Below are 72,089 nucleotides of genomic sequence, written 5' to 3' on the forward strand. Positions count from 1 at the left end.
GAAGCATGGGAATTTCCACCATGCCAACCTTTCTACAGCTCCAAAGAAAATACCTCCATGGAAGCTCTGCTCACATCCCCAGTGGGGGAATGTTGTTACAGCTGGTTGGTTTGTCAGAACCATGTGCACTCTAGAGTTATTCAGAACAACCAAACCATTTGCAACACCATTTATAACTGGCGATATACCCTTGCAAGTGAGGGGTGTGGCAAGCCTGCAGTGCTCTTTTTTGGTTTGGGTAGATTAGTATGACTCATGATCCTTGCTCATTCCGTCCTGCTCTGCAAAACAATTATCATATAATTTCTTCCATTTCTGTCCAAATTAGACATCTTTTTCAGGGAATAGCTCAAAATGTTGACAAATGATAGAATAAGCATGTTATTTCTAAGAGCCATACACACACACAGAAAATACCTCTGGTAGTCTTTTGGAAATAGGTATGGATGCTTCCAATTTACATATTCAATAACAACTTAAATCAGTTAGTTACGGAGAGAGCATGGCTCTCACTTGGCTCCCTGCTTTTAAAGCCTACTTCTTTCTTCCCCTACTTCCATCCCTGTTCCTCTCTCCCATTCTTTTGGAGAAGAGGCTAAAGGCAATCACTGCTGGGGTTTACAGGGCCTCAGGGTAATTCAGCACCTCTCTCTGCTCTGTACCCAGTCACCTTGCTCTGGGCTTGCTTGACTTCTCAGTAGGGAAAGCAGGCTCTGCAATTCTCACATTCATTGGTTCTTCACCTTCTCCTTGACTTCCCTAGGAAAGCAGCAAATAACAGTAATGTTGCTTTTGTCTCTAGTCTAGGATTTCCTCCAAGAAGAGGTGGGAATATAAAAAAAAAGCACAAATATGAATCCTGTATGAGACAGATAGTTTATTTGTACTCAGAAAAGGGATGATAAGCAAGAAAGGATTGTAGAAGGATTAGACCCTGATCCAGTAACCTATCACTATTAATTCAGTCATTTAAGAGGTTAATATTCAGGCCTTGTTGGGACATAAACAATTGTTGCAAGGCTGCTGATTTGCCATTTCACATTTTACCTCAACTCAGTATAGTCTAATCAAACACCAAACATGATCTAAGTGTGATCTCCCCTCTCTTTGTGATTGCATTATTCTAGGGAAATCCCAAATGGGGAAACTCCTTTCCCCGATGACCCAGGTCAGCCCCTTGTCTTCGTCTTCTAGTCTCAGAGAGTTTCTCTTTACATCTTGTACGTACCGAGTTGTTTGCATGTTGTTTCCCCCATTAGACTGTGAGCTCCTTGAGGACAAGGCCTGTCTTGTGGCTTCCTTTGCATCCTCAGCACTTAGCACAGGGCCTGGCACATAATAGGGGCTTAATAAATGCTTATTGACTGGGTCTTGTCAGTTCATCATTATCCCATGCGTACTGAGCTTAAGTCCTGTCCCTTCTTTGACTTTTTTTCCCTGCATAGCTTAAAAAAATCTTTTTTCTTTTCCTTAGCTTTCGGCACTAGCCTCCGAGCTCATTCTGTGCTTGAGCACTACTGTCACTGTTCTTATAATACGGTAGTACACTTTTGTATTCACCCTCTCTTTCTTGCCCTTTCTTCCATCTTCTTAACATCTAAGTTGGTTGGTTAGCTCTCTGCATCCACATCCACATCCACATCCACATCCACAAACAACTCTCATTATTCCTCTTCATTGGAAGTGTTTCCCTCTGAGTCTTCAGAATTTCATCTTGAGTTCTTGCAGTGATTTCACCTGTATAATCTTAGTCCATAGGATCTAACCCATCCTCCGTCTGAACCCTTTTGAATCTGTTATACTCAAATCTAGGACACATGTCAGACAACGTACACTCAGATTTCCTTTCCTCTATTCCAAGAGAGACAACGTAGTATCGTGGATACGGAGACAACTTCAAAACCAAAAAGACCCAAGTCCAAGTCTTACTTATGATACATACCACTTGTGTGACCCTGAACAAGTCATTTATCCTCTCAGTACTCTAGGCATCTCCTTAAGAGTAGAAATTGAAGAAATGTTAACCCGTCTCGTCGTGGGGGTTCCTTTCCTCCTAGTGTTCCTTATGCCAATGAAATCCCAGGTCCAGTTCCTATCCTTGTCCCTCTATTACACCTCAATGAGGGGAATGGTTACCTTCCTTCAAAGTTCCCAGCATTTCCACCCCAGTGACCAGTTCCTCCCTATTGTTGAGAATCAGATTCAGAATGGAATTCACCCTTCGGTGCCACGCTCAAGTTCTGCTTCCCAGACTCCTCATCTACTTCTTCTCTCTCTCTAGGTGCTCTGTAGCTTATACTTGGATGACCAAATCACTTCTCTTTTTTATTTGATCTTTAAGCAAATACTCTCCCCCATGCTTCCCCACCCTTATTCCTGTATTTCTTCATATGAGTATACTTTCTTAATATACAGTACCACTCCACCTCCCCCCTTTACCTGTCTAGTTTCTTTTGAGTAGCATATATCAATCCAGGGCTGTGGGTCTCAGGAGTAATTCTCCTGAAGCCAAATTTGCCTCTTTGCATTAGGACCTCTAGTTCCTTCTATGGAAATGTAGAAATGTAAAAAACAAAGGGACAGCGGCATGAATGCTTCTGGAATGTATTCTGAGAACAACAAATCAACCAATTTCACTAGAATGGAGGCCTAGTTCATCCATTCAGTTGCCAGAACCAAACACGGGAGATGCTGTAACATGGTGGACCTAGGAAAATCAGAGTGTGGATAGAAGGAGAACCCAAACTGAAGTGGGTCATTAGTGAGATGTGTCTGGCCAATGCTGGCATTCCCACCAGAGGCACCCGCAGATGGGTATCTTTCCAAGAGTTATATGAATACTGATTTAAATTAAGTGTTTTTTTCTAGTTTGGCATAATTGTGGCCCTATTAATTGACCCCAAGAGCCCTCCCGTTGTAAGCAAATTTAGGATGGTTTTTTTTAAAACTTATTCGGGTTCAAATTATTAAAGCAACAGCTCGTAACTGAAATTGTTTTTCCTCTTTATTGTGATTCTGATGTTGTTGCAATTTTATATGGCAACATTCTGAAGACATGTCTTTAGAAGCTGAAGCCTAATTGTTAAATTAAGTATTTCAGATTAAATTAGAAATATACGGATCATAGTTCTTTGAGAGAGAGACTTTAGGAAGATGTGAATAATTGGCACTAGAGAGATAGCTAATTGGTGGTTTGGGGGCAGAGCTTTAATATGCCATTTTTTTTTTCTTTTAAAGACCTTCAGTGAATGGCTGTTGGCAAGATGGAGATGATGCCAGAATCAAGCATAATTGTGATGATGGTGGGGATTTGAAATTGATCCTAATAAGTGCTCCTTTTATGCCCCCAAGAAATGAGTAGATAAAGAGCAAAGGCCAAAGCTGGACTTTTCTCCCGGTGGCCTTTGGCTTTTTGTTTGTTCAACCAGCTGGTGGCAAAAGCCTTTTCCAAAGGTTAAAATGTGCCCACATCGTTAAGGTCTAGTGAATGTCTATCCACCAGAAGGAGGCAGAGAGATACAGAAGCAGAACTGTGAAAATAATTTAGAACGGTGATTTTTTTTTCCTGGTTTGGTTGCCTCAGGGACGGCAAGGCCTATGATTGCAATGATATAGGGAACTTCCAGGTTCTACTCACACACCTTCTGTATCTTAGATTCCTAGAGCACAAAGAGGTTAAATGACTTGCCCAGGGTTACGCAGCCTGATAAAAAATGGTTTTGAAAATGAACGGGGCTTCGAGTTAGAGTTAGGGGCCGAGGAAGGACTCCAACGTGGATCTTCCCAGCTCCAAGGCCAGCTCTCTCTCCACTGGGCACACCAGATGATCACTATGCAGTGAGCATGCTCAAAGGCTACTCTGAATTTGACCCCAAGACCGCCCCTGCGATCTCACTGACCCTCTAGCTAGAGGCCTCATTCCATTAGCTTATGTCTTGAGAGAGAAAGAGGCTAAGCTTCAGCAAAAGTGGAAGTCTGGTTAATGAGCTGCTAATTGTTTACATGCAGCCTGAAGTTGCCTGATGATATTTCTTCTAATTTTACTAATGTATTCCCGGCCCTGCTGCTGTGATGGCCTCAGGCAAACTTGATCATAAAGATGCAGGTGTGCTTAGCAGGTATAATAAAAGTATAATAAAAGTGCAGATGTGCATAGCAGGGCTGTCAGTTGATATGCTCATATCAGCTTAAAAGAACATCACATTGATATAAATTAAAAAATTTATCACTAGGCCATGGAGTCCCTGATTGCCCTCCTTCCATCACGCTCTCCCCAGGCCCAGACTGACGGGGCCATTTTACAGAAGTTGGCTATGACTGATTTCCTCACGCTATCTTCCTTCAATGGATGGCCTCGTTTTATCTCGGGCACTAAGACACTGACAAGTGACATCATGACAACAACTTCATCTTATTAGGCAATGCAGGGCCCTGGCTGCCATGACTATAGAATCTAGAATTGACATTGCTTTCGACCTGCATTGGGGGCTAAGGGTTTTGTGGTAGAGAGAGGAGTAATCAAATTAGGCAAAAATAAAAACAGACTGGAGTACTTAGTCCCCAAATAGAGTCCTGATGCTGCAATGTGTGTATGTGTGTGTGTGTGTGTGTGTTTGGGGGGTTGGAGCTAGAAGAGACTGAAGGTAGGTGGTAATGATTTGCTTTTTTGTTGTTATTGTTTCAGACCTGTGATTTCATCAACATAGGAGATTCCCTGGAGGGACATTCCCTTTCAGTGCAGAATGACATTTTGTGATCTTAGAAAGCATATAAATTGTAGTCTTGGCTTCTGGGGATGTTGAGAAGGGAACTGACTTCCTCGTGGTTGTAGAGATAGTGTTTAGTGAGAGTCAGGACTTAAGCAGAGGTCTTCTTGACTCCAAGATTGTCTCTATCCACTGCACCACACTCCCTGTCATGATAGTGACATTCAGATTCAAAAGCTCTATCCGTAGACCTGCAAGATATTATTTTCATATACACTAGGGAATATAGGCAACCCGTGGATGTGGTCCACAAAATAATCTAGCCATTTGGCACAGAAAAGTCAATTTAAAATGGTGCTGAAACGATTGACCTAAGGCTTTGCAATTCCTACCCACAGTACAGAGTTGCTGGTGCTTTCTGCTAAGCATTTATCTCAGGGACCTTGTGGGACTGAGGAGAATGGCTGGCTTCTTGCCAAGGCTGAAATGATAGTGCAGCATTTTTTTTTATCTCCACAAATTTCAGTAGGAAAGATAAAAGTCATCGAAAATGCTCATTCTTTCTTTTTAAATTTTCTGTTACTGGCACTTTTTCCTTGAGTGGTGGTCACTGAGTGCCATTGTGGATGAAATATAGATGGTGGAGAATGAATCTTCATAGGTCACAGCATCTCAGAGTGGGCCGAGATCTCAGAGGCCAAGCGCCTACTCTCACCCTGACTAGAAATCCTCTCTACGATGTACTGGAGAAGCGGCATGGCTGTAGAATGTAAGCTCCTTGAGGGCAGCTACTGTTTCATTTTTGTCTTTGTATCTTCTGTGCCTAGTCCAGGGCTTGACACATAACAAGGACTTAATTGAGTTAATTCATTAAATTTTAATTAAAATCGATGAGTATTCAGACTTTATTTAAAGCCCTCCAGTGAGGGAGACCCCATGACCTCCCAAGGCAAAATATTGCACTTTAGAGTATCTCTAATTGTTAGGAAGTTTTTCAAAAGTCTGTTTATGTCATTACTAGTCTGTCTGTCCATCCATCCATCCATCCACCCATCTATTCATTCATTTGTATGTATTAATTCACTATTCACGTATGAGAACTTAGGACAGTATTAGGTACAGAGCAATCTCCTATATGCTGAGGGTGCAAAGATAAAATGAAGAATCCCAGGTCTGGAGCCTACATTTTACTGCCTGGGCAATGAGTCTGTCATGTGCATATGTGGTGGAATGGATAGGATACTGGACTGGGACATAGTAAGACCTGGATTTAAATTTTCCCCTCAGATACTTCCTAAGCTGTGTGACCCTGGGTCAGTCATTTCACCTCTGTCTTCCTCAGTGTCCTCATCTGTAAAATGGGGATCTTAGTAGCACCTACCTCCTGGGGTTAGGGCAAAGGTCAAAATGGGTGCTGGTGGTGGAAGAGGAGGGCTAGATGGTTTCTAAGCTTTAAATCTGTGATGCTTTGCCCTTAGAAACTCAGCTTTTTCTTCTTCCCATGACAAGCTATTCTGCTTTGTGTGTCTCTTTATGCTCGGATGTAGCTGTTATCTCATAATTTTTACTTTGTATTTGTATCTCTGATGCCCGAGACAGTTGCTGGCTCATAGTAGGTGCTTGTAGATTGATTTGATCGATGTAGACACCCCCTTCAACAATGCAGATCAACTCACCCGAGCCTGCTGACACTGTGACTCTCGTCCATATCCTCTTGTAAATCTGCCATAGAGGGTCCACTTAACGTGCTCGAGGACCTCTTCTCATCTTCTTCTTGTTGTTCAGTTGTTTTTTAAGTCATGTCCAACTCTTGGTGACCCCATTTGGAGGTTTCTTGGCAAAGATGCTGGAGGGGTCTGCCATTTCCTTCTCTAGTTCATTTTACAGATGAGGAAACTGAGGGAAAAAGGGTGACATGACTTGCCCAGGATCACACAGCTAGTAAGTATCTGAGGCCATATTTGAACTCAGGAAGGACAGTCTTCCTGACTCCAGGCCCAGCCCTCTATCCACTGAATCATCTAGCTTCCCCTCGTCTTGACATTATGTAAATGCCAATGGAGCATATGGGTTGTCCCACGGCTAGCTTTTCCCCTTGTTTCAGGACTGGCCCATCATTTTATTCTGGACCTACATTTCTCTGATTACTTCCTTTGTAGTACTTCTGCATTTCTTTGGTTACTTCCTTTATACTATCTCTCCTGGGTAATTTCTCATTTGCAATATATTGCAGCCTGCTTTCACCTACCATACACCTTTCTATTACCTTTTGAGTGTTCTTTAACTTCAATTCATTGGAGACTGTAGTATTCCATGCCTCAAAGTCATTCAATATCACCAGGAAAATATTGGTGTTAAACAGACGGACCTTAGTTTCAGGGAAAAGATTTGGATCATTAAAAGAATTGTGCAGTTTCCCAAAGGTTGTGAAATCCCTATAACTAAGTTATATCCAATTTCCCAATTAGAGAGTTCTCTAAACAAAATTTTTAAAGAGATCTGTATTTCTTCTCCTGAACAGAACTTTGGAACAGGATTTGGAAACTAGATTTTTGAGCAGAGATTTCAACTCCATTAGGAAGGTTGAGCATGTGCCCAGTCAGGCATTGCTCTGGACCCAGGTGTGAAATTCCAGGAGTAGGATGTCGGTCTTTGTTGCTCATTAAGGAGGAGTTTGTTCTGAGATTGCTTGCTAGAGAGCTCATGCTTGAGCTACACCTTCGGACCTGACCTCTTAAAGAAGGCCAATTGGACTGAGAGGGAGGAGATGCAGAGGAGAGTTGACGGGGATCCATGGGGGCAGGGAATCCATGCATTTGCAGTCTCTCACCAGGGCACTTTTCAGCTCCAGAGATGGCTCAGTGGATTGGCAGTGTCATCACTGGCAGCTCTTAACCAAAGGAAAGCACTTTGAAACTGAGCAGAAGAGTACCTGCACTGAACAAGAGCCAGAACCAAGGAGCAGTGAAAAAAAGGAGTTACTACGCGGCGGAGCAAATATGGCCCAGAACGCCCTTTACTGGTATGCAGGAGCTAGACTTGAGTCTATCGATGCTGAATTGTTTCCCTTTTTGAGTTGGTCGTGGGTAACCAAGGCTATAAATATGAAATACTCTACAGGTTCCTGGGAGTCTGGGTAGGCCTTGGAAGGAAGGGTCGCTCTGGTTAGCAAATCTGAGTGAGCTGCTGGGGCTCAGCGGGTATAACTAGGGTAGTCCTATAAAGTTGAAAATGTCTTAGAAGGTAGGGCTTATTAGACAGACAGAGGGGTAGAAATGTAGCGCAGAACCTCTGGTTCTGGTACACAGGGATGATTGTTGAGCCTGACTCTCCAATATCTGGGGGTGGTTTATGACTACTTCCAGAAGGAATTCCTTTGTAGACCTGAATTGGAAAGAGATGGCCTCTCCCCCTGCCCTCTTGGTTAATGCTACTTTTCTGGGCAGCAGCTCCACCTCCTTCCCCACCCCAACTATGTTTGGTGTGTGGTTGGTAATCCATGCACCCAGGAATTGTCTTCAGAGGCCATCTATTATCATCAAAAATCCCCTGTACGGTATTAGGTAGAGTACTAGAGCTGGAGTCAGGAAGACCTGAGTTCAGATCCTGCCTTAGACACTTATTGCATGACCCTGGACAAGTCACTTAATCTCTCTCAGCCTCAGTTGCCTCCTATACAATATGAGGATAATAATAGCACTCGAACTCATAGGCTTGTTGTGAAGATCAAAGGAGATAATGAATGTAAAGCCCTTTGCAAGTCTTACAGCAGCCGTCTACGTGTTTGTTCTTATTGTCATTAACCAGCAGTCATCCAGCATCTGCCTGAAGATCTTCCATGAGGGTAAGGGGGAGCCCATCACCTTCAGAGGCAGTCTATTCCTCCTTTGGGTAGAGCTTTTCCCAACAAGAAGCCTAAGTCTACTTCCCTGCCTTGTCTACTATCCACCACTCCCAGTTCTGCCCTTACCAGTCAGTCATTTGACAGCCCTTAGCTATCAGTGCTCCTCCCCCTCATGTGTGTCTTCTTTCCTGCAGGCTACAAGACCCCCTTTATTCTTTCACCTGAACTTCATATGACGTATTCTTTCATTCTCTCCAGGCTCTGGCTGCGATGGGCTTCCACCATAAGTATTCATTGAGTAGGGGACAGATGTATACCTCTGGCTTGTCTCCATCCTTCAGAAACCTCAGCGCCCAGAATTGAACACAGTACTCTAGCTGTGGTCTGGCTGAATTGTCACCTTCCTCATTCCAGATACTAAGTCTCTCTTAAGAGCACCTGGCATAGCATCGTGGGTTTTTGGCTGTCATGTCATCCTGTGGACTCATGTTGACCTTGTAGTCCACTAAACCCTTTCCCCACCCAGCTCTATTTCCATACACGTGAACGGGAGGTGGTTCTGTAGCTCTGTGACCCCTGGCCAACCACCCAGGCCCAGAGGTCGTGAATGTTATAAGGCAGATTGCTAAATAGCTCATGGTCTCCCCTCCCCCCTCCCCTCCTGCCTCTGTCCCCATGAAAAGAGAAAACAAAACGTCAGGTAGAGTATGTCATATGTTGGGATGGCTGCTCATTGTGTCATATTCGAGTTGTCACACAGGGGTGAAAGACAGGTATTTAGCTATCAGAATGAAGCTCTGCTAATTGTGAGAAAAGGGGAGCTTTGAGATGTTAAACCAGTCCTAGACAGTGCTTTACCCAAACCAAAAGGAGGCTCTCTTGCAGTTTGTTGCAAACCTAGTCTTCTCTGTCTTAAGACAGACAAAACTCTCAACACGCACATTAGATGAAAATTCACCTTATGGATCAGAATAATGAACATTTATCATCGCCCAGAGAGAGAGACCCCTCAGTGTAGGAGAAGACAGCATGAAACACATGCCAAACAAATAACAGGTCCAGAATATTGATTTTTTTATTATTTTAAAGCATGCCTCAGTGACTATACTAAATGAGAATCTGAATAGGAAGGATAGGATATATTAACTTGCAACCCAGAGGGTGGGAGACTCCATTTGGGCCCTATTTACATCACAAAGATAGTAGAACCACCATTCTAATAATGTTCAGGAGAATATTCCCATTTCCATGAAACAATGCATCATGTAGAGAAACCTCCTTTTAGGAGGTCAGATGTCCAAAGACTATTATACAAATGGGACAGAGTATAGGACTCAGATTTCATGGCCAGGGATTCCACTTTTGGACCTGAAGATGCCAGGTCAATATGGCAGGCTCCATATAAGTCAAGGAGAGGTTTCAGTTTTGGTTTCCAGTTCTTTCAAAGTTGGAGTACCTAAGGTACATTATGTGCTGTTGTCAGAAATGATGACACTTCTGTGTGACCTTATTAGGAAGAGGGCATTCTCACCAGGGAGGTTAAAGAAATGCTTCTTTTCCTAGGTGGTTGTGAAATCAATCAAGGGTTGAATTGTGTTTTGACCTTGGTATAATTCCAGTAACAGAACACAATACAAGGTGCAAAAAAAATTTATATATGTATATATATGTGTGTGTGTGTATGCATATATTTATATGTATATGTACATAAATATACATATGTATATGTGTATGTATATGTAGATATGTGTGTATACGTATATATGTGTATATGTATATATATATATATACATATACACACACACATATATTTAAAATTCTAGGTTACTAGAGAGAGTTGCTAGGGGAAAAGATAGGGACTGGGCCTGTGACTTCCCTGGTAGAGGGAAATCTCTACCAATGCAGGTTAGCACCTTCTCGGTAACCGATTCTTAGAGAGTGGTCAGGGGACACTGAGAGATGAATGAGTTTCCCAGTGTCACATCGTCATTATGCGGCAGAGGTAAAACTTGACCCCAGGTCTTCCTGGCTTTGAGGCTGCCTGTCTGGCCGTGAAGCCACACTGTCATTCCTTAACACTAAAATAAGAAAAATGGAAAATATTGGTGGAATGAGTGCACTAGAAAGGATCATTTGGAAAGCTATAATGGCATTAGCAACTCTTATTATTTGCTAAATTAACACAATGCTATGAAAGGAGTCCTGGGAGCCAGGAGACCAAAGTTCTTATCTGGCAGCTGACCCTGAGTGTCCATACGACTCTCTTTAAATCCCAGCTCAGTCTTGCCCTCAAAAGTAAGAGTAATCATAGCTGACGCTGATGTGTTACTTTAAACAACCATTCAGTTTTAATTCACTTTGATTAAGTGCCTTGTATGTGCCAGGCCCTGTGCTAGAGTAGGTGCTAAATGTGAAGAAACACTAAAAGAAACCTAATGCCCAGAACAAGGGCCGTGCTAGTTCCTCCATGCCCTGCTCTGGTCCCTCCACATTCGGAGCGCTGTGTTCAGTTATGGATGCCCACATTTTGGGAAGGATCACATCTAGAGAAAGGTGGTGAAGGGGGTGGAGACAAGGTCATTTTAACATGAACAGAACTAGGAATGCTAAGCTGGGAAAAGAGAAGAGTTAGGGTAGAATGATGGGACGTAGTCGGCATCTTCAAGTATTTTAAGAGAGCTGTCGTGTGGAAGAGAAATTAAATTCATGTTGGCTTTACCCCACAGGACAGAGAAGCAGACTTCAATTCAATGTAAGGAAAAATGGGCATGCAGTGGCTTTCCCACTCCCTGGAAGTTTTCAAGTGACAGGTAGACGACAGCTTGTCCAGAATGCTGCAGGAGGGATTCTAGTTGGCTCTCGAGGTCCCTTTCGTTGCTCAGATTTTGTAATTCTGTAATTCTCTGAAGTCTCGGCTTTGTTCCAGGTAGGATCTGATTCCAAGATTTAGAGTGGATTAGAAAAAAAAAGCATTTTACTCACGTCGGGGGACAAAATGAGGGTTTGATTAAGCTGTGATTGGCAATAGTAGGTACTGAAGTGTTGTATTTTCTTCATAATCTTGCTTCTCCTATTTTCTCTGTTAAATACAATATTCAGTAATGTACTTTGAGGTTATGATGCCTAGCTAGCTGTTTTAATAAAGAGTTATACTTTCAATTCATAAAAGGATAATGAATAGATTAGCATACTAATCTTTCTTGCTCTCAGTTAACTGTTAATACAAGAAAGCTTGTATTAACTGGGCATTATGGTATCTGAGAGAAGAAACACCAGTTTCTCAACACATCAGCAGGGGTTAATTTAGCTGGGAAGATGTGACCGCCTAAAGTCACATAAAGAATTGATGCTCTCCCTGCAGGGAGAGGAATGTAGTGAAAAGGACAATGGGAAGAGGTTTTCCCCTACTTGATGCTTGTGGCTTGGAAGTCAAGGAACAGGTAGTAGACAAGGAGCTATGCCACCTCTGGAATCACTATGTGGCCTCACACTGTATGAGAATACTGGATAGTTCAAGTGTGGGCCACTGGACCTTCAGCTTCCTATGTGCCAGCCACTGTTCTAAGGGCTGAGGGCAAAATATAAGCACAAAGAAAGCTCTTCCCTGCCCTTAGGAAGCAGTCCGCAAAAGAATGGGAAAGCAGGGAAGGGAAAGAAGGCTCCCAGGGATGGGAAATGGTTGGAGGAGAGTGAAGGGTGGCTGGCCTGGGCCCCCCCCCCCCAAATGGAGAGTCCAGGAGCAACTCACCCATGGGAAAAGGGGGCCAAGGTGGTGGAAGGATATTTTAGGATGAGCATCCTGCAGGGGTGGGTCGGATATTCCAAAGTGAAGAGATAGATACCAGGTACCAAGGCAAGTTCTGGGATGAGATACCAACTGCGGCATGGTTTTCAAGGCTGGACAGTTAGGAGCAGAGCCAGGAGGAAACTGAGCTAGGGGTCTCTCAAGCTTGCTCAAAGATGGCTCTCTGCTCATGCAGCAGAGTTTGTCCTTGAAAAGGAGTGGCTCAGATCAGTGCCCTGCTTACTGAGAAAGATGTAATGCAATAGGATCACAGGCTCATAGTTTCAGAGCTAGAAAAGGCTTCGGAGGCTGCCTCACCCAGGCCCCTGGAGCCCAGAGGGGTGTCAAAGAGAGGCACTAGAAGGGAGTAGAGTACTAGATTTGGAGGCTGAGAACATGGACCCAAATCAAAGCTCTGCCCCTTGCTGCCCTTGTAACATTGAACAAGTGGCTTAGTTTCCTCACCTGTAAAGTGAAGGGGCTGAACTAGATGCCCTCTACTCCCCTAAACCCTCGATTTTCTCTGCAGCGTCAGAGATGCCCTGCCCTGTCACTGGGAGTTGCCTCCCTGCGCCAGCACCTGGTAGTTCTTTGCTTTGCTGTGGTTGGGGAGTGCTTCCTTATCCACCCTCTGTGCCAGAGCCTACCCCAGACCTCTTTTTCCCCTCCAACCCACTGCTTCTAGGATTCCAGTTGGAAGAAATGTAAAACAAGGATATCAGACAGTCAACATTAATCCACGACCTGAAGTCACTGGGTTTCCTAGAGCTGAGATCATTTCAAGGCTCCTGGTCCCCACACTGCTGAAAGGCTACTGGAGCTTCTTCTAAGGACAATATGGTTGCAATTAGAAACAAACACCTTAGGCTAATATCAAATACAACATATAAACTCACATTTTCCTTGAAACTCTTTAAGTCTACTGGTCGTTCTTTGGTGCACAGAGAGCAAAGACATTTCTACTCAGCAGAAAAGCAGAAGATAATTTCAGAAACCTCTTCTATATCTTAGAGGATAAAAATAAGACAATTACATCTAAGCCCCTGAAGGCACAGAATGTGATTGCTTGAACATATACTTGAGCACTTAGATAATTTATTCCAATATAACAGTGATAGTGGAAACAAAAGATTATTTCTAAAAGTACTTTTAGGAGGAAAAAAAGAGACAAGATAAGGAGACCTATGTGCCTTAGTTTTTCTTGGGTCTGAGAGGCACAAACTATCATAATACCAATGTCAGAAGGATAACGGATGGTGAGGGAGGAAAATAAAACCAATGCACTGAGGGAAGGTTCTGTTTGGCTATCTTATCGTCACCCAAATATGTTACCTTCCTTGTAAGTTATTAATCATAATAGCTTACAGCTTTATGTAGTTTCCTATCCTTTGCTATCTATGTACACTCTCATTTGCTCATCCCTATGGCTCTGAGAAGAAGCTATTGCAGATGTCATGTTGCCCGTTATACAGGTAAGGACACTGAGGGGAAGTAGCCAAGGTCACTCCTACCCCCCTTAGGAAGATGGGGTAACAGCTGCAGAAAATCAGAAGCTGCCTCAGTTGTTCTGAGTATCTCTCTCACATTGGAGCTAGGTATAGTCAACACATGAAATCTGGGAGAAGAAAGGCTTCTTTGATGGCATTTAAAGACTGGGCCATTATACTGCCATTACAGAGCTGATTGTTTTCCAAGAAAGGAAAGGGGGAGAGTGAGGTGTGTGACATCTTTGCAGAGAAGCAGTGGGGGGTGTGTAGGGAGCCATGTTCTTGGATGGCTTAATCTGTGTGTTTGCATTTGGCTTCCCTTGTGTTGTACATGTCCCTGGGGAAGTCTTGTGTTCCAGGACATGCTTCCAAGCTGCCTGAGATCTTGGGAACAAAGCCCATCCAAAATCTGTGACACAAGGTGAACAACCTGCCAACATCTGAGTGGTTCCTTCTACTCCCATGGTTGTGGGCCTCTGACAGTCACCTAGCTAGGAAATGGGGAACCCAGGCCTTCTGATCCGGGGTCCGGCGCCCTTTCTGCTGTCTCGTGTTCCCTTAGAATAGTTTAGGGAATATTTTATTTAAAATTCCTAAGCAATTTTCTCTGAGAATCTTAAAGCCCACCTCACCAATTCTTTCTGCTTTGTTTCCCATAAAAGGAAAAAGCAAAACTCCACCATGAAAAACTCTGATTTTGCCCCTGAAAGCTCTTTTAAAGTCCCCGTGCTTGTTAAATATTACCAGTTGACATTCAGCATAACCCAAAAGATGAAATTAATTTCTTCCGAGACTGCTGGGTAGAATTCAACAGTAACATAACTAGAGAGCAGCTAGTTGGAATTGTTTACTAATTAGGACCATATCTCAGCCATCATTTCTCTTGTGCAACTCTGATGGAAATCAACAGGAGTCTTGTCTGAAATTCAATTTTCAGATGGAGCTGTTGGTTCTGAAAGGTACTGACAATGTGAATCAGTATGCAATTACTGTACTCTCAAAGAAAGTGGGCGAATTTGTGCATACCAAAGGGATGGAATAGGGAACAAGGCATAATTAGGGCCCACCATGGTTATTCAACAAGATTGAAGACTGGAATCTAGACAAAGGAACATTGCTGATGATTTAGCCTCTGCAAAATAGCTCAGACCAGGGAGAAGCATAGAATCCAGGAGCTAGAAGAGGCATGAGAGGTCCCACCTCTTCATTTTGCAGAGCAGAAAACTGACATGCAAAGAAAGGAGTGACTTAGCCAAGGTTACCGAGCCAAACCCAGAACTCTGGCACTATATCATGCTGAATCACAGTATATACAGATGTGACAGAGCTAAAAGGTTGCTTTTTTTTCCCCCTTCAGTTGCCTTAAAAATGAAGACATTAGAATTCCAATACCAAAAAGGCTGTGCTTTGGACAGTGTGAAGAAATCAGAATCTAAGGTTTTCAGAATTGCAAAGGTTCTTGGGAGGCTTCTCATCCAATCCGTACCAGAAAAAAAGAATGCCCATGACAACATAACTAGTTAGAGGTCGTGAGGCTACTGCTTGCCAATTTCCATTTCTGGAGCGCTCCTTTGGTCTGCTTTTCCTTACACATAATCTCAGTTGGTCCCATTGTTAACTCATTCATTATTCCTAGTTTTGCCCTCTGTGGCCAAATCTCTTCTACTTGACCGTCTTTCAAGTACTGTAGGGGAGATGGGGGAGGTGGGGGGAGGAAAGGTCTCACGTGCCCTGAGCCTTCTCTTCTCCAGACTAAACATTTCTGCTTTTTTTCAGCCAGTCTTCATATGGCGTGGACTCAGAGCCCTTCTTCCCCTTTGCACTTACTGTGATCTCATCTCTTTCCACCTTACCAACGTCCTTCTTAAACTGTTGCCTAGAACTGAACACACAAGTCTAGATACGGTCCAACCAGGATAAAGGGCAGGGGGACTCTTATTACCTTCTTCCTGGAAGCTCATTAACCTGTTAATGCATCCCAAGATCTAATTAGATTTTTTTTTAGGGTGCCAAGTGACAGACTTATACTGAGTTTTCAGTCCACTAAAGCCCCTGGATCTTCATTCAGACCATCAGCTTTTGAGTCATGCCTCCTCCATCTTATACTTGTGACATCAACTGTATTTTTAACTTTAATGTAAGACATTGCATTTATGTTCATTAAATTTCACCTTGTTTGACCCCTAGTCCATAGAGAAGATGTTCTCTATGCCTTTATCTAGTCATTGTTAAACTGTGCCAGGCCAAGCATGGGTCCTTGGGGCACTTCACGTCTTTCAGAATTGACACTGAGGCATTGGTGGTACTCTTTGAAGCTGGCTATTCAATCAGTTCGGAAGCCATCTAACTGTCTGCTTATCTGGTTCACATCTCATCATCTTTTCCACAATAATTGCATGAGATGCCTCATCAAAAGCTTGGGTAACATCTAGGTAAACTACATTTCTCTGATGTGTCAGCTTCAGAACCCTGTGAGAAAAGGGAATCACGTTCCTTTGTCATATCCTGTTCTTGCTGAAACCATCCAAGTTCTTTGTTATCTCCCTTTCTTTTTCCAGCTCTTCCCTAACCATCTCTTTAATGATGTGTTCTAGAATTCTGCCAAGAATTGAAGTCAATCTCCCCAGTCTTTAAAGTCTGGAGACTCTGTTCTTCCCTTTGGCGACTATCTGGATGACATTCACCCTTCCCCAATCCTGTTGTACTTTGCCCGTTCTCCAGTGTCTTTCTAACACCACTGACAGTGGCTTAATTCATCTGGGTCAAGTGACTTGAATTCTTCAAGAGTAGCTTGATGCCCTCTTATTAACTTCTCATCTATCTTAGGGATCAACTTCTTATTAGCCATTTTTTTGTTCTGTCCTTTTCAGTCCAAATGTCAATCTCCCTGTCAGAGAGAATAGAAGCAAAACAAGAATTGAACAGCCTGGCTTTTCCTCTCTTGTCAGCCCTCATTGCACTACCCACCTCTAGCCAGAGAGCCTATCCTATCTTTTTCCAACAGAGAGAAAAACCACTAGAGAGCTGATGGGAGAGAGACTGTTTCATCCTTCGTACAGAACAGAGTGATAGCTGATCATAGTTTGGACACAAGAAGATTGACATCTTCTCTGAAATCCAGTCTCAGAAAGTTGCCTAGAGCCCTGAGAAGCTCCTGCCCAGGTTCATGCAGGCAAGATAGATCCACAGCATGACTTGGACGCAAGGCTTCCTGGCTCCCAGACCAGTTCTCTGTTTGCTATCCCCACAATGGCTTTGTAAAAGTATAGGAGGAGGAGTGCTGGGAAGAGGGAGCGGAGGCTGTGGGGAATTCCTTCTGTATCACCTGGTCCCACTAGGGCATGGGCCTTAATGGAACACAGCTCACTAGGAGGGGCCAGGACCAAGAATTAGCTAGGCATGAGGAAACCCATAGATAGCAATAATGGGCAAAAAGTTACCACTATATTTTACTGGTTAATAGCGAGGTTTGGGATTTTATTTTTGAGATAACTAAAAGCTTGAAAACTTTGGGTTAAAATTTTGATCTTAGGCAACTATGCCTTGTACTTTGGACTGTGTGAATGAGGCACCTATCACCTCCTCCAGGCAGTGGGCCCTAATTACAAGAAAAATATTTAAGAGGAGAAAACTTCTAAATCATCCAAACTGCCCGCCTGAAGTAGCAGGACACCATTACTATATCATACAGAAAAATGACAGGAGATTATACATATTCAGCTGAAGGAAGAGGATTGTGTCAAGCTGTTTACTGAAATAAAGATATCTGCATCTTTGATGGCAATGATAAACATTAGGAGTCAACTGAAATATTCCGAGCACACCAGGCCATCAAAATTAAAATTTTCTACTGTGCATAATCAGCGTGACATTTTGAAACTTTAATAATTAGTTCAATTTCAAAGCAATGCTTCTCCAAACTGTTGTCTGTCTTCAACTCCATGTGGAGTTTCCTGTGGAAGAACATAGTCTTTGAAGTCCCGGGAGCTCTGCAGGGATGATGATGAAAATTTATCCATTTAAATTGACTATAACAGACCTTACCAGTGACACTGACTGCTGGCCAAGTCTGGAACCTGAAACAGCTTCTGTTTGTCATGTATCCAAAGCAACAATGTTGTGGCAACTTACTGAACATTATAAAGAGTTCATGCTGTCATGGAGTGTCAATTAAATAAAGGAATTCCGAAAAATTGTGAAAAATAAACCTGCATTTACCCAGTACTAAACTAAGAGTCAAAAGACCGGGGTTCCAGTCCTGCTCAGTCATTGACTGAATTGTGTGACTTTGAGCAAATCACTCCCCTCATCCCCAGAGGCAATATGGTACAGTGGAAGGATTACTAGATCTGGAACCAGAGGTTCTAGATTAAAATATCCAGCTGTTGTCGCCTCTGGAGTGGATTCTTCAACATCCATGTTGCTGTTCCCTTCAAACTTTCCAGGTCTGCTTGGGCATGCCCTTGATCTCGCAAGAACCCACAAATGTTCCATTTCCATGTTCAAGAGTTCTGAAACTCCTTTTTCTGACTGTAAGGTTTTATCTTTCCATCAGTCTCTATTCTTTACTCTTCCTGAAATGACACTTTCCTCACCATGACCCCTGATTCCTCTACTCCACAGTGGTTTCCTGGCCCTCATCCTTGCTCTAGCTATACTCTCCTTTCATCCCAATCTCAGCCTAAGCTCAAATACACACTATTAGAATCCTGACTCCCTTCTCCTCTTGTACTGTTATTGATCTGTCTTTGCCAGACGTCAGCCTAGCTTATTCTTTGGTTTGCCTCCTTCACGGCCATTCACGGGCTGCCCGTGGCCGTGGCCTATCAACGCTGTTTAATCTTAGCTGGGCCTTCAGTGCATCAAGCAAACCTTCTCCTCCTCAGTCAATTCCCTAACTCACTCACAAGGTCAGCTATGCTAAACCCTCTCTTCTGTCCTCAAGCCTCCCATCTCACTGCCTTTCCCTACTCTCTCAGTAGAGGAATTTGGTGTCAGGCCTTACTCAAAAAATGGAGGGCATTTACCAAGAGCTTCCTCTGACATCACCTCCCCCTACCTATCTCTTCCTTCACTCCAGTCTTACATGAAGAGTGGCCCTTTGACCTTCCAAGGCCAACCCTTCTTCATTTATCCTTGATCCTCTGCTCCCTGGTCTTTTTATCCAGCAGGATGGCCCCAGTCTCTTTAATATTCAATGTCTCCATATCTATTGATTCCTTCACTGCTGTATAAAACATGTCCACATCTCCTGCATCCTTAATAGCCTTCACTAGATCCTACCATGCTAGCTATTGTCCTATTTCTTTCTTCCCCTTATTAACTGAATTCCTTGTAAAAGCTGTTCATCCTGGGTGCCCCCACATCCCCTCCTCTCATTCTACTGCACATTTCAAACTGGATATCCTGTAGGCATCTCAAACTCAATAAGTCCAAGACAGAACTGATTTCCACTCTCTCCCCTCCCCCATCCCCTCCTGCCTCAAATCTGGTTCTCTTCTGAACTTCCCTATTTCTAGAAATCAAGGATAACATTATCCTTCTAGTCACCCAGGCCTTCATCTCCCATCCTCAAGCTCCCATTCTTACCCCACATATCTAATTAGTTGCCAAATCTTGTCATTTCTTTTTTAAACAATCTCTCTTGCTTATCTCTCCTTTTCTCCACTCACACAACCATCACTCCAGTTCAGGACCTCATCACCTTTTCTTTGGCTATTGTAATAACAGCCTATTAGACTTGATGTCTCAAGTGTCTTCCCGTTCCAGCTAACCTCCACATAGCTGGCAAAGTGAGATCCCTAAACCGGAGATCTGACCATGTCACACACCTCCCGCCGGCCCCATTCAGTAAATGCTGTTCTGCACCCAGGATGTTCCCATTCCCCCTCTCTGTGCTGTTGCACTGGCTGTCACCTGTGTAAGCTCACGTGGGCTTGGGATTGGCTTATTTGTGTCTTGGCGTCCTCATCACATAACTTAATGCTTGGTACCTAATCCATGCTGAACAAATACTTGTTGAAATGAAGAAGGCATTTGCTACATGCTTTCTTACTCCTTAAACAGTGAGAAGTATTCGTTTGGAGAATTATTCTCTAAGTTGAAATTCTTTTACCTACATCACTTATTTCCCTAAATCTGAAGCCATATATTGTAAAGTACCCCAGAAAGCCTATGAAAGTTTCACAGAAGACAAATGATGAGCTGGAGGTTTTCACAGCACTGTTCTCCCTTGAGTCTTCTGCCTGTCTGACTGCTCCTCAGTCTCCTTTGCTGGCTCTTTATTCAAGTCCCACCTGCCAACCATGGTGTCCCATAGAGTAGTGGCCTGCTCTCTCTTCTCTTCTCCCACTGTGTGATCTTGCCTGAATGATATTATCAGCTCCCATGAATTCAATGAAAATCTCTATGCAGAGGATTCTCAGATCTTATTATGCAGCCCTAACCTCTTTTCTGACCTCTAGTCTTATATCTCTATCTGCCTATTGGCCATCTCAAGTTAGATATTCTATAGACACTGAACTGAACTCAGTATCCTTCCCCAAAAACATTCCTCTCTTCTTAACTTCCCTTTTACTGTTTTATTTTTGTTTGTTTGTTTTTTGAGGCAATAAGGGTTAAGTGACTTGCCCAGGGTCACACAGCTTGTAAGTGCCTGAGGCCAGATTTGAACTCAGGTCCTCCTGACACCAGGGCCTGTGGTCTATTCACTGTGCCACCTAGGTGCACCCCCTTCCATTGTTGAGTGCACCACCACGCTCCCAATCATTGAGGCATTGCAACCTAGATGTCATTGTCTTTGACTCCCTAATCTCTCTCACTTCCTTTGCACTCCCACCTCCATATCCCATGTGTTTCCAAGTTCTATCACTTCTACCTTCATACCATCTCTCATTTATGGCCCTGTTTCTCTCCTCTGACCCTGCCAGTACCTTAGTGTAAGTCCACCTTTGCAGTCTGAAGTTTTTATTCCTTCTACATACTCTGAGTTAGAGTACCACTGGCCCCGTCTTCCCACAAAACTCTCCATCTCCCACCTCTACATTTTCACTGACTGGCCCTCTTAATTCTAGTGCCTTCCATCTGAGATTACTTACAATGGATCCAATATGTATCTTGTTTTCAAACAGTTGTTTGTAGGTTATCTTTCCCATTAGAGTGTGAGTTCCTTGAGATTTTTTTTTTTTGCCTTTCTTTGTATCCTTAGCTCTTAACACAGTGCCTGGTACATAGTAGGCACTTAATAAATGCTTGTTGACTTGACAATCTATGGTAGAGAGGGGGAAATTTTGGGTAGACAGACTTGGAACATTAAGACCAATAAGAATAAGGAACATTGCCTCGTATTAGCCATTAAGAACAAAACCCATTGCTTCCTGAACAGTCAACTAGAATAGCGGCTGTATGCTAATTTAGACCCAGAGAGAACGAGTTATAGGAAGGTACTTTGTAAACTTCAAACTCGGGCACTTGAACTTGACTTTTACAATTGGAATTCTACTTTTGTTTACTAGTTTAATAATTTCTGATGATTTATCAATGGCACAGTGATGGATGATTATCCCAGTAAGAAAAAGGAGAAAAGAAGAAAATTGAAAATCATTGTTCTCAGCATTAAGAGCAAGTATTCATTCAGGCTCCTCTTTGGGGACTTCTGTGAAGGATAAAGAGCCATTGCTGGAATGTGGGGGCACTAAATTACATTAGAGCTTAATTTAAAGGCAATGTAAGTTTGTTTTACAAAAATCCAATAAATTATACAAGGGTCAAGCAATGTTTCTTCTTCCCTCCGGATGGTGATTGTCAGATTAGCAGGACCATTTACAGGCAAGCTTGTTTTCCGCTTTGTTTAAAGGTTGGAATCTTCAGCATTTTTCGACCTACGCCAGCATGGCTGCTCTCCATTTGATTTTCCTTTCCACTTACATAATGGAGCTTTTCTGGCTGGAACCTAGTAATTTTAAGATTAGAATTCTTTGTTTGAAAGGCAGAAACCATTAGCTGACCTTAATCCCTTCCATTTTCTATCATGATTTTATCTAAAGCCGGCACACAGAACCTCCGTTTTTAAAGGCACAATTTCATTTTTTACTATTATTTGTCAGGAGAAAATAAAGTCAACCCAAAGATTCTGCTCTGTGAATTATTTCCCCATCCTTTGTGTAAGGGAAAGTTTCAAGTGGCTGCTGAATCTCTTTATGCAAAGGTTCATCTCCTGTCCTAAGCATTGGCTCTCCAGTGTTCCTTAGAGCAAGAAAGCTCATATGTTTGATGACCTCTTCTGGACTCCTAATTATCAATTTATATGGAAATTTGTCTTATCCAATCCACTGCAACAGAAATTTATTAAGTGCCTACTGTGTGCAAGTTGGGCAGCTAGGTGGCACAGTGGATAGAGCGCCAGCTCTGGAGTCAGAAGGACCTGAGTTTAAATGTGAACTTAAACATGTCCATGCTGTGTGACCCTGGGCAAGTCACTTAACCTCGTTTGCCTCAGTTCCCCATCTGTAAAACAAGACGGAGAAGGATCTTTGCCATGAAAACCCCAAATGGGGTAATGGAGAGATAGTCATGACTGAAATGGCTCAACAACAACAGTGATGTGGAAGTCGCTCTGCTGGGTACTGGGGATACAAAACGAACAAACTAACCAGTCCCTGTCCTGTCCTCAAGGAGCTTACATTCTTGGCTTGAGGAGGGGGAGATGCAACTTGGAAATAATTAATTTGGTTAATTTGAGGAAGAGGGGGAAAGTGCTAACAACTAAGAGTATCAGGAAAAGATTCCTTTTGGAGTTTTCACCTGAGTGCGGCCTTGAAGGAAGCTTAGGGAATCTAAGAGACAGAGGTAAGAAGGAAGGGCGTTACAGGCATGGGGCATGACCTGTGCAAAGACATGGAGATGAAAGAAGAGTGCTGAGTTGGGAGAACAGTAAATGGGCCAGTTTGGCTAGAACACAGAGTCCCTGAAGAGATGTAAAGTTCCATTAGGCAGGAACCAAATTGTCAGGAGCTTTAAATGCTAAGATGATACATTATGTTATTCTAGAGGCAATAGGGTGCCAGTGAAGCTTCTTGAGCAGATGCATGACATACCCAGACTTATACTTTAAGAAGTTTATTGTCAAAGTGTTATGCAGGGGAGGGATTGAAAGCCAGGAGTCCAGTTAGGAGGCTGTGGCCTCCAGTCAACTGGTGACCTTAGGTCATTTATGTCTGTATGTATTATCTATGGAGAATATATTTAGTTTATGTTACCCACACCACTGTGTAACTGCCAAAATTAAGTGGGGTTTTTTTGTTAATTTTTGTTTGTTTTTGTTTTTTGGTGTTCCCACATTGGGAGTTACTCACTTTGAAGAAATTATGGATGTAACATTCAATTCAGAAAATGTGCACTTGGAAAAAAAAAATCCAACCTTTGCTAGAATTAGCCTCATTGGTGCTTAGGATGGTACAAAACAAGGTCATTATCTGTTTTATTTCCTCACTGGAGTGAAGTTTACCCAAGTTAAGCCTTTCCAACTGTACTGTGTTGTTTTTTCCCTGCTGTATGTATTTTCAATCAAAAAATATTTTCTGCTCTGCTTAAATGGTACATTTGATTGACTAGATTGTGTTGCTAAGATAGCCCAAAGCACCATATTGACTTTTTCAAGCTAATGTTTTCATCTGTGCAACAGAATGGACCCCAGGAGTACTAAAGATAAGACAGTGTGTTAACCAGGACCATACATGTAGGGAGTGGAGCTCAATACCTGGTCTTATCTTCCACAACCTGGATTAGCCACCTCCAGATGGAGGAACAGGGAACTGATTTTATCTTCAATCTGCTCTTTCATTAAACATTTACATATGCCCTTCGGGGTCTGGGAATGAATTTGGATAGTATTCTGGGACAGGCCTAACTCAGGCCAGTCAGTCCAGTGATTCAGGCTTGGGATTAGAATACAGTTAGACACTTGTGGACCATAAAATGCAATCAAAACAACTTTACTAAGGAAAATGACAAATGTTGGAGGGAATGTGGAAAAATTGGGACACTAATGCATTGTTGGTAGAGTTGTGAACTGATCCAACCTTTCTGGAGAACTATTTGGAACTATACCCAAAGGGCTATAAAACTGTGACTATTTTTTGACCCAGTAATACCACTACTAGGTCTGTATTCCCAAAGAAAAAAAATTTTTAAAAGGAAAAGGACCTATATGTGCAAAAATATTTATAGCAGCCCTATTTGGGCTGGCAAAGAATTGGAAATTGAGGGATTGACCATCAGTTGGGAAATGGGTGAACAAGTTGTGGTGTTTGATTGTGATGGAATACTATTGTGCTAGAAGAAATAATGAGGAGGATGGCTTCAGAAAAACCTAGGAGGACATATAAGAACTGATGAAAAGTAGAGTGAGCAGAACCAGGAGAACACTGTGTACTGTAACAGTAACATTGCACAATGATCAGCTGTGAATAACTCAGCTAGTTCCAGCAATACAATGATCCAAGACAATTCTGAAGGACTTATGATGAGAAATGCCATCCATCTCCAGAGAAGGAACTGATGGAGTCTGAATGCAGCTTGAACCCTACTTTTTTTAAACTTCTTTATTTCCCTTGGAGTTTTTTGTTTTTTGTTTTTTTTTTTTGGTCTGTGTTTTCTTTCACAGAATGGCTAATATGGAAGTGTTTCACATGACTACACACGTATAATTTATATCAAATTGCCTTTTCAAGTTGGAGTGAGGAGGGGAGGGAGGGAGAAAATTTGGAACTCAAAATTTTAAAAAATAAATGTTAAAATTTTTTACATGTAATTAGAAATATAAAAATTTAAAAAACCAGTTTAGAATGATGAAAAACTATACAATTCCTAAAGTTAAAAACTATCCCAATTTAAATAAAATGCTACTCACCTTTGTGTTTCACAGTCACCTTGGCAACCAGCCACACTTGGTCAGAAAGGGGTTTTTGCAGGCTAGTGAGAATTCTGTTAAAACCTCTGAGGTCAATTCTGTGCCTCAGATGACATGGAAGCCCAAACAATGACAATCCCAACAAGGCCTCACCCTTAAAGGAAAACCAACCTAACCTGTGTAAAACAGTTGTTGTTCCTAAGCTGGGTAAATTCTCAGGATATGAATCTATGAGGACGTTTTTACTGCTTCTTCCCCTTATTCCTTTCCTTATGCTCATCTGAGCCCCCTAGTAGAAAGTGCAAAAATTATACATTATTCCATTCAACAACCCCCCGGGCCACTTTGGAAATTTCCATTAGCATAGCACTATAGAATGAGAATCACAGAAATTCAGAGCTGGGAGAGCCTTCAGTGGTCATCAAGTTCAACCCATCTCCTACTCCCAAAGGAATTTCCCCTACAATGTACTTGACAAGTAATCATCCAGCCTTTGCTTAAAGACCCCAGTGAGGAGAAAACTTATTGTGTATTCAAGCAGCCCATTTCACTTTCTGAAAGCTCTAATTGTTAGAAAGTTTTACTTTATATCAAGCTTAAATTTTAGCTCATTGCAGTTTACACCCAGAACAAGCCTAATCACTCTTTTACATAATAATATTTCAAGGACTGGAAGACAGCTGCCACGTTCCTCCAGCACCTTTTCTTCCCCAGGCTGAACATTCCATTTCTTTCAACCCATTCTCAGAGGGCAAGGCCATGAGGCCCTGGTAGACCTCTGGATGTTTTTCAGTTTATCAGTGTTCTTCCTAAATGATAGAGCCCAGACCTGAACACAATCCTCCAGATTTAGTCTGAGCAAGAAAGAGTACAGATCAAGAATCTCTGGTGTATCAGTTCCAGTTTGAGACAGTTGTTCTAATGTAGTCCTTCCTGGAACAATGAATAGTTCTACTAAGAAACAGCCACTCATTTCCATAAAGACTGGTTTATTTTTTTGTCAAATCATTCCTTTATCATTTAATCCCCAAGTATGCTAGCCCATGTCAGGCATCTGCAGAAATAGCCACAAGAAATAGCCAAGCAGGTTTGCACCAATTAGATGGATGTATATATATATATATATATATATATGATGTAAGGCTGGAATTTGTCTGTGGAAAGATTCCTTTCTATCAGGGCCAATTTCAGGCAGTATGAACAATAACAGAAAGGAGACTTATTTATCTGAATGAGCTTGGATTCACACTTAGTATGCAACATCATGGAACCAAGCCTCATTTTCTCATTAATGAGCAATTTGAAAAATTCAGCGCACATAGACAATGGAGTGATTGAGTGGGAATCGGGTTGGGGGGGGGAAGGGGGAAGACCCGTCCTACAATCGTGCTCCAGTGACAGGAAAGTGATTGCATTGAGAGAGGACAGTTGCGGTCAACAAGGTCTTGGAATATACCAGAGTTTAACTGTTTGCAATTCATAGTAGGACAGTATAGTCCAAAGGGCTCTGTGACCTTGGACGTGTCACTTCATGTCTCTGGACCTCAGTTTTCTCAACTGTTAAGTGGGGATAATAAAAGAAGTTTTACTTCACAGGTTGTTGTAAGAAGAAATGAAATAATCTACATGAAAATGCTGTGTGGCGTAAATTATGATTTTGTCTTCATCTGATCTAATATCATTTTGCACTCTTGAGGATTTAACAAATTCCAATCTGTTTTACATTTATCTCTGTACATGACTTATCTTGCCAATTCGATTCTAAGTTCCTAAAGATGAGAAATCTTTCTTTTTCTTTTTCAATCTTTTTAAGAAAGGAAAGTACCTAGTATAGTGTTTTAAGCTCAAATGCTTAATAAGGTTGGTTGAATAAATGAACAAATTGGATAATAGTGTTCAGTAGAGCAAGAGGAAATGTGGAGTCATAGATTGAATGCTGGCCTTGGGTAAGGAAGACCTGGGTTTATATGCCACCTCTGATGTTAGCTCTGTCTGAGCAAGTCATTTAACCTTCATGCACTTCAAGAAACTCCCCATCCCTAATTTACACAGAGAGGGAGGGATATAGTATTTTGTTTGGGAGGGGAGTTTACCCCTGCTATTTGGAGCCTTAGGGTAATATGACATTTGTAGGGTAGAACTCAACTGTTGTATCTTAAATATAAGGCGACAAAAACGACCTTTCATAGCAATATTTTTTTTCCCACGGCTACATTTCTTTAAAAACCAATTAGAGCTGAAAGAAACAACCAGTTGATCTTTGGTAAATATTGATAAATTCTAAAAAAAATTTAACTTTTGGAGAAATATGCTTTGTGTTTCAGAAAGCATTTTTTTTCCTTCAGAATATATAAGTCGTTTTCCTTCATGGTTTGCCACTGTACTATTTCTTGATCAGACCAACTCAAATGGATTAGTTCCAAATGAATTGAAACAAACATAATTGAAAGTGGGGGTGTCTTTCCCAGGAGATCACATGAAAGTAGATTACGCAGTCGTGTACAATTAGGACTTGGTTATGGAAGGGGGATAGACCCTTTAGTCCCGTGTGATTGTATATGGACAGTGCGGTGGGCAAAATATCCTTGCACGTTTTTTTTCTTGTAGTTGGTTTGTTATAGCAAATCTTTACACCTCCAGAAATGACAGATAGAAATTTCCCATGGGCCTGCAGTGGTTAAAAAAGTTGAGCACTTCCTAATTATTTGACCAGTTTTTATATAAATAATCAGGCAAATCAATGAATATAGCTGCAGCTGAGGTTCCTTTGCTAAGCCTAACTCCAGGGTGGTGTCATCAGGATAGGAAAACGAGTCTGGGTTTTTCAGGCCTAAGCCAGAAGAGAGCGAACTCAGGAGGATTGTACAATCCTAGAAGGACTTCAAGTCTGATGCCAGCAACAGACTAGGTCTCCTTTCCAAAGACAAGTGGTTTACATAGATAGGGATACAAAGAAGGCAAAAACAGTCCCTGCCCTCAAGGGGCTCCCAGTCTAATAGAGGAGACAACATGCAAGCAACCATGTACAAACAGGGTCTAGACAGGATATATTAGAGGTAATGTCAGCAGGAAGACACTAGCCTTAAGGGGGACTGGGAAAAGGGGTCTTGGAGAAAGTGAGATTTTAGCTGAGACTTCAGGGAAGCAGAAGGTAGATAAGGAGGAAGAGCATTCCAGGAATGGAAAAAGCTCAGAGTAGGGAGAAGGAGGGTCTTGTGGAAGGAACAGAAAGGAGCCCACAGGCATTGGATCCAGGAAGCAAGGTGTAGAAAGACTAGAAAAACAGAAAAGGGCCAGGCTATAATGAGGCTTAAAAGTCAAATGGTGGATTTTATATTTTATCCTGAAGGTAATAGGGAGCCACTGAAGTTTGTAGGGTTGGGGGGGGTGACATGGTCAGACTTGCTCTTTAGAAAGGTCACTTTGATAGCTGAGTAGAGGATGAACTGAAGAAACCTAGATCAGGCCCCTTAGCAGTAAGCTCCTTTGTGATAAATTCTTTGGCCAGGGCAAGTTGTGAATCCAAGAAAAAAATATAAACTGGTCCTTAGTTCTATAGTGCCAGGTCTCTTCTGCATCTCTCTCTTCTCCATCTTTACCCCCCCCCCTTTCCCATTACAGCCTTTATTTCACCCTGAAGGAAGTGAGAAGACACAAAAACTCACAGGAACCCATTAATAGACAGAAAACACAGAAGACTCAAATAGCAGAGAAGATCCCCTTGGAAAAGGACTGAACCTAAGGTTGGCATTTGGGTAACATTTAAGATGAGCCCTTCTTTCCCATAAGGTATTACACAGTGCCCCCAAGACTTGTCACACCATTCCATGATTTGGACTCCCCATAGAAGGTAAACATAAACAATCCCATGGGACTTATTTTGCCCAAACAGCTCACTGTAATAGAAGGGGGTGTGCCAAGGTCTAACAGTGCTGATTCCCAAAGGCTCACCCTCTCAGGTAGCCTCATGCTCCCAATAATGTGACAGAGAGAAGGGATGGTAATTATCAGACATGCTCTATTCTATCCTCTTTCTATTCCCAGCTGCCATTGCACTGGGTTCTGGGACAGATTGCAGTCCAGACTAGATGAGAGAGCCTGGTGAGGGCTCGTTGGCATGGGCACCAGTTGCATTCCTCTATGTTACATTTCTGTTTTCTTCACCTCGATCGTCCCTTTTCACATGGACAGGAGGTGCCAAATCTAATTGTACAAGTATGCCTAATTATGGACTTGCAACCCTTATGGAAGCACTTGGGTATCTGATTTTTCTGTCCATGAAATCTCAATTTAAAGTTAGACTCCTGCCTGACTCTGCATACAAATCCACTTCCCACCTCTCCATTTGGCTATTTGCATCAGCCCATTTGCTTATGGTAAGAATCCAAACCCATACAATCAACTCTTGATTATCTGCAGGTGCAGGACCAGCCCTCAGCTAAATCTTGAAGTATCCTGGTTTGTCTTAAGTGGCCCTCCTCCCTTTCTGATCCCCTGTTCCCTTTTCAACCTCTCCTCCTCTCTCCTCTGCACCTGGCATCTCTCATACTTTCTCACTGCCCTAGGCCTCCAACTTGGATATAATCACGAACCATCTTAGGATAGATTAATGTCTAACCTTTCCCAGGAATACTTAAAGATGGCATGGGAAAGATCCCAAAGGAGTAAGTTTTTAGTTTTGGCATTTTCAACGTTGTAGCACCTGAATGGAAGAAATATTTGGGGCAAAAGAAACTTTCTAACTTGTAAGCTGTAGGCTCTTCCTCTGCTGACATATGAGGCTGGCCCCATGCTTGCTGATTATTCATACTTGGGTTTATCTTGCAACTCTTCTTTTAAGTTCTTTGTTATATCACTAAGATGGTAATAGAAGGGGGTGTGCAATTGCAAGATGGTAACAAGAGGCTTGACAGAATCTCCATTTATTCTTATTTAGCATGCAGCCTGTTCAATTTCTCATCAGCAAAATACAGAATTTGGAATAGGGGATCCCTAAGGTTCTTTCCACTACCAAAAATGTATGAATTTCAACGCATTAGAAAAGTCCTTTTAAACCACAAAACTTAAGTGTTCTTCACTTTAGGAAAAGTTTGAGTTAGGAAGAGGGGAGCCTGAGTGATTTGAGTCTGAGAGGTGCTATTGCCTATTCTCAGTAAGGGTGGGTGGGGAGCAGGAACCAGTTGAACCAAGAAGAACAGAGAAATTGTTCTGCTTTTAAACTTCTCTTGAGTAAGATCGTCATGTGACTCCGCTAATTTCTTGAAAGTGTTGGGAATTCCCCAAATATGTAACACACTCACATTTGAATGGTAGTGAGAACGCATATGTCCGAATCAAGCATGTCTTTTCTTATTATCTGTCTTTTGGGATGGTCCATACCTGTTCTCTCCCTTCCTTTAAAGCAGATAATTCTAAATTGAGTCAGTATAGGGATGTTGTAAGAATTAGATAAGAACCTTGAGAAATAAAAGTATTACATAAATGAAGAGTGGCATATATAAACTTTCTATTAATCTTTTTTTTTTTTTGAGACTAGGTCTCCTTATCTCGCCCCCACTAGAACTTGAGTGGCCTTTCCCAGGCCACTGCACTTCCCAATACTGATTGGCCCCCAAACTTTAACCTGCCTCATTTTTTTCTAAACTGAGCTGGCTCTCTTTTCCTTGGGCAGCCTGGTGGCCCTTTCCTCCTGGCAGGTGAGTGTGGGGCCATACTTAGTGTAGACAAGTGATTGACTTTAGCTCTACTGCAGCTTGGAATTCCCCAATTCGAGTGATCTAGTAACATTAGCCTCCCCAGCAGCTGGGACTACAGGTGTGTCACATTGCCTAGCCCCATCAACCTTTACAAACAGGGAGAACCATCATCAGCTTTTAGGCGAGCAGACCAGTTTGATAAAACTGACATTTGATAGTTGAATTGTCACATGGGCTCCTGTTGACTTAGGCACCATAAGGGTGGTTCCCTTTCCCATGTCTTTATATCAATGTGGTTGCAGAATCATAGAACCTCGGAGTTGGAAGAGAGCTCAGTGTCCATCTCACCCAATGTGTGCCTGACCAAGAATCCCCTTCACAGTAGCCTCAACCAGTGGACATTCCGGCCTCTACTCAAAGACTTCCTAGAAGAGAACTCACTGTCTTTTGAGGTAACCCATTCAGCTTCTGTATGACTCTTAGCTTACAGGGAGCTTGCTAAACCTAAAGCTCTCTACAACTTTCATTCTTTTTTATTCCTCTGTCCCTTTGGGGCCAACATGGCCCTCCTGGGGTAAGTGCATCTCTTCTCACCACACCACCATGCTGCTAGCTGGAACCTTGGATACCACCTCCCTCAGACTCCTTTTTGCTCTGATTGGAAGGCTGGAGGGTGGAGTACCAAACTCCTCCCAGGGCCTTCCTTTTAGACATAGAAACTGGGCTTCCAGCTCACTCTCCTCTCCATCTGCCTGGTTTCAACACCAGTGAACAAGGTAACCCCTGGTTTCCTCCCATCCACCACTTTGCTTTTCAGCACTTTTCTGTGTGTGTTGTCTTTCCTCAGTAGGTTGTAAGTGCCTTGGGGGCAGGACCACATTTTTTTAATTTGTATCCCCAGTATTTAGCGCAGTACTTGGCACATAGTAGGTGCTTAGGTAGTGCAGGGCAGCTAGGTGGCACAGTGGATAGAGTGCCAGGCTTGGAATCAGGAAAACCTGAATTCAGATCCAGTCTCAGACACTTACTAGTTGTGTGACCTTGGCAGGTCACTTCACCCTGTTTGCCTCAGTTTCCTCATCTGTAAAATGAGCTGGAGAAGGAAATGGCAAACCAGTCCAGGATCTTTGCCAAGAAAACCCCACATGGGGTCAGGAAGAGTCAAACACAACTGAAACGGCTAAACAACAACAACAAAAACAGGTGCATAATAAATGTTTATTGGATTGTGTTGTATGAACAAGCGTAACCCCTCTTACCCATGACTCCCTTTTAAACACTTGGAGATAGCCATCATATCTCCTCAATCCCAAGTCTCCAATCTACATGTTAAGCATTCCTAACTCCTTCAAATGATCTTCATTCTGGACATTGCGGCTCTTTCAACACAGCATAAAATTACATTCACGTTCTTAGCTACCACAAAACGTTTTTAACTCACACTGAGCTCATACTGGTATAGATCATAAGACAACAATTTGGTGTTTTTTGTATAGCAACATGGGACAAAAACCCCAAACAATATATTTGTTTTCCAGATTTTCTTTTTAGGTTGGCAAAACGAGTGGCAGAGTTTGGACTTTCATCTCTAGATTTGGACTGCTCTTAGTTTCATAGGCTTTTCTCTTCTCTGATTGGCTTGCTACCAAGTCGAGATAGGCCGAGAGCTTCCAAAAGTAGCCCCTGTCAAACATGCCAGCCCAACCCATAATCCTTGTTTCCTGTAAGTCTGGCTTTCCTTCCCACAGTATTGCCAATTTTCTTCCCACCAGGGAACACTCTTCACCCAACCAGCTTCAGGGGACAGAATTAAAGTTGCTTGGCAACAGGAAACAATGACTTTAGGTTCTTCTAACCTGGGGTCCCTATTCCTGGTGCAATAAATCCCTTGCCTTGTGAAGTCCACATCCTAAATGAGGCAACTGAGTCTATTCCTTGAGAGTTTTCAACAACAAATGATTTAATCTGCCAGCCTCACCCACCTCTAATTTAGCTACATATCCAAGATATACAGGGGCAGCCAGGTGGCTCTGTAGTAAGTATGTGTATGTGTATATGTATATGTACATGTATATGCATGTATATATGTCCAATAGTCATCCTCAGAAAAATGATCAAAGGATATGAACAATTCTCAAAAGAAAAACTCTAAAGTATACATAACCACATGAAAAAATGCTCCAAATCACTAATAATAACAGAAATTCAAATAAAAAAACCTTGAAGTTTCACCTCATCCCTGCAAATTGGCAAAAAATGAAAAAAATAGCAACAATCAGTGTTGAAGGGGTTGTGGAGAGATAGGCACACTAATACATTGCTGGTGGAATGATGGAATGATGGGCATAGTAATGCATTGTTCATGGAGCTATGAAATGGTGCAACCATTTTGGAAAGCAATTTGGAATCATGCAAGTAAAGTGACCAAAATGTCCATACCATTTGAACCAGAGACTCCATTACTGAGCTTGTACCTCAAAGAAGCCACTGACAGGAAAAAAAATTCCCACGTATTCTAAAATATTTATAGCAGCACATTTTGTGATAGCAAAGCAGATGCCCATCATTGGGGGAATGGTAAAACAAATCGTGGTACGTGAATGTGATGGAATATCACTGTGCTGTATAAAATGATGTGTGTAATGAATACAGAGAAGCTTGGAAAGATCTAGTCCTGGGAAGAGGTGATGAGGTGCCTGGACTGGGGTGATGACTGTGAAATGGATTTGAGAGATATCGTGGAAGGAGAATTGGCAAAACTTGGGAACTAATTAGACACAGGGAGAGGCGAGGGTGAGCCTGTGCTTGTTAGCCGGGTACTGGAAGCATGATGGTGCCCTCAGCAGAAGCAGGAAAGTTTGGAAGGGGGTGCATTTTGAGGAAAAGATAAGTTCTGCTTTGGACATGTTTGCGTTTGAGATGTTTATAGAACATAGAGTTTAAAATGCCCTATAACAATCTACGAGGTAGCAATGAAGCTTGGGAAAGAGACTAGTGTTCGATATAACAATGATGATGTTAATAATAACTACTAACACGTATTCCACTTTACGCAGAGCGTTTTACATCTATTATTATGTCATTTGACCTTCACAGAAACCCACTCAGCTGGGCGTTATTACTACCCCCATTTTATAAATGAAGAAACTGAGGCTGAGAGAGGTTAAGTGACTTGTCCAAAATCACAGAGCTGGTGGCCGAGGCAGGACTCCAACTCAGGTCTTCCTGACTCCAAGTCCTCAATTCTGTCCCCTTCAGAAGGCATGTGAGTAGAGGTGCTAATTAAATCCAAGTGGGTGACCTCTAGGTTGTCCTGTGGCATGAAATCTAAGATCCCAGATTCTCTTTCTAAGGGAATTACAGCAGTCTTTGTCAGGGCAGTTGTTTTATTCCTATGGTATGAAAAAAATATATGTGTTATGAACAAACCACACCCTGTCAAGCTACTTCCTATCTGTTTGCCATGTTGTGAGAACCAAAAACCCATGAATCTGCCCATTCCATGCCCCGAGACTGGAGGAGTGAGCCATTGTAAGCCTGAAAAGAGAAACCTTCTTGTGCCTGGTCACTGGGTTCCCATTTCCTACGGGGAAAACAGAGTTTGGAGTTTTGAAGGATAGCTTTTCACACCTTTCTTTTTGACAAGAAAGACAGGGTAAACTTAAAATGTGCTGAACTGAAATGTTTATATGTAAAAGCAGTCCAGCCAGCCAACCATAGTCAGATGAATCAATAATTAAAGGATGGATCTCTATTCCTCTGTAGTACACGAAGCAATAAATGGCTCCTGAGATTAATTAATAATCGAAGTGAAGCTGAGTGCTTAAATCAATCTTAGAGGCTGTTTATTGTAAGTAGACCACAAACAAACCTTCATATCAAAATCAAGGGAAACGTCTATTCAATGGAGAGGTTTGGAAAGCCCAGCCTTTGCTTTCCGAGTGACTTTCCGTGGAGGAACTGATTAATGAGAATGCAATGTTGAGCAGAGTTTTGGAAGAAAAGGGAATGCTTCTCCAAATGTCAGCTCCCAAGGATAAATTATTTTGTGACAAGGGATTTAGAGTTAGTGATTATTTTAAAAATTATGTCACTTACATCTTTGTGTCTGATAGCAATCAGGTTTTTAAATCGCTATTTTATAGCACGATTGTCCCTTGAGCTATCAAAGGACTGCAAGGAACACCCCAACTGTGTTGAGTAGACTCCTTTGGAGAGCTTATGGGGGTACAAGGAGGACAGGTGCATTGATTGGCTAGACATCCAGGGATGGGTTGTGAGCTACACTGGCAAGATTGCTGATACATTGGCATATTGAGGGTATATTTGGGAGCCGACTGAATCACAATTCTGTTCGCCACTCATTAGCTTTGTGTCCTTGGGCTGGTCATTTTTCCTCTCTAGGTCTCAGTTTTCTCATCTCCTCAATTATAGCATTGGACTAGGATCTAGTCACTAGACGGTCTTTAAGACCGCTCTTGTTCTAATATTCTATAAATTCCAAGAGGAATTTCAGCCTTGCTTATCATGGAGTTTTCTTTGCAAAGGCCCCTGGAACTAAAATATGAAATTAAAAGGTTTTATGTTTAATTATATTATTACTATTATGATTATTTTTAGAAGATGAATGAATCAGGCCCAACCTGATTCTGAGGTTAAAATTTCAGTCTCCAGCCTAATGAATGAAAGAAGATATATTTTGATTAGGGCAAATTAAAAGACAATTCTTGGTGTGGCTACCTGATTGGCATCATTCATAAGTACAAACAGGCCAATTCTAGGAGGGCAGAGAAGGTTTTGTGTACTTGTGCTACATACAAATTAGCAGTGTTTTATTAAAAATCATAGCTTCCTCATAAGAGTTACTGGTTGTTTAAATGGATTTGCTTTTCTTTAAAATTTTAAGAGAGGAGATGGTAGTTATAACACTAGGATGTGAAAAAGCATTTGATTTAGCAGAAAGGGATTTTATGTTTCAAGTTTTATGGGCTCTTGGTTTTTAAGAGAACTTCATTAAATGGATTGTAACCATCTATTTTCAACCCCTATCCCACATAATAAGTAATTCTATCAAGTCACTTTTCTTTTTTTCTCCACTTTCTTAACATTTTTATTTAAACTTTTGAGTTCCAAATTCTATCCCCCCCCCTCCCTCCCTGAGACACTAAGCAATCAGATACAGGTTATACATGTGCAGTTATATAAAACGTCTATATTAGTCATTTTTTTTTTTACAGGAAGACTCAAAAGAAAAACAATAAAGAAACAAAGAGGAAAAACAGCATGCTTCAGTCTGTATTCAATCAATATAAGTTCTCTTTCTGCAGGTAGATAGACTGCTTCATCATTAGTCTTTTGGGATTGTCTTGGATCATTGTATTGCTGAGAAGAGCTAGTTATTCACAGTTGATCATTGTGCAATATTGTTGTTACCATGTACAATGTTTTCCTGGTTCTGTTCACTTCACTATGCATCAGTTCATGCAAGTCTTTCCAGGTTTTTCTGGTAGCATCCTGCTTGTCATTTCTTATAGCACAATAATATTCCATTACAAACATGTACCGCAGCTTGTTTAGCCATTCCCCAATTGATGGACATCCCCTCGATTTCCAATTCTTAGTCACCACAAAAAGGACTGCTGTAAATATTTTTGTACAAATAGATCCTTCTCCCTTTATTTTTGGATATCTTTGAGATCTAGACCTAGCAGTGGTATTGCTGGATTGCACGGTTTTATAGCCTTTTGGGCATAGTTCCAAATTGCTCTCCAGAATGGTTGCATCAGTTCACAACTCCACCAACAGTGCATTAGTGTCCCAGTTTTCCCACATCCCCTCCAACGTCCAACATTTTCCTTTTTTATCACGTTAGCCACTCTGATAGGTGGGAGGTGGTACCTCAGAGTTGTTTTAATTTGCATTTCTCTAATCAATAGTGATTTAGAGCATTTTTTCATATGACCATAGATAGCTTTGATTTCTTTGTCTGAAAATTGCCAGTTCATATCCTTTGACCGTTTATCAACTGGGGAATGACTTGTATTTTTATAAATTAAGTCAGCTTTCTTTAGGAGAATGAGACATTCCACAGAGTAGCCTGTTATCGTTACTGTATCACTATTATCCACTTGTGATCTGTGAAGAATTTCAGTTGCCTAGAACTCAATCCATTGCTACACTAGGGAGCACAGAATTGGAAAGAAAAGAAGATACAATGACTCATACCCGTATTCTCATGACCCAACATTTTTTCTTCCTTTATGAGGACTGAAGGCTGTCAGGCTCAAAATTAGTCCCAGTAGGAGGGTAACAACTCACTTAGTCTCCCCTCACCAATATCATTAGTGGAGAATGCCCTGAAGGTCGCCCCTAGACTGGGCAACATTCAAAAATGGCACCAGCCACTGTTGGCCGCTTCTGTCAATCTTTAATTAAAATGAATGTTTCTCCCTTGAATCTTATACTCTATGTCAGCATCTTTGATTTGCCAAGAGTTTTTTTCAGACTTAGTTAGACAGATGGTTGTCTCTATTTGAAAGACAAGGCAAAAAGCCAAAATAAAAACTGCCCAAATGGCAGGCTTCTATTAGAAAGGGAAGTCTGGGATTTCCTATTTTTGACAGGCATTATCTGGAGGCTCAAAATGGTCTTCATTTTTGATGAGATTAGGAGTTCAAATTTATAAAATGCGCACTCATGCTTTGGTAAACCTTAAGCTAGAAACAATGTTTTTTCATGTGAGTTGGCAGTTCCCACAACAGGACTTAATTTAAGGGATTTAGGAAAAGGATAAAAAAGGAAAAGTTACTTTGAAGGTCACGGGCCTGTCTAATTCAGTCCATATGACCACCTGTCCTTTGGGCTGGTGCAAAAAAGCCAATTTGGTCAGGTTGCATGGAGATACTTCATTTTGTGTGATTTTTTTTTCCCCATGAAGAATGTTTGTTCATTTGGACTCTGGTAGTGAAACGTCTTGAACCTGGTCAGAAAGCAAGCTCGGAACAGTCTCCCTTAGAGGAAGTAAATTCACTGTAGAAAGAAGAGACTGGCTAGGTTATTAAAATTCTTTGGAAAATCTAAGGCCCCTCCCCCCAAAGTGTAGGTGTGTATGTATGTATAAATACAACATATGTAGAGATATATGTGCATGTGTATAGGTGTGTAAGGCATACACATATGTACAGATGTGTGTATATGTGTGTATGTATATATATTTTACATAGATGCACAGTGGAATAGTGAATAGAATTCTGGGCTTAGCGTCAGGAAGACTTAGGTTCAATACATTGTATATTTTCACTGGCTGTCCATACCTGGACTTCTTCCCCTCCAAATCTCTATCTCCTGGCTTCCTTGGCTTCCTTCAGGTCTCAGGAAAAAGAATCCAACCTTCTACAAGAGGCCTTTCTCATGTCCCCTGCCTCCCTCCCCACATTCCTCCTTCCCTGTATTGATAGTGCCTTTCCTTTGAGATCACTGTTTATATCTTGTTTGTACCTAGTTGCTTATGTGTTTTCTCCCCCTTAAGGGCTGAGACTTTTTTTTTTACCTTTCTTTGTATTATGTTCAGTGTTTAACACATGTAGTACCTGGCATGTTGTTGGCACTTACTATATGTTTGATGTTGACTTTGTTGAAGGGTCTTGCCCAAGTTCACACAGAGCTAGGACATGAATGAAAACCCTCTGACTAAATGTAGTGCTCCTTCCAGCTTCATCTGGTCACTTTCCATATCTTGAACTGTGTATCTAAATATAAAATTTCATGACAAACCTACTACAATCTTACAGTTCAAGTCACAAGCTCTGACACTTTCAAGTTATGTGTCTACGAGCACGGCACTTAAATTGTATGAGCTTCATGGGATTTATCTGTAAAATGAGCATAGTGAGACTTGTACTTGTAAAGAGCCCAGGGAGAGTACCAGGAGACCTGGGGACTGATCTTGACTTTGACATTAACTAGCTATGAAATTCTGTCAAATGGAGAAATTAATAATCAATAAATTAATGCCAAATTTGTACCGGCTCTGTTTCCTTCATAGGATTCTTATAAGGACAAAATAGGTTCCACAGGTCTGAGAGTGCTCTGAGAAGCTTAAAAGTGGCATATACATAGCAGGTATTATTGTTTGTAGTCATTAAAAACATCTTGACATGATAATAAACTTCTTTTTTTCTTCGTTACTTTGAGGATCCATACTTTTGCAGATTGAGCCATGTCCACAGTTCAATAAGATGGCCTTTGAGAGTTTCCGTGACGGAAAAATTCATCCCCACCATGACCAACCTGGTGGTTGGCAAGCGGCACCATACTTAGACTCGTCCTCAGGCAACAGACATTTAGACTGCCCCTGGGTTTTGACTCAAAGCCTTTCCAGCCTGATGTCATAGCACTCTACTGGCTGGGTCTTCGAGTTTCAGGGTCATTTCTGCTCCTGCTACAAAGTCTTAAAGCGTTTCTGATTCCTTAAGGACTGGGGTACGGGGAACAAAAGTGTCACCTAACCAATTATATGTCTTTTACAATCACTTTGTGACTCATATCAATTTATTTTTTTCCTTGTCCTCTAACATGAAGACATCTCGCATAGGAACATCATTTTTTACTTTAGGGCTATTAGAGGTGGCCTGTGGTGCTCAGCACGTTAACAGGAGCCTTTTGGACAAGCTGCTAGTAGTGCTTTTATCACGTGATGCTGCTTTAAATAAAACCAATTACAACAACTATTCTGAAGTTTTGTGCAAAGGACCCTTTCGACATTGTTTTTGGTACATTTGAACTAGCTGGCAACAAACCTTCCAGTGTGACTTTTTTGCCTTAAATGGAGGCTATTAGACTGGAGTCTATACAGTGCTAACACAACCAACTGAAAAGTGAACAATTTTGCCCAACAATTTTGTTTTCTGGTTCTGTGACCCTAAGCTTTTGATTTTTCTCCTGGTGTCATTAAGTACAGTCTATCGTAGGAAATGGTTTTATTCTTTATTCTTCCTGATTCATTTATTTTCTATAAAGATATTGTGATGCAGGAGCCCATTGGAGGGGTGTGAAATTGGGCAGTGGGGAATGAGTTCCAAAGTAAAAAGAAGACAATGCTATACCTGACTTTTGGAGCTCTTCTACAATTCCGAATGTGATTCCTCAACAGGTTATGTTTCCTTTCAAACAAGACTTCGGTTGTCCTGTTGATGGCAAATAAGCAACATGTAACACTCCTGGCAGAGTTACCGTTTTGACAATGTGAAATTTTCCCATCCAGCTGGTCATTAAGCCTTTCCAACTGTCAATGTCTCTTGCAATCTGCTTTAATAGTAGCACATAATTAGCTTTATACAGATCAGAGGCATTGGGGGGTAATATTCCAACCCAAATATCAAAATCCCAAGAAAGTTAACTCAAAGAGACATATGTCTCCACCAGCCTTCATGACTTTGTCTTTAGTTCTGAAGACTAGAGCAGTTGATTTATGCAAAGAACTTTGAGTCCTAATAAGAAAATATTGCAATTAAGCACTTACTGGAGTTCTCAAAGAGATCTACAGGAAGATGATAGAAATATCAATATGTTATTGGTCTACGTGGTTGTCTCTTGCAAACGTGCTTTAGCAATTAAATCATAGATGTGCCAAATGTTCCTGGAGAATAATGATTCTTAATGTCAGGATATATTATACTAAATTGAGACCCATAGTGATGCAGAATATGACCATATTATATGGATAATATGATTACTCTTTGCAAACTTGTATGTTTTCCATTTGATAAGAGAAAAAAAGTTGTGTGTGTGTGTGTGTGTCTGTGTGTGTGTGTGCAGAGTTGTCAGTTTTAGTCTTAAAGTTAGGGAAACAGACATGTCACTTAGAACTCAAGGGCCCTTTTTATCTTCTGGATCCCATTTGCAACTCCAAAATGTCATTGGTTGATATATATATATTTATAAATATGTATTATATTATATGTAATATATAAATATATTACATATTATATAATATATTCTATGTGTTTATAATATATATTTATAAATATATAAATATATATTTATATATGATTGTGCTCTAATCAATAATACTCAAATCCTGTTTGCTTTCTGGGGAGGATGAGGGGGGCACATATCTTTGATTTCATTGGCTTAGGGAATTCCTGATATGGAAAGTCGCTTCACCAATGAACTTGGGATGGTTACTCCTCTGCAACTAAATATTTACAATTTGACCCCAACCCTAACCCTAAATTCTTGCCTCCCACTCTGACTCTTCCATTAGAATGTGAGTTCTTTGAGGGCAGGGGCTGGTTTTTGTTTTACTCTGTTTTTGCCTATCACTGTATTCTTAGTGTGCTTAGCACATAGTGCCTGGCACATAGTAAGCCCTTACTAAATGCTTGTTGACTGATTGAATGCAATTTATATAATTTATGTAAGACTTTAGAATGCTGCCTGGGTCTTACAGCTAGTTTATGTCAGAAGCCTCAAACTTCACCAGGTCTTTCTTACACCAAGGTCAGCCTTCCATCCACTAAGCTGCTTCTTAATTACTTAACCAAGACAAATCTCCATGTTCCTGGGATGAGGACACTGTGCTTTGCTTGGTTGGGAGGACTGCCTGCTGCTCGACAGAATGTTTTGGTGAAATCATTTCTTACGATGATGTGGAAAGCCATGATCTGAGATTCACTGCTATGAAATCCCTGGACAAAGCCCTGGAATATGGAAGGTGTGTGTGTCTTTGCTTCTTCCTCATGAAAGAGAAATACCCACCCTGCGGGTCATTTCTGAGCTTTTTAAAAGTTCCTCTGCAGCAAACTGGTTTGAGGACTGCCACTGGTTAAAGATTCTCGGTTAGTAAAAGATGGGAGCTATGAGCCAGCAAATCTGCCCGTGAAAGGCTTGCTGTTCAGTGGAGCAACTCCAGGATGCCAACTGTGTGTGGCAGCTCATAATTCGACAGGGATCCTGATGCCTACTCACAGGAGACTGGGAAGTTTACCATCCACCAAAGACTTTGGGGTATCTGCTGATAAATCCATTGGCAATAGGAAGAAAATGGCAGTCTAGAATTTCCATGAATATCCTAAGTGAAAAATGTTCCCTGATAAAATCTGAACTAAATGTCAGTTGGGATTTCTTTATTTCTTGGGAGCATTTCATAAGCCCATACTCTGTGCTCAAGAGAGCTGCCAAGAAATTCCTGACTAGTGCTTCTCGTTTTCCATCAATTTATTTGAGTCCCTTGGTGATTATGCCCCGTCATAAAATAGGACTGTGTTCCTGGCTAGGGATTCTTAAATATTCGTTTGTAAAACTGTTTCTCTTCTCCTATTAGCCATATATACTGCCTCCCAATGTCTGCCACAATGGAGTAAGAAAACTTGAAGAACACCCATCCTCTCTCTCCTCTACCATAAATCTCTCACATTTGTCTAACACATTGCCATATATTATTGCATCGGATCCTCAAAACTTCCCTGGGCTCTGAGCAGGGCAGGTGTTGTTGTCTTCATTTGACAGACGAGGAAAATTGTTCTTTAAACTGTGTCTTAACCTCTTTCAAATAATTAGTAACAGAACCGAGACTCAAAGAACCCAGGTTGTTATTCTTTTGTTAGGATACAATGGTAGCCCCTCCCCTTGAATCACTGCCTTGTGTTGGCAGAGGGGGCTCAATGAAATTATGAGCTATGCCACGCAGGGTTATCCAAGAGGGATAGGTCCTAATGGAGAGTTCTGACAAAAGATGATCCTCTGGAGAAGGAAATGGCAAACCACTCCAGTATCTTTGCCAAGCAAACCCCAGGGACAGTAATAACATGATCAAAGAGATGAGCCCTTCAGGTCAGAAGGTGTCCAATATGCTGCTGGGGAAGAGCAGAAGACACCTACCAGTAGCTCCAGTACTAAGGAAGCAGCTGGGCCAAAACCAAAAGGAAGCTCAGCTGCACATGCATCTGGTGGCCATGATGTGATGTCTGGTGCTGGAAAGATCAACGTTGTGTAGGAACCCTGGAATGTATAAGTTCTAGGAACCAAAGTGAGCTGGATGTGGTTAAACAGTAGATAGAAGGATTAAACACCAACATCTTGGGTGTCAATGAACTTAAATTTGATTCAGATGATGACTACAAATACTAGCGTGGGCAAGAATCCCTTAGAAGAAATGGAGTAGCCCTTATAGTTAATAAAAGGATGAGAAAAGCAATACTGGGGTATAATCACCATATTTATTCAACTTATATCCAGGGGACATCATGGGAAATGCCAGGTTGAATGAACAAAAAGCTGGAATTCAGGTTTCCAGTAGAAATATCAACAATCTCAGATATGTAGATGGTACCACTCTGATGGCGGAAAGTGAAGAGGAAATAAGAAGCCGCTTAATGAGGGTGAAAGAGGGGAGTGTAAAAGTTGGCTTGAAACTTAACATCAAAAAATCCAAGATCTTGGCAACTGGTCCCTTCACTTCCTGACAAATAGAGAAATGGAAGAAATGGAAGCAATATCAAATTTTATATTCTTGAGCTCAAAGATCACTGCAGATGGTGACTGCAGCCATGAAATTAGAAGACGCTTTCTCCGTGGAAGGAAAGCTATGGCAAATCTAAACAGCGTACAAAAAAGTAGAGACATCACCTTGTCAACAGAGGTCTGTGTAGTAGTCAAAACTATGGTTTTTCCAGTAGCAATGTATGGCTGTGAGAGTTGGACTATAAGGAAAGCTGAGAGGCACAGAATCGATGCTTTTGAATTGTGGCGCTGGAGAAGACTTCTGAGAGTCCCTTGGACAGCCAGGAGATCAAATCAGCCAATTCTTAAAGAAATTAATTCAGGCCATTCACAGGAAGGACAAATACTGAAACTGATACCGAAATACTTTGGCCACATAATGAGGAGACTCATTAGAGAAGACCCTGATGTTGGGAAAGATTGAAGGCAAAAGGAATAAGAGACAGCAGAGGATGACATGGATAGAAAATATCACAGAAACAATGAACACGAGCTTGGAGAAACTTTGGGAAATGGTGGAGGATAGAAGGGCCTGGCGTGCTGTGGTCCATGGGGGTCGCAAAGAGTTCGGCACAACTGAAAGAATGAACAAGACAATAACAAAATAGGGATAGCTCTAGGATAGATAACGTGTATAAACTAATTTTATAGAATATTATGAGCTCATTCCATCGGAACCCTCGTTCACCAGAGGAATTCCAATAAATGGACGTTTATTGCCTGGTCATCTCCTGTGTATTTACTTCACCATCCTGAAAGTCAGCTAGCTCTCTAACATCTCCCAGGGAGTAGCTCTTATAGAGAACATCACACAACTTGGGAAGTGTATATATATATATATTTCCTAGAGTCCTCATTTCCATTTCCTTTGCCCTTGGAGGACTTTCTGTCCAAAATGTGTGTGTGTGTGTGTGTGTTGTGTGTGTGTGTGTGTGTGTGTGTGTGTGTGTGAGAGAGAGAGAGAGAGAGAGAGAGAGAAATGGAGAGAGATTTATTACTAATTCCATGTTGGGTATTCCCCTCAAAAGCAGCTAGAACAGGTCAAGATGTGCTGCACTATTGCCTCAGTGGCTGTGAGCAGGGTAGAATAAGGAAAACTGAGATCACTTCTTTGGCCCTACAGCAAACTAGAGGAAGTCGAGATGACACAGAGCTAAGAAAGCTGAAGCGGCAGAGGGTGGTTGTGGTGGTGTGGACCAGATTGGAGAGAGCTAGTACCTTCCTGGAATCCAACTCATGGCAATGCCATCACAGTGGGACTGGACAAAACGCCACTTCACTCTTTCCTTTCTGTTCTGTTTGCTCAGAGCACTTGCTGAAGAAACCTCCATTAGTTGTTTTTTTTTTTTTAACCTTCCCAGTGCTTGCTTTTTTGTCCCTCCTCAAACCAGCTGAGAGGAAAGATGGTGAAAGAAGGGAAAAAACCCAAGCTGGTTCTGCAGCCTATCTGAAAGCCTTTGTTTTATTGTTTACTCAGGTTTCTTTTATATGATCTTTGGTTCTGTTGGTAAATCAAAAAACCATGAGGAGTAAATTGCTGAATCCTGTGAATCTGGGAGACTGTCTTGGAGGAGAATGATTCCAGTTCACAGGATTGGAACTCTTTGAGTTAGATGAGCAAGATTCTGTGGCTGTGGAACTCTGGGCAAGTCACTTCACCTACCTGAGCCTTAGCTTCCTCATCTCTAAAATGGAGGTAATAGGACTCTGCCCACCTCCTTTGGTTGTAAGGAGGAAAGTACTTTGTCAGCCTTAAAGAATTATAGAAATTGAGGCTCTTCTTGCTTTCAGTAAATGCTGAGTTGATAAAGCAATTTCTTTTTTTTCCTGGTGCTTTTCATAGCAAAGGGATCAAAGCCATTTCATTAAGTCCTTGCAGATGGATATCATTTGAGTCCCTGCTGAAGGGTGAGGGGCAGCCACAGAAAGCAAAGAGGCAGGATCAAGAAAAATGTGTGCTGGAGTCAGCGCAAGGCAAAAGAGAAATGTGGGCTGTTGGCTGGTTTCCCTGATTCACCCCCAGTAAGGAAGAGGGACCCAAGTTGCAGTTCTGGCTTACCAAATGCTTCTAGAAACTTTTTTGTGCATTTGGAGTTATTAAATAAGAGACCAAGCCTGATCTTATAAGCACTATTCACTTTCTTTTGAAACATATTCTATATGCTTGAAAGAAATTTAATCACTAGACCCGTGATTCACACCTGCCTAAATCATTACAATATTGATTTGGGAAAAGCTATTTGATATCCGAGAAACTTTTTGTGCTGCTTATAATAAACCTTTGTGCCCTATGGGAAAAAAATGGATGTTATATTTCCTCCATAAATATATGGAACTTCAAAGGGTTGCTTTCAAACTCGGCACCTGTGGATTTGTGTTGGGTTTTGAACTTTGAGGAATGATCTTTCTCATCCTTAGAAATGGGCCAAGAGGCCCTGGCATGTCAGAGTCATATGTGATTTTGCAACTATAATAGACTATGTATCTGTCTCCTGGATGGCCAGGAAACACTCGGAAAAGATTTTTTCATTGGCATTTCTGTACTGGGTTTCTAAGTGGCACATAAACAGGCTAAGTGGCATAGTACTTACAAATAGAAAAGGCCAGTATAAACCTGTAGAGCGCTTATGTCTGCGCCAAAATACATGACATCAGATAGCGCAGGGGAAGTTGAAAGAAAGGTTAAAAAGAGAGCATTACTGTTTTGTGTCTAACTGTGTGATACTTTAAAGAAGTAATGCTGGCTTGGGGAATGATTTATTTCATAGAAAAATGATAAGCTTATCCTTTTTACCAATCAGAAAGCCAAAAGATAATGTGGTAATGAAAATAATAATAGCCATCACTTCTATTAGCAGAAACCAAGTTTGACAAAGCATGCATTGTTTAGCCCATTTCTTTTTTGGCCACTAGGATTTATACTTTTGTTGGCCATAGTTTGGGAAGGAACCTTTGCTAGGTCCCTTCCCAGATTCAATCGAAGCTCACAGCTCAGCTATGGGACAAATTTGCTGTCATCAGGCCAGTGGCCAGGTGCTACGGATGTAGAGGTGGGAAGGGACATAGAAACTGTCTGTTATAGGAACTTAACTCTGGAGTTGGGGAGTTGGAAAGGCCCCCAGAAGCCCTCATTTTGTCAGTGAGGAAACTACAGTAAGTGACAGAGCCAGGATTTGAATCCAATACCAGCCCACATACCTCTGAACATCTCTGAGCATGTCAAGTACAAGCCAGAAAAGTAGAAATGACCCAGCGCTACAGTTGCTAGAGAACAGCAACTTAGCAATCAGTCTATCAGAACATCACGAGTTTCTTTTTTTTCTTTTTTATTTTTTTAGGCAATTGGGATTAAGTGACTTGCCCAGGGTCATACAGCTAGTAAGTGTCAAGTGTTTGGTCTGAGGCCAGATTTGAACTCAGGTCCTCCTGACTTCAGGGCTGGTGCTCTATCCACTGTGCCACCTAGCTGCCCCTTCCATCACGAGTTTCTCATGTGTGCTGAACATTGTGCTAAACTCTGGATGAGAAATAGTCCCTCCCTCCAAAGGGCTTACAGTAAAGTTGGAGACATAGAACACAGGAAACAAAAAAGTGCATACATAATCAGCTATGGAATCATGTTGTCTGGCTCTTCTGTACTTTAAGAGTTCAGGAGAAGATGAACGGGAGGCCTGGGGCAGTCAGAGAAGGCTTCACACAGAAGGTAGCACTGGAGGGGAGTCTCAAAGCTTGAGGAGGATTCGAATGGACAAAGGGAAGGTTATTCTAGGTGAGAAGAACAATGTGAGTGAAAACAGGAATGAGCAAAGTATGTTTGTGAGTCAGTGAGAAGTTGAGTCTGAGTGGGGTGCATGTTAGGGAATAGGAGGAGATAACAGCACCTTATCTTGAATAGTGTGTTCAGTTCTGGACCCCGTGATTTGAGAAAGATGTTGATAAGATGGAGAATGTCCAGATAAAGGCAGTCAGGCTTGGTAAAGGCCTTGAGTCCATGCCACACAAGGATCAGTTGAAGGAAGTGAGAGTCCTTAGTCTGGAGAAGAGAAAACTCAGGATTAGGGGGTGGGAGATGAGTAGGGAGTGGGATAGAAGCACTGGGTTCAAGTATTTGCAAGGCTGTCATGTGGGGGAGGGATTGGACTTGTTGTGTCTGACCTCAGAGATGGGAGTGGCAAAGAGGCCATCTTAGGCTCGATGTTGGGAAAACGAGAACTGGCCAAAGAAGAAACAGGCCATGTGGAGAGGAGACAGTCCCACCTTGTTAGGCAGGTTGTTTTGAAGATTTCTTGCATGTATAGGCTAGACCAGGTGGCCCCTAAAATCCCTTTCAGCACTCAGATTTTGTGATTCTGGGAAATAAAGTTGGAGAGAACAAAGGTAGATCATAGAGGGCCTTAGAAGTCAAGGGAAGTGAGTTGTTTTCGTCTTCCTTAAAACAAAAACGAAACTTTGTTTTACAGGGATGGTTTATAAAACAGAAGAAATATATATATATACATATATATATATATGTATACAAATATACACATACTTATATATGAAGGAAAGTGAAGCAAGGGAGTTTGGGCTTGATGCAGTAGGCAAAGGGGGTGCCATTTCAATATTCTTGAGTAGGAAAAGAACGTGAAGGCAGTTTTTAAGGATAGATAATCTGGTTTAGAGGGGGAATAACTGTCTCTTTACAGTGGTATTGGTCCCTGTCCCTTGAGCACCTATGTACTCTATCTCACCAAATACACTCTATTGCCGGGCAGAAGAAGGAAAAACAGAAGCAAAAGAGCCCAATAACATTATGCTATTTTCTTTTATACTATCATGTTTTTCTGTAAATCCAACAAATATGCCAGAATAAAGTCACATCACAAATGACACTGCCCACCTATGTTGTCATCTCACAATAGTCACCAATAGTCAAATCAGACCCAAACACCACCTTCCTGCTGTCTGAGATTCAGGCCTGAAGCTTCCAAGGTCATGCACTGCATCCTGGGACATCACTAGTCATCCTGACTTTTGTCCTGCCACTGGATTTCGATGACTCCAGAAGAGAGAGCGAGACTGATGACTTTGTGCAACTCTGCCTCGATTAAATCCAATTCACACATGAGTCAAAGCATCACCCCATGATGTCATTGGTGGTCTTTGAAAACAACTACAACAACAACAACAAAATGGGCGAGCAACATATACTCAGTGGAAGGAATAATTCCCGCGTGCACAGGCTGCTCAGAGCTTGATTTTGTTTCAGCCTCCCCTATCTTCTACACACACTGCCCCTTTCCTAGTTTCAGCCCTCCACATGGTCCTCCTGATGGGTGGCAGAATCCTGGGATTCCCCAAGTGCCAGAGAAGTTTTTGTATCCAGTCTTAATACCACAAGTAACACCATGGTACTTGATGTTAATGGAAACCCAATGGGTATTGAGAGCATTGGGAAGATAAGGATAAACAGCTAACATTTTTTTTGGCACTTATTATGTGCTAGGCACTGCACTAAGTGCTTACAATTACTATCATTTGATCCTCACAACCCTGGGAGATAGGTACGATTACGATCCCCATTTTACAGTTTAGGAAACTGAGGCAAACAGAGGTTAAGTGACACAGCTAGTAATTGTCTGAAGTCGATTTTGAATTTGAGTCTTCCTGACTCCAGACCTGTAACTCTATCCACTGCACCACCTAGTTCCTTACAGATAGAAGCTCATTCATCTAGTTGAGATGGAGAAAAGTATGTGGGAAATATCCTTATAGTACTTACAAGATCCTCATCATACTATAACTTCTACCCATGGAATTCAATTCAACAGACATTCATACTATAACTTCTACCCACGGAATTCAATTCAACAGACATTTATTAAGTGTTATATGCAAGAGACTACACTAGATGTTGGGAATGCACAATTGGAAATGGCCTCAAGAGACTTAGGTTCTACTGCATACTACTAATAAGCGGATTATCTTACCACCCCTGTGAAAATCTCATGCTCTTTACAAATGAAACACCAATTAATTTTTTCCCTCTCTTTTACTTAGTTCCTCTAAACTGTGCATAGTGAGGATACTCGTCTATTCTAATTTGGCACAAGCTTCTACTGTTATTCTCAATCTGTTAGTTATAACCCTAGTAGGTAGTCTCTATCCCAGCATCTATTTCCAAATTACAAGAAGTAATATGCATTTTAATTGGATCCCTGTTATCTATCTGAAAACTGCAAATGAAATAATTACTTAACAAGATTTTATCCATTTTTAATGACTAAATTTTACTTTCAGGTAAAAAAAGTTCAGCACTTAGCAGCAATTATGAATATAAAAATACAGTCTAACGATGTAATAAAATACAGTACATAAAATGCTGCCGAAATATAACCGGTGGTTAATTAAGAGATAATGTCCATGGTACTGAAGAGTGTCATAGGATAATGGCCTCTTGGCAAAAATGTTAAGGTGTATGAAAAGCTGTAATTTCCTGTCCTGGAATGTAGTCTTTAAAATGGCAGATTGATTGCTGTTTTGGATCAACAGATGAGAAAGATACACTGTGAGCTCTTGGAGGGCAGGTTCACTCTGGTTTTTTGTCTGGGTGTCCCCAGTGCCCAGTAACAGGACCTGGGCACAACGTATACACTCGGTAAATGCTTATCAGTTGAATGAATTAATGAGTGAATGGGAATACCAGAAGGAGGACAACCATGGCCCAAGTAGGAGGGACTGGGTGGGAGAGGTGGAGTCTGTTCTGGTTCCGCCAGTCAGCTGAGTGGCTGCTCCTCTTAGAGCTCCACTTTCATGTGTAGAATGGAGCCACGCATTCCTTCTATGCCTATCTAACTGCTTTGGGGAAAGACAAAATGAGATAAAATATATGAAAGCTCTTGACAATATTTAAGAATTCCATAATTTGGAGTAAGGTAAAAAGAAAAAAAAACGGTACTAAGAAGATTGGCTGGATGAAGTTATGCTTAAAGGGTTTCAATTAGATGACAGTATAGCCTTCATGATTCTTTCTCCTCCCAAATTAAATTTCAGATGTGGATATGCATGTCGTGGAGGTACTGTGACACACTCTAATTGTTCAGTTAAATGGAAAATAAGATAATGATGATGATGATAATGATGATGGTGGTGGTGGTGGTGGTGATAATGAATAATAACAACTTGTCCCAGGACCATTTTTATCTGAACCTCATTCAAACAGATGAGACCAATGAGATAAAAATAACCCCCTCAAAGCCCAAACCATCCTCCATGTCATGGCAAGGAGGGGAAAGAATAAAATAATCTAATACTCTGCAGGGTGATGTATGTTGAAGATTCCATGTGAGACCACTGTCATAGCTGTGAAGCCCTGGAAAGAGCCCTGAAACCTCAGTTAATTAATTGGGCTTTGTCAGTACCTACCACTGATTGGGTTAGTACCCTACCCAGTATCATATAACTGCTTTAATGAATCTAAGAAACAGAGGGGGTGGCACAGAGTTGCAAACTGATGCTATTTAGAACCATCAGGATGATCAGCTTGACCTAGAGGGCATTGGGGCAAGAGGTACTACTTTGTGCCATAGAAAAGCAAGACACATCAAAACAAATGAGAAAGACCAATATCCTATCTGCTGGAAACACTTCGGTGCAGTTGGCACTGACCATCAGAGTGGGCAAATCTCATGTACACATGCTATGGACTAGAGATGTGAGTGTTTTTATTATATGCCAGTACTATGTCATAATGACTTTGGAAACAGATCTTACCAGTTACAGGCAAAGACCTTAGATTATTATTTTTGTCATTTTTATTTTTTGCTCTAAGTTACACAACAACATATTGCAGGTCAGCATGGGGCAAATGTAAGAAATAGCTTCATTCCTAAACATAGGTTAGACGAAATAAGAGCAGAAGCTGTTGAAGTGGGAAAAGCTACTGAACGTGAAGGCTTGGAAAATCTATGGGCCACCCAGTAGGGGTCACTATAGAGGGCAATTTGGGTGAGGAGCAGTTTTCAGCCCCCTTCATTTTGGGGAAGCGTGCCAGTCTCGGGAGCTGTGTTGTAAAAAAGTCAAGTTGCCCAGTCTCTCCATAAAGAGGGATGGAACATTGTTCCATAAGTCTACTAACTTGGATGCTTCATGAGCACCAACATTTTTTTCAAATAATATTTTATTTTTTCCCAATGACGTGGAAAGACAATTTTTAACATTCATTTTTTTAAATTTTGAGTTCCAAATTTTCTCCCTCCCTTCCTTGTTCCCCCTCTCCCTGAGATGGTAAGCGATTTGATATAGGTTATACATGTGCAGTCATGCAAAACACATTTCCGTATTAGTCATGTTGTGAAAGAAGACACAGACACAAAGGAAAAAAAAAAGAAAAAGAGCATGCTTCATTCTGAATTCAGACTCCATCAGTTCTTTCTCTGGAGGTGAATAGCATTTTTCATCATGAGTCCTTTGGAATTGTCTTGGAGCATTGTATTGTTGAGAATAGCTGGTCATTCACAGTTGATCATCATACAATATTGCTGTTATCATGTATAATGTTCTCCTCGTTCTGCACAGTTCCCTTTGTATCAGTTCATATAAGTCTTTCCAGGTTTTTCTGAAGTCTGCCTGCTCATCATTTCTTATAGCACAACAGTATTCCATTACACTCATATACCACAACTTGCTCAGCCATTCCCCAGTTGATGGGCATCCCCTCAATTTCCAATTCTTTGCCACCACAAAAAGAACTGCTATACACATTTTTACACAAGTAGGTCCTTTCTCCTTTTTTGGCCTGTGTAGGACTTTTAAAAAAATATATGGGCAGCTAGAATAGCCAGGACACATGGAGAGTCCTGTGGGAGGCCAGTGGTGGTGGAGGGGGCCAGAGGCAGATGGTTAATGGTATGCTAGAACAGTCTAAGTGCCAGCAGGGCCATTAGCAGGGGCTGGTAGAACCTAAATGGGCACGGGGGGGCCTCATCCCCCCTCTCAGCCTGAGGAGACTTCTCTAATGCCCTAAAGTCCAAGAAAGTAGAGTTGGTTGGAGACACATACCTGGGAAGGGTCAGCTGCTTAGACATGAACCAGGATCCCTTGATGCTGAAGGGGCTGGGAGGAGGGTGGCCAGTCATTCAAAGCCTCTGGCTCAGGAGTGATTTCTTCACTTATTTTTCTGGAGGTGAATCATCCTTGCCTTGGTTGCTTCCCGGGTCAGATTGGCTGCTGTGTTTAGGGCTCATCCATTCATGTCAGTCACCAGGCTGTCCATGGAAGCCTGGTGCCTCAGGAAGATGGGGTGGATCAGGCGATGATCCAGGATCTGGGAGCCATTATAGGCAGCTGGAAGCATGCACCATAGCAAGAAGTCACACTTCCCTGCATAGTAGAAGGGGAACCAGAAAAGGAAGATGTCAGAGAAAAACTCAGCCAGGCCAAAAATGCTATATACCACCCAGTAGGTTAGCCAGATGGTATCATCTTCTTTGTTTGGGACTTTCAATGGCCTCGATGGAGGCATATGCTGGGTAGATGAATCTGAGATTGCAGAGCAGGGAGGCATCATGGCCAAATATGAGATAGAGGGCCAGGAAGGCAATGGAACCTGTAGCCAGGTAGCACTTTTTGATACTGGAGACCTCCTCTAGCTTCCCCAGGACATCAGTGATAATGTTTTTCTGCTCCAGGAACCTCTGGAAATGCTGCCTCAAGCTACCCATGACTCCCGGGACCAAGGAGAGTGGAAAGGGGATGGAGGATGACTGGACCTGGGGCCAAGCGGCGAACTCCAAGGCTCCCCCACTGCTCTGAAGCAGTGCTGGTGGCATCTCCCTCTCCAGGCTCCCAGGACCTCCACTCCTCTGGTGCCTCGGTCCCTCCCCTTCCCTTCCTCCTGCCTTATGGTCCTGCAGCTGCTTCTTTTTCTCCTTTTTTAAAAAATCTCTTTGGGATACAGACCTGGTAGTGGTATTGCTGGATCAAAGGCTATGCACAGTTTTATAGCCCTTTGAGCGTAGTTCCAAATTTCTCTCCAGAATGATTGGATCAATTCACAACTCTACCAACAATGCATTAGTATCCCAATTTTCCCACATTCCCTCCAACATTTATGATTTTCTTTTTCTGTCACATTAACCACTCTTATAGGTTTGAGGTGATACCTCAGAGTTGTTTTAATTTGCATTTCTCTGATCAATAGTGATTTAGAGCATTTTTTTCGCATGATTATAGATAGCTCTGATTTCTTCATCTGAAAATTGCCTGTTCATATCCTTTGACCATTTATCAACTGGGGAATAACTTATATTCTTATAAATTTGACTCAGTTCTCTACATATTTGAGAAATGAGTCCTTTAACAGACATATTTGCTGTAAAAATTGTTTTCTAGCTTTCTACTTTCCTTCTAATCTTCTAATCTTGCATTGGTTTTGTTTGTGCAAAATCTTTTAAATTTAATATATTTAAATCAATCCATTTTATATCTTGTAATGTTCCCTGTCTCTTGTTTGGTCATAGATTCTTCCCTTCTCTGTAGATCTCATAGGTAAACTATTCCTTGCTCTCCTAATTTGCTTATGGTATTACCCTTTATATCTAAATCATGTACTAATTTTGACCTTATCTTGGTATCTGGTGTAAGATGTTGATCTATACCTAGGTTCTGCTGCACTGTCTTCCAGTTTTCCCAAAAGTTTTTTTTCTTCAAATAGTGACTTCTTGTCCAAAAGCTGGGGTCTATGACTTTATCAAACACTAGGTTACTGTGGTCATATACTACTATGTCTTGAGAACACCAACATTTCTCAGCACAACTCTTACATCTTGTTCAAGGTCTTGACTGTGAATTTGAGCACCATAGTGTTATTTCCTTTAGCATTTTTCTGGGCCCTGACCTAATCTCGAATTAATTTTGAATCCCCCAATTCTTTGGCCTTTCCTTTCTGTGCCCTTATAATGTTCCTATATTTCTTAAAGCCCTCTGAATTTCTAGTTCAAAAACATCACAATAACACTCAAGCCAAGTAAAACCATCCAGCCCATAGACTGATCCATAATAGCAAAATTCTACCAATAACCAAAGAATGATTCACTACTTGACCAAACAATTCATCTAAAATACACTAGCACAAATTAGCAGCAATGTCAGGTGGTAGCCAACAGTTACCAGCAAGGCAAATGTAGGGGCAAAATGCTCTAATCAGAATGACATCCCACTCACATTTCAAACAGGCAATTGTTTAACAGTATGTATTTTGGCATCATCAAATAATAAGCCATTAATATTTTAATGCACCAGAGTAATGGGGGTGGGGGTGGATCAGTGCAGTGGAAACTGATTCTTACATTTTTTAAAAAATTGAAAAATATAATTCCAGAAGATATAATTGACATTGAAAAAGAGACCCAGGGAAAAAAAAGCATACACACATAAAATAGCATTGAAAATAAAAGGAATGCCAAATGATAACTTCAGTAAGAAAGAAAATAGATTGTAACAAGGAATATACAATCACGTGTCAAAATTGAGGGTAAACAAAAGGAAAAATCCAGCAAAATTCAAATAAATAAAGAAATTCAATATCCATTAATTTCCTTAAAAGTAGCCAGTATTGGGGTAAAAGAAAAATGCAAAAGAAAATTTAATATAAAAATTAAAATTCACAAATAAGATTCAAAAATAATGTTTAAATTATTATAATATGTATGTAGTAATATTGAGCAATAATACAGGCAGTTCCACTTAGGAGAAACAGAAGAGAAAAACTGGAACTGTATTTAAATTCTCAAAGCAGAGAAAAGGAAAAAAAAATCATCTGAATTGACACTGTGTTTGATGCCCAGTGCTGTGAAAGATAGTTTGGTTGCTGAGCACTTTGAACTCCTCTTGCTTTGGGGAAAATGCACAGAATTGATAAAATCTGTTTCCACTCTTTGGGCCCTGCTTAGGTCCCTAGGGCTCTTCTCTTGAGGTCCTTACTACCCATCCTCTCTCTTGTCTTGAGGGATAGAGAAAAAAAAAAATCCAAAAGCCCTGAATGCAAAGTGAGTGGTCTGCTTGGAGATAATGAGATTAGTTCTTGAGGATTTTAATCTAGAGCAAAGATCCTAGTTCCACATGGCTTAATTTGTCTGCAAAGCCAAAAAGCCTAAAAACACATGTTATAAATAAAAATTGTAAAAATGTTCTAAGACCTCCAGGCTAAGATTGTTAAGATAAGATGGTAGTTTCCTAGACAGTAGACTTCGGCATAATCAAATATCCAGAACATTTTTCCTCTTCCCCTCCCAATAACAAATTCTTTTTTTTTAATTAATAAATGTTTATTTATTTTTAGTTTTCAATAATCACTTCCATAAGATTTTGAATTCCAAATTTTCTCCTCATCTCTCCCCTTCACCCACCCCAAGACAGCATGTAAATTGATATAGGCTCAACATGTGCATTCGTATTAAACCTATTTTCACATTAGTCATGTTGTAAAGAAGAATTAGAACCAATAGGAGGAACTATGAGAAAGAAGAAACAAAAGAGAGAAAGCAAATAATATGATTCGATCTGCATTCAGACTCCATAGTTGTTTTTCTGGATGTGGACGGCATTTTCCATCACGAGTCTTTTGGAGTTGTCTTAGATCCTTGCACTGCTAAGAAGAGATAAGTTTATCAAAGTTAGTCATCACACAATGTGGCTGTTACTGTGTACAATATCCTCCTGGTTCTGCTCACTTCACTCAGCATCAGTTTATATAAGTCTTTCCAGGTTTTTCTGAAGTCAGGCTGCTCATCATTTCTTCTTTGTTTTTATTTTTTGCTAGGCAATGGGGTTAAGTGACTTGCTCAGGGTCATACAGCTAGTGAGTGTTATGTGTCTGAGGCCAGATTTGAACTCAGGTCCTCCTGACTCCAGGGCCGGTACTCTATCCATTGTGCCACCTAGCTGCCCCTCATCATTTCTTATAGCACAATAGCATTCTGTTACATTCATATACCACAACTTGTTCAGCCATTCCCCAATTGATGGGCATCCCCTCAATTTCCAATTCTTTGCCACCACAAAAAGAGCTGCTATAAATATTTTTGTACATGTGGGTCCTTTTCCCAATATCACATTCTTGATAACAAAAAAGGTTAAAAAATTACCCAAAAAACTCATGATGTAATTACAATTATCTCATATTTATCTAATAAACCATTGTATAAAATGTGAATGACAAGGAAGCAAAATTTAAGATAGAAAAACTTGCCAAGCCCAAAAGGTTGATTACTCTCTTCTATTGCTTTTGTTCCAAGTCAAATGCTGCTAAATGAAGCTAGAGAAAATAATGAAATCATGCTGACTAGGTCAACTACAAATTTTTGTCCAGTAATCTCAACTGGACCTTCCCTGCATCAAGGTGATACTTTTACATGTCTCTGATTGATTCACCATCACACTTACCACTGAGGCTATTTCAAATTTTTGTATTCCTCATCAGACTTCCCATGGCACCCTCTGCTCCTACCTTCTCAGCTGCTAACCTGGCTTCATATTTCACTGAAAAAAATGGAGGCTATTTCTGAAGAGCTCTCTCATCTCCCCTCTTCATTTAACATCACTAAGATGCCATTACCCGCTATCTCCTCCTCCATCCCTGTCTCACTTGAGGAGGTAACCCCTTCCCTTGCTCTCCATGCACCTTTGATTCCATTCTGTCCCATCTTCTCTAGCAGAATGCCCCCTCTGTTGTTCCCATGCTCTCACCAATCTCCCTGTCTACTGGCTAATTCCCTGCTTCCTACAAGCATGTCCATATCTTTCTTATCCTTACCAGAAGCTACCTAGTTGTTCTCCCTGCCTCAAGTCTCTACCCATTTCAGTCCATTCTCTACTCATCAGTTAAAGTGGTCTTCCTAAAGAGCAGATCTGACCATGTCACTCTTTCTCCCCAACCCCAGCTCAATAAACTCCAATGACTCTCTGTTACCTCCAAGATAAAATATTAAACCCTTTATTTGGCTTTTAAAGCCTTTCACAACCTCTCTCCTTTCTACCTTTCTAGTCTTCTTACAATTTACTTCCTTCCACATTCAGTTACGGTGACAATGGCCTCCTTGTTAGCTCTTTGCACGCATTACTCCATCTCTTGACTTTTCATTTTCAATAGCTATCCTCAATGCCTGGAATGTGTGCCCTCTATTCTTCAGCCTCCTAGATTTTCTAGCTTCCTTCAAGACTTAGCTCACATCCTACAAACTGAAAAAGGCCTTTCTGGGTCTCCCAACTGCTAGTGCCTTCCTTCTCAGACTGCCTCCAATTTACTTTGTAGATATCTTGTATGTACATAATTGTTTGCATATTGTTTCCCTTGTTAGACTATAAGATCCTTGAGGATAAGGACTGTTTTTGTCTTCTTTTGTATCTCCAATGTTTAGCATGGTGCCTACAGATTAGGCATTTAATAAATGCTTATTGACTAGTAATGAATCAGATGTTGCCTGTTGTGAGCTCTGGGAGAAAGAGAGTAGAATAGATTCAACACTGTTCCAGTGATTTCTCTGAGAAGCTATATTTTATTCACTTCGTACTGGGAGTCTTAATAAGCTGAAGTATGATCTAGGGTAAGGAAAGGGCTCCAACCATTACCAAGTTTACAACCAGTCTCCTTATAAGCATCTTTCGTATACTGCTACTCTTAGTACCTCTTCTATTTCAGTTCTTTCTCTCTCCAACTTTTTTCTTTTGCTTCCTTTTCCAGAGAGATTTTTTAAATTGCCAATGTAGTAGAAACCTCTACTCTCCAGTTCTGATCCCATAAAATCTTTGTCTCTCTCTCTGAATCAAGAGGAAACATAGCTTCTATAGTCTTTAGCACCTTGAGGCCCCTCGCAAGGTGGCCAGTCCAAGCCTCGTCAGAAGGATTATTATATTCAATTAACTCAAATTTCAGAAATAATACCTAATAATGAAATAGATGGCAAAAATAATGTTAATGTCTTGGTGGATTTTGAAAAGGAGATAGTCAGACTTAGATTGGAATTTTGAAAAGTCCTTTAAGATTTTGATAGCCCAGCACCCAACTGCTAGATCAACCATGCAAAAAAGAGTCATTTAAAAGAGTTGCTAGCTGCTCTAGTCATCATGAACAAGCACATTCTTCTACAATATTTGACAGTGAGAACAAAGGCATTTCAGGGCTTGCATACAATAATGTATGCTGTGGCTGTTGCCATGGTAAGGACCAAAGGAAGAATAGTGGATGAATCAAGAAAGACTCCTGAGGATAAGCAACAAGAGCCGTGATAAAATAGTAAATTCGAGAAAACTGTTGAAGACCTATGGAAAGACACTGGAAAATCATATCGATATCTAGCCTTTACATACAGTGGAACATTTGAACACAGTATCACTCAGTAAAGGCAATGAAAAAGAAACATGAATGGAATCTGGAAACAGAAGTATATTAGAAGTTCAATCAGTCAATCAATTAACAGTTATTTATTAAATGCCTACTATGTGCTAGGCATTGTGCTAGTCCCTGAAATATAAAAAAGTCCCTGCCTTCAGGGAGCTTACATTTTAATAGAGACATTATATAAGTATGTGTATATATATACATGCATACATATGTGTATGTGTGCTTAGAATATATAATGTATACAAAAGGAGTATAGGGTAGTTTTGGAACGAAGGCACTAGCAGCTGGAGAGCTCAAGAAAGGCTTCATGTAGAAGGTGATGCTTAAGCTGAGTCTTGAAGGAAAGCAAGGATTCCAAGAGGCAGAAGTAAGGAGGGAGTAAATTCCAGGCATGGAGCACCGGTGATACAAAGGCATGGAGAGAGGAGATAGAAAAATAGTAAGTACGCCAATATGGATCATAGAATACATGGAGAATTATGTAGAGATGGAAGAAGACTGGGAAGGGGCCAGGTTGGGATAAGATTGAAATGTCAAACAGAGGAGTTTCTATTAGATCCTAGAGGTAATACTCATGAGCCCTAGAAATATAGGCCAATTATGTATTTATGTGCTTTTATGCAAAGTACTAACAGCTGTAATGCTCAAAAAAATCTATAAATATTTATAAGAAAACAATATTTTGACTGAGAAGTAAAAAAGCCAGAAAGTTCCAAGGATGTACACAGCAACTCATTAACAATTTGATAATTATTTAACACTACTTTTATTGATTATCAAAAAGCCTTTGACTCCCTTCTGTACTCATGGCTTAGTTGCATACTGCAAATGTATTACACAACTACAAGCATAATGATAGCCCTAGAATAGTTTATGTCCATGTGAAAAACTGTTTCTATGTGAAAGATACCACCAACATAATAATATAAAGAACAACTGATACAAAATGTAGCGTCTTCTAGGGCAACAATTTAAGCCTGCTGTGGTTCTGCCTCACTGAAAATCCATTATCTTCATTCCTTAACAGAACTGAGTTTGGCTTTCAAGTCAAAGAGGAAGTGGTTCCTAAACAATTTATTAATCACTTGATGTTCACAGATGATGCCGAGTTATATGGCTCTACTGAAAAGAACATTAAACAGTTACTTCATCTCTTTGGAACTTTCTCCAATGATATCAAAAGGTAATTTGGAGTCTATAAATGTAACATTCTCAGTGTGTGCCAGGGAAGAATAGGAACTGAAAGCTTTAAACACATTTAGAGAAATTGATGTTTAGGACAGAGTAGTCTTAGTGTGTACTTTGTGGCATGGTAAAATAGATGACCTGTATATTAGTCCATTGAACATTAAATATAAAGGTGTTATAGGAAGAGAGTGACTTGTCCTGATCAAATGAGGTAGCACATAGACCCTCTAAAATTCCTACTCTATTGTAAACAAACCATTTTGTTCTTGATAACTTCATTTCACATTTGTTGTTCAGTCATTTCAGTCATGTCTGACTCTTCATGACCTCATTTTGGGGTTTGCTTCCAGAGATACTGAAGTGGTTTGCCATTTTCTTCTCCAGCTCATTTTGCAGATGAGGAACTGAGGCAAACAGGGTGAAGGAACTTGCTCAGGGTCACACAGCGAGTAAGTGTCTGAGGCCAGATTTGAACTCGGGAAGATAAGTCTTCCTGATTCTAAGCCCAGTGCTCTGTGTGCTATGCCACCTAGCTGCCCGTTTTATATTACATATTCACATATTATATGTAATATGTGTGTGTATATATATATATATAATACGTGAATATAGAGACATATATATGTATATAAACTTTCTTATTGTTGTATTCTTTCTAGAAGATACTGTGTCCATGGTTGCGTGTATGACTTGCCCAGAGTCACACAGCTAGTAAGTGTCTAAGGCCAGATTTGAACTCGAGTCTTCCTGACTCCAAGCCTGGCGCTCTATCCACTGCTCCACCTACCTGCTTCTTCTTTAATCTTCTATTCCTAAAAGGAAAAAGAAAACATCATCATTCACTTTGGATATAAATATGAAAATAAGATTGCCCCCTCCCCCCCCCACCCAGTACATACTGTGAACAATTAGGTAGGAAGACGGACTTTGAGACCGATCATTTTCTCTGGCAATCCATCAGTGGTCTCCCTTTAAAAAAAGACAAATAAACAGAATTCACCCACTTCAATAGAAGTATACATTCATTTCTTTATGGCCTTTTTTTTATCCACAGAATACTCTGCTGGAGAGAACTGGCACATTTTCAAGGATGGGTCAGAGTCATTTTCATGATAATGCTGAATAATGTAGATGTAAGACCAAAGACACTGATTAAGAACCTTAAAGATGCAATAATGTCATCATTCTGGATTTTAAAAGTCATTTCCTAAAAAGTTATTGAAGCAATATAAAATTGCTATTTATGTTCATTCTGGCTTATTAGTTGAATGTGAATTAATAATGCATATTTATCTTATTCCCTGTAAAAGGTTTTAATATCAGTAATTATAATTGTCAAGATATTAAATTCAATTAAAGAGTCCAATGTGCTAATTTTTCCTTTAAGCATCGAAGTAATTTTGAAGTTTTGGGGGCATAAGGAGCCTTCCCAAGTGGGAAACAACTTTTTATATAAACAGAACAAGACTAACCTCAAAAGTGAGCCAAAAAATGTGTTTTGATTTGGAAAAATGCTAATGGAGACAACCTAATGCACGTATATTAATTTTATGGCAGACAAATTAATAGCATTACTGCATCTTCTGACCTCTCGACCATTCCTTTGCTTCCCTCTCCTCCTATTCAAGGGGCCCTACCATGTCTGTCCCACTTTGCCACATCATCCTTTGCCATCCTTGGCCTGGAGAAAGGGCTGAGTCTCAGCTCTAGCTTTTAACTATTGGGGTGAGCATACAGAGGCAAATCACTTCACTTCTCTGTGCCTCAGTTTCCTCTTCTATAAAATGAATAGTTTTGAACTAAATCCAGGGTTCTTGATGTGGGGTCCACAAGGGGTCCATGGATAGATTTCAGGGGATCTTTGAACTTTCATGTGAAAAAAAATTATATCTTATTTCATTAACTTTGAGTTTCCTTCACAATTTGATGCATTTTATTTTATCCATTTAAAAACATGATTTTTAGAGGCAGCTAGGTGGCGCAGTGGATAGAGTGCCAGCCCTGAAGTCAGGAGGACCTGAGTTCAAATCCGGCCTCAGACTAAACAGTTGACACGTACTAGCTGTGTGACCCTGGGCAAGTCCCTTAACCCCAATTGCCTAAAAATAAAAAAATAAAAATAAAATAAAATAAAAACATGATTCTGAGCAGGATCCATGCTGTTCAGTTGTTTTCAGTCACGTTCGACCCTTTGTGACCCCATGTGGGGTTTTGTTGGCAGAGACACTGGAGTAGTTTGCCATTTTCTTCTCCAGTTTACTTTACAGGTGAGGAAACCGAGGCCACAGGGTTAGGTGACTTGCCCAGGGCCATATACCTAGGAAGGCCAGAGAAGAACTCAGGAAGAGAAGTCTTCCTGCCTCCAGGCCTGGCACTCTGTGCACTATGGCGCCACCTAGCTACCCAAGGGGTCCATAGGTTTCACCAAACTGCCAAGGGTTACACGACACAAAAGAAAAGAACCCCTGGACTAGATGATCTCTCAGGATCCCTTCTAGCTCAAAGTTTATGATCTCCTGGATTTAAGACTATTAAAAGGATTTCTATTTGGGAAACACTGACGTGCCCTTTAAATATTGAATCACAGATTCATAGAGCAGCATCATTTATTAAAACTCTGGTCTAGTCAAGTTTGTTTTCAGTAAGCCACTAACAGTGGCCCCATCTTTCCCCTTCCCACCCTCCCTGTACTGGGTTTTTTTTTTTCTGGTTTGTTCTCCAGCTAGTCTGGTATTATCAGGGGATTTCAGATGCAAATGGGGAAGAAGGGCAGACAGATCCAGTAGACTCATTGTTAAGCAGAGAGCATTGTACTGTCATTGGGAAGGTATGTGGCATGGTAACCGATTGCAGTGGGAAAAGAAAGAACAGGAGAAAATAAATGTAAATATTAGTGAACTCATTGCCCCTGTTGGTGTATTGATTCCATTCGTCTTCTGTGATAGATAGGATGAGTAAGCAAAAAAATTCAGCTTCAAAGGCATCAATTGAACGGGAGCAGGGGCGCAGTGCAGGAAGAGAAACATGATAAATATTGCTTCGTTAAAAGAAGAAAAAAACCCCACAATCCTTCTTCATGAGGGATTCATCATTTGTCTTCTTGTTCTCCAGCCATCTTAATAAGCATTTGATAAATGTCCATTTAGTTGTAACAGAAAAATCATGTTTAAAATCTTGGTTCATGGGTCATCTTTCAAACGTTTCATCTTCACAGGAAAAAAAACTTCATCAGCTACCCTGTACAAGTGCTTAATGTCTTGGGTTTAACTTTCTAAACAGTTGTGGAGCAGTGCTAGGAAATTTCATCGTGAGTAATAGCAAATTTATGGCAAAATAGCGCATAATATATATTTCCAGAGCAACATTGAAAACTGTTTATAGGAAAATGCTGCTGCTGATATTGGTCTCAGTAGATAGCACATTATTGCAACCACATATATGCAGACTTAAGACGAAGCTATTCTCAGAGGGACTCCATGATATTCAAATATGGGGGCTTGTAAAAGTTGTAAAAACTGTGGGAAGAAGGTTGAGAATACAAATATTTACAACTGTTAGTGCGGCTGCCAGCTGCCATAGGGATGCATATGGAAGATGCTAGATGAATTGGAAGGGAGAAAAGTACAAATGCTGTTTCTCTCATTTTACATCTGAGGCGATTCATTCAATTACTTGCCATCGAGTAGACTGTCTAAACCAGAGAGTTGTGCTAGAAGGTATTTGTCTAGTGAACATGTATTGGATTCAGAAGAAAAGAAGAAAAGAGAAGGAAAAAAGAAGAGAATCAATGGGGGCGAGGTTTGATGTGTGATTTAAAAAAATTTTTTTTTTCAATTTTTAACATGAGTTTTTAAAACTTTGGGTTACAAGTTTTCTCCCTTCCTCCCTCCCCACCCACCCTCATTGAAAAGGCAAGCATCTCGATACAGGATATGGATGTGTAGTTATGCAAAACACTTCCATAGTAGTCCTGTTGTGAAAAACTAAGTATATTTTCCTTCATCCTATCCTAGCCCCCATTTATTCTATTCTCTCTTTTGACCCTGTCCCTCCTCAGAAGTGTTTGCTTTTGATTATCCCCTCCCTCAATCTGCCCTCCCCTCTATCAACCCCCTGCTCTCTTGTCCCCTTCCCCCCTTATTTTCCTGTAGAGTAAGATAGATTTCCATATCCCATTGTGTATGTTATTCCCTCCTTAAGCCAAATCCTATCAGAATAAAATTCACTCATTCCCTGTCACCTTCCCCCATTTCCCCTCCACTGTAAAAGCCTTTTCTTGTCTGTTTCATGTGAGATATTTTACCTCATTCTACTTCTCCCTTTCTACTTCTCCCAGTATAATCTTCTCCCACCCCTTAATTTTATTTTCCAGATATCACCCCTTCATCTTCAACTCTCCCTGTGTCCTCTATCTATCTATCTATACAAACATATAATTTTTTCCCTCCCACTACCCTAATACTGACAGAGGACTCATGAGTTACAAACATCTTTCCCTGCAGGAATGTAAACAGTTCAACCTTAACAAGTCTCTTATGATTTCTCTTTCCTGTTTACCTCTTCCATGTTTCACTTGAGTCCTATATTTGAAGGTCAAATTTTGTATTCAGCTCTGGTCTTTTCCACAGGAATGCTTGAAAGTCCTCTGTTTCATTGAATGACCGTTTTTACCCTGAAGGATTATACTGAGTTTTGCTGGGTAGGTGATCCTAGGTTGTAGTCTTAATTTCTTTGCCCTCCAGAATATCATACTCCATGCCCTCTGGATCCTTAATGTAGAAGCTGCTAAATCTTGTGTTATCCTGATTGTGTTTCCACAATACTTGAATGGTTTCCTTCTGGTTGCTTGCAATATCTTCTCCTTGACCTGAGAACTCTGGAATTTGGCTACAATATTCCTAGGAGTTTTCCTTTGGGGAGCTCTTTCAGGAGGTGATCAGTGGATTCTTTCAATTTCTATTTTGCCCTCTGGTTCTAAAATATCAGGGCAGTTTTCCTTGATAATTTCTTGAAAGATGATATCTAGGCTCTTTTTTTGATCATGGCTTTCAGATAGTCCAATAATTTTTAAGTTCTCTCTCCTGGATCTATTTTCCAGGTCAGTTGTTTTTCCAATGACATATTTCACATTCTCTTCTATTTTTTCATTCCTTTTGATTAGTGTTACAGTGCCTTGATTTCTCAAATTGTCCCTATCTTCCAATTTCTCCATTCTAATTTTTAAGGAAGTATTTTCTTCAGTAAGCTTTTGGACTTCCTTTTCCATTTGGCTAATTTTGCTTTTAAGGGCATTCTTCTCCTCATTGGCTTCTTGGACCTCTTTTGTCATTTGGGTTAGGCTATTTTTTAAGGTGTTATTTTCTTCAGTATTTTTTGGGATCTCCTTTAGCATCACTCTCAGTTTTTCCTCTACTTCTCTTACTTCCTTCTCAAAATCCTTTTTGAGCTCTTCCATGGCCTGGGACCAATTCATATTTTTCTTGGAGGCTTTGGATGTAGGAACTTTGGCTTCGTTGTCTTCTTCTGGTTGTATGTTTTGATCTTCTTTGTCATCAAAGTAAGGTAATATAGTCTGACTCTTTTTGCACTTCTTGCTCATGATCCCCATCAATTACTTGAGGTATAAACTCTTTGTTAAGGTAGGAGTCTATTTCCAGTGTGGAGAATGTACTGTCCCAAGCTTCAGGGGTTTTGTGCAGCTGTGTTCAGAGATACTTCTAGGGACCTGTAAATTTTCAGTTCTTCCAAGGTGCTATGATCAAGGGCGAGGTGTTTACTCCTTTCCTGGCCTGTGCTCTGGTCTATGAGCACTCTTTTCTGTCTTGGAACTCTGAGGAGGGTTTCCTCTCCACAGCCACTACAAGCTCCACCACACCAGCGCTCCTCCTCGCCCTAGGTCCACCACCCAGAACTGTGACCCAGATCCAAGCACAGGCAAAGCAAGAGAATCCTGCACCAGCAGAGAGATCCCTGCAATCCCCCTCTGATCAGCCACTCGAATCCCTCTCACTCTGTTGGCTGGGAGCTCAGGAGGCAGCTGCTGCCCCGCCAAGCTTAGGGACTGGAGCTGAGATGACTGGCTTGTCACTCTCCCTGCTGACACAGACTTTTCCCACTGACCTTCCAAGTTGTCTTTGGCATTTCTGGGTTGAGAAGTCTGGAAACTGCCACAGCTGCCTGCGATTCAGTCCTCTGAGTCCTACTCCAGGGTCTCTGTGGCCTGCGTGCCCATGCCAAACTGTGCTCCTCTCCCAGCTGGCTCGATATACCTTTCCAATCAACCATCCAGGCTGTCTTGGGCTGGAAATTTGTTTCACTCTGTCTTTTTGTGGGTTCTGCTGCTTTAGAATTTGTTTAGATCCATTTTTATAGGTATTTGGAGGGGAAAGCAAGTCACTGCTTTTACTCTGCCATCTTCAGTGTGTGATTTTTTTTAAGGTGGTCATTCTGACCAGATGGAATCTATTCAAAAAGATATAATGATAGAATGCTATCTACTGTCTGCAACTCTGTAACCTAATATTTGCCCCAAATGTTGTGTTCATGAAGATCTCCATAGCCCAGAGAGGAGTCATGATGAAGATTCTTGAATCAATCCAAAAGCATTTATTCTAAACTTAGTGTCTGCCAGGTGATCTGCTATGCCCTCAAGGAGCTTACATTTCTAAAGGAAGGGACATACAGGTATAAGGGTGGGGTCCATATCCACCCCAGTTAATCACAGACGGATGAGACATCTCAATAGAGCCACTTCATCAAAAGTAAACCAGATATGAAGAAGTTCTTAATCAACTTGAAAGGATCATAGGGATTTTGGACCATTAAATGAAAGCAAATGACAGTCACATAGGAAATATCCTGTGATTGGTTGAAGAAGAATCAATCATGTCCCAATGGGCTATATATTAAAATAGCAAACTGACCAGAACCAGCAGTTGAGTGGGAGAGGACTCCAAATTCAGGAGTTTAGGAATCCAGGCCAGAGAGGGAATCACTCTTGGGGAGAGGGAGAGAGTGCCAGTAACTATGTTATCAGAAATACCATACCAGTAGGAGACACTAAATATAGCTGGGAATGAAGAGCGACATGCAAAGGCCAAACAGAAGGTCTTATGAGAAAAGGCAAGTGAAGGAGATAGAATTGACCATGTTATGACTTTGTGAACTTCAAAAGATTAGAAGACTTGGAAGTCCCATCAGCATTGGTAGCCATGTCCACTGGCCCCAAAATAGCAGGGCTAATGAGAGCATCTGCATCAGGAACCCAGAGACCTGGGCAAGGGAGTGACAATTTTTTACCAAATACTCCGGGTTCCACTCTCTGGGACCCTAATCCCTCTTCCAAAATCTAGTCCCTCTGATACATAAAGACAGCCATTATGTTTCCTGAGTCTTCTTTTCTTCAAACTAAACATCTCCATTTCTTTTAACTGTTCCTTATATGACATGGGATGCAGGCCCTTCTCCAACTTGCCCTCCTCTAGATACTCTGTAGCTTATTAATATCCTTCTTAAACTGTGGTACACAGCACTTCAGGTGAGCTCTGACAAGGGCACAAGATGGAGTTACTATCCCTGCCTATGCCTCGAAGTTATGTTTCCTCCTGCTGCAGCCCAAGGTAGCATTAACTTTTTTTTTGGCTGCCATATCACACTGGTCATTCATACTGATCTTTAGGTCCACTAAAATTCCCAGATCCCTTTCTAAATATCTGCTTTTCATGAGATGTATTGGGAACATAGAAACAATAATATTTACCAATTGATTGGATCTGTGGGATTGGAGAGAGTAAGGGCTAAGGCTGCAGTAGTACCCTCTATAATATTAAGAATTGGGGGGACTGGAGTGGGTTTAGCAGGTAGGAGATAGATGAAGATCCAACAAAGGAGACTGAGGAGTCCTCACACAGGCAAGAAGTTGTCAAGGACACGGTAGAGTCATGAAGACCTAGAGAAGAGAGGATATCCAGGAGGACGGGGTATTCTACGGTGATGAGGACGAGGACGAGGGTGACAGCTGGCATTTTTGTCATGCTTTAAGGTTTTCCAAGTGCTTTACATACATCACCCCATTTGATCTTCAGAACATCCCTGTGATTTTGGATCTATTATTTTGTGGACAAAGTGGAATGAGCTGTTTGGGGAAGCAATGGGTTCCATTTCTTTGGAGCTCTTCCACTGAAAGGTAGATGCCCATTTGTTGAGAATGATCTAGAGGGGATTCTTTTTCCAGTCTAGGTTCAACTAAATGGTTTCTAAGATCCCTTCAACTCTGACATTCTGTGATGCCATGACTTTCATTCACAACCTGATCGAGAAAACATTTCCCAAATGCCTGATTCTAGGCCTGTTGGGCTAGTAAGAGAATGAACGTCTACACCATTTGGTGTAGACTTCTGTGGAGTAGATCTAGATTTCATGTGCCTGACTTTGAACTTCTAAAACAAATGCTCCCAAGTCAAGGAAGAAGCTTAAGAGAAGTATCACACTTGTGTTCTAATGACAGGCTTTATAACATTTTTTTCTTCCCCATTTAAAAAAAAGTTTTATTGGTAGGTATTGTTTTGGACACCACTAGCACTCCCTAATATCTAGCATCCTCCCTTCTTCAGAACCCTCATTTATAACAAAGTCAATTAAGCAAAACAAAACTGAATGGCAAAGCGACTGGGATTGCCACCATATGCACCATCGGCCCTCGTAAGCCCCTACCTCTCTACCACTGTATTGGGAAAATGTATTTCATCTTATGTTCCCAGAACCAAGATTAGACATTATGATCTAAATGCTGGCATTTTGAGTGTCATTTTAAGATTAACTTTGAAAAGGGCCAAATGAATATCCATTTCTGAAGAATATAGCCCCAGATGATTACATGGAACAGAGCAATGGCAAGAAAGTGTGCAGCATTTTGAATATTAACACTGCCAAAGGTAAATAGATGAAATGGGAGATAGCCTTTCCATATGGCAACATATATCTGAAATGCAGCAAGACCTTCCAATCCTGACTTGGCCCTAATTGACATGTGAGCGCACACAAATCAATAGCATAGGGGGGGAAAAAACATCCTTCATTCTGAGCTTGCTGATCACCATTAAACTTTTTTTTAAGGTCTGAAAACAGAAAAATACAATGCCTTCCTACAGACTGTTTCAGTTGGTTGGAGATGATTGGCTCATTAGGATGCAGACCTGCAAATTATCTCCGGTGGTTCTTAGCAGCTGGAGACATGTTGTTTACCTCATGTAGACATGGTCTATGAGTCAATATACCCACAGAGAAATATAACTACCTTGTGTTACTAAGCATGATCACTAGTTATAAAAAGGCCATCATCTGATATTCCAAATAGCATCCTGTATATTTAACACAGTCAAATTTTTGAACTTCAGCTCGGCATTTGGATCTTTGGTGTTGCACACATGGTGATTTATGGGCAAAAAAAAATAAGCTAATGTATGAATAAAGCATAATAATTAGTTATGTCTAAACTGTTACTTATGATAAAAATGAATCATAGACTCGGAGTTGGAAAGAAACTCAAAAAACATCTAGGCCACCCCCTTCATTCCCTAGAGGAGGGAACCGAGGCCCAGACAGTGGATAGAGTACTGAATGTGGTGTCAAGAAGACCCGGGTTTAGATCCTGCTTTTGTCACTTACTTTGGTAAGTTACTTCCCCTCAGTTTCCTCATCTGTAACATAAGGATACTCTACCCATAATCTCTACTTCACAGAGTTATGGGACTCCAGTTGATGTATATAAAATGTTCTACAAGGATTCAGGGCTGGGAGGGACCTTATTAATGCACTTTTCTTGGATTTTACATGGATTAGGTGTTGGAGAATAAGGACTTTCTGCATATCAGAGAAAAACTTAGCAGCAATGCCTTGCTTTGGCCAGTGAGCAAGCTAATTGCTGACACAAATGAGTTGTGAGCCCAGGGCCAAGTAGCTTCCCCTCTCGGTGCCCTGTGACACTCTCCCAGGCTGTCAGGGATGTAACTCAGGTCCTAAGCAAGCTTGGCGTGTTTGACCTGTTGCTGCTGCCACAATAGGAAATATAACTTTGCGAATGCTCAGGCAATGGCTTCCCCTGTCTTTCTCTCTCTCCTCCCTGAAATATTTCTGGTCTCTGAATCTCTGGAACCACCCTGTCTGTCTATCTCCCAAGAAGCTATGGATCTCTTCTGCCTCCTGTTTGCAGACTGACCCAGGCTTGCTTGGAAGCCTAGGTAACAATGATAAACAAGGTGCTAATCTTGGTGGAGGGAGTTTTACACTATGAGTCCCCAGGGGCCAATTGTAGAGTTAGACCAAAAAAAAAAAAAAAAAAAGAAGAATATTAGAGCAAAAGGTGACCTTACAGATATTGTTTCAACCTCTTAGTTTAATAGATAAGGAAATTGAGATCTAGGGAAGAAAAGTGATTTGTCCAAGGTCACTCAACTGTTTTAATATTCTCTCAACCATTCACCAGGGTCTCTTTCCACTCTGCCTACTGCCTTATTTTAATCTGTACATTAGACCTGTTTTTAGTCATTTATTTATTTATGTCTGGACTTGTGATTTCATCAGCATAGGGAAATCCTAGTGTGAAAACTCTCTCCCATGATGTAGGTCTGTCTGTTACTTCCAGTCGAAGAAAGTTGTCTAGAGTACCTAGAGGTTAAGCGACTTGCCCATGATCATGCAGCTAGTCTATTTCAGAGGCAGGAGTTGAATCCAGACCTTCTGGACCAGCCCCTATCCACTATGGCATACTTCCTCTCAGGTATTTATTTATGAGCAATTGTTTTAGAAAATGAAATAATGAAAAGCATTTTTCTCATAAATGAAATTTGCTAAAGGATAATTGACTTAGAAGGCATTCACATTTGTTTCCTATGTTGGTCCAAGTAATTTATGTATACTATTTTCATTCCAATTTCATAATAAGCAGAACTTTTTCTAATTTCTATGCTTTCCTGTGTTTTAGAGCAGTAGTTTCCAAAGTAGAAGATACGGCATGATCCCAAGAGGAATAGCCAATCCTGAGACTTTTTTTTCCTAATAGAATCATACTTGCCTTTCTAGGCTAATACCATCCTTCCTTTCCCCCTCTCTTTGCTGTGCCAGCTCCCAACTTCAGCTAGGCCGTAGGCCCTCAGGACAGCTATAACCTAAGCTCAACCAGGCACCCAGAGCAGTAGCTGTGCAGACTCCATTGGGAAATTTCCCCATTCCCACATACCCACCCACGACCCCTGGATCACTTCATGGCTTCATCCAGTGCCCTTCTATGATTCAGTACTTAGGGTAGTGACTGGTGAGTAAGAAACTACTTTTTGTTTTGGGTGGGGCAGAGTGAGTCACATAGGATAAGCAAGTATAAATGGGTGGTAACACATCACAGATCTTATTATATTATCTCCACCCCCCCCAATTCTCTGCTCTTCCAAACTTCCTTACTCTTTCACTCACCCAGGTTCTCATGATCGCTGTGTCAAGTGCAACTCCTCAATTTTTCACTCCATTTATCTGAAAATTTGCCTAATTTGATTGTTTCTACCTCTGCAACAACTCTTGAATGTGTCCTCTCCTCTCTACTCATACAGACCCAAACATTGCAGTGGCCTCCTAATTGGCCTCCCTGCCTCAAGTCTCTCCCCACTTCAATCCATCCTCCACATAGCTGCCAAAGTAATTTCCCTTAAGTACAGATCTGTAAAATGGGGATAATAAGAGCACCTGCCTCATAAGAGTGTTGTGAGGATTTAATGTGATAAGGCACGTGAAGAGCTTTCCAAGCCTTCAAATGGGATGAAAATATCGGTTACTGTTGTTTTTGTGGACTGTGTTAACCCAATGGATGTTTTGCAATGCATCTTGGAGATAATAAGTAATACTGATGGAGTGCTGGATTTGGGGTCATCAAGACATGATTTCAAATACTGCCTCTGATACTTGCTAGCTGAGTGACTTTAAATCACTTAAACATTCTGAGCCTCAGTTTCTTCATCTATAAATTGACGGTGCTCCTTCTAGCTCTGAATCAATGATCCTACGATCTGTATCATTGGAGGGGATGTCTTTCTCATTGAGATCACAAATTCATTTGCTAGTTGGAGTATGTTAACACAGAAAGCTATTGTGGACATTTATGGATGTATGTGTATGTATGTGTTGACTGTATGTATATGTGCAAATAGTTTCAACCTCCTGCATCTCAGTAAACTACATTTTAACGTTTATCCCTATGGAAATTCTATCTTACTAGATTTGGGCTAACCTTTAGCTGATCAAGATCTTCTTGGATGTAGATTCTCTCATCCAGTGGTCCAGCTATCCCTCCCAGGTTTCAGTTCTTATCACATTTGATAAGTATGACATTTATCCATTTGACAACAAGCACAGATCCCTAGGTCTCTTCACTGGAGAGCTCCTTCCAAGCTGACATTGAAGGGTTGATGAGTATTCTTTCAACCAGTTCAAAATCCATCGACTTGAATCCTCACTCTTTGAATCTCCATTTAACCAATTATGAATCTATCTTCTTGTGAAGCAGCCTTGTAATACAAGGGAAAGAACACTGGACTTGGAGTCAGGAAGA

General features: G+C 41.1%; 1 pseudogene; it reads right to left on the minus strand.

Annotated features, from left to right (window-relative positions):
• Positions 1–52,072: 52,072 nt before the first annotated feature.
• On the minus strand, positions 52,073–52,628 carry LOC114024893 (annotated as a pseudogene).
• Positions 52,629–72,089: the final 19,461 nt, after the last annotated feature.

This window comes from Vombatus ursinus, unplaced genomic scaffold (assembly GCF_900497805.2).
Source record: "Vombatus ursinus unplaced genomic scaffold, bare-nosed wombat genome assembly UNPS02004577.1, whole genome shotgun sequence".
Lineage (NCBI taxonomy): Eukaryota > Metazoa > Chordata > Mammalia > Diprotodontia > Vombatidae > Vombatus > Vombatus ursinus.